Source organism: Scatophagus argus, chromosome 12, assembly GCF_020382885.2.
Source record: "Scatophagus argus isolate fScaArg1 chromosome 12, fScaArg1.pri, whole genome shotgun sequence".
NCBI classification, from domain to species: Eukaryota; Metazoa; Chordata; class Actinopteri; family Scatophagidae; genus Scatophagus; species Scatophagus argus.
In genome coordinates, this window is record NC_058504.1 from 717,208 (window position 1) to 778,155 (window position 60,948).

The 60,948-nt window shown below is 44.3% G+C and overlaps 2 protein-coding genes across 3 annotated transcripts; one reads left to right on the forward strand and one right to left on the reverse strand.

Annotated features, from left to right (window-relative positions):
- Window positions 1–10,465: 10,465 nt before the first annotated feature.
- On the forward strand, window positions 10,466–21,101 carry slc25a48 (solute carrier family 25 member 48). 2 transcript variants are annotated; one of them, XM_046406841.1, is made up of 7 exons: window positions 10,523–10,905; window positions 12,818–12,861; window positions 13,338–13,409; window positions 14,232–14,484; window positions 15,565–15,852; window positions 17,650–17,783; window positions 20,044–21,101. In XM_046406841.1, exons 1-7 carry the CDS (start codon window positions 10,851–10,853, stop codon window positions 20,146–20,148), a joined length of 951 nt encoding a protein of 316 aa, XP_046262797.1. In that variant the 5' UTR covers window positions 10,523–10,850; the 3' UTR covers window positions 20,149–21,101. The 2 variants fall into 2 exon arrangements, with proteins under 2 accessions (XP_046262799.1, XP_046262797.1); XM_046406843.1 differs by lacking the exon at window positions 17,650–17,783 and having other exon boundaries at window positions 10,466–10,905.
- Window positions 21,102–30,170: 9,069 nt separating this feature from the next.
- On the reverse strand, window positions 30,171–59,939 carry cplx2 (complexin 2). The gene is made up of 4 exons (XM_046406846.1): window positions 59,850–59,939; window positions 39,249–39,404; window positions 32,665–32,840; window positions 30,171–32,359 (listed from the first exon to the last, which is right to left on the reverse strand). The coding sequence occupies exons 2-4, from the start codon at window positions 39,277–39,279 to the stop codon at window positions 32,162–32,164; spliced, it is 405 nt and encodes a 134-aa protein (XP_046262802.1). The 5' UTR covers window positions 39,280–39,404; window positions 59,850–59,939; the 3' UTR covers window positions 30,171–32,161.
- Window positions 59,940–60,948: the final 1,009 nt, after the last annotated feature.

The window sequence follows — 60,948 nt, forward strand, 5'->3', positions numbered from 1 at the left end:
CCAGTTCATCCCAAAGGTGTTGGATGGGGTTGAGGTCAGGGCTCTGTGTGGGCCAGTCAAGTTCTTCCACACCAAACTCATCCAACCATGTCTTTATGGAGCTTTGCTTTGTGCACTGGGGCACAGTCATGCTGGAATAGAAAAGGGCCTTCAACAAACTGTTGCCACAAAGTTGGAAGCATAGCATTGTCCAAAATGTCTTGGTGTGCTGAAGCATTAAAATTTCCCTTCACTGGAGGTCAGGGGCCGAGCCCAAACCCTGACAAACAGCCCCATACCGCACCTGAAGTTGATCACAAAAAGGTCTGTCCCAACACTTTTGTCTATATAGTGTATGTGAGAGATTAAAACCATTGACAGGTGAAGTGAGTAACCTCCATCATGTCTATACAGCGTTCTGTCCACGGCCCCTGATCTCAAATTCCCTTTCAGAATCTTGAAGTTTCCTCCTGAAACATCATCTGTACTGCATTGGATTTGTACCAGCCTGCATACCAATCTGGATCTGATTCATGCTTGTTATTTTATTTTTACCGTTTCTAAAAGAGCAGCTGTTTCACCGGCAGTGTGCTCTCACTGCAGACATATTCCTCGCCTTTCTTCCCACTGAGTCGTGCTATCACAAGTGTAGACAAGCCAGACACGACTGCAGTTTGAGTGGGAGCACTCAGGTCCCTCACTCGATAGCCGTTCAGGTGTCAGGTCCAAGGTTAGACTCTCTGCATGCCCACGGGCCAGCTGTCTGCAAGGAGGAAGGAAAGCTCTGAAGACGACGGCACGCAACCAAACACAAAAACAACACAACCCACAGGAGCCCAGCCAACGTATTTTATTTATTTTTCTTCCTGGCGATTCTCGGGGCAAGGTGAGAAGACGAGAGAGAAGGTGATGGATGGGGGAGGGGAGGGGGTGGTAGAGGAAGAAGGCAGAAGGGGGAGAAGAAGGATGGGGGGAGCAGAGAAGCAAAAAGAATAGAGGAGGAAAGAGGCAATGTGGAGTCACTGGAGAGAAACCAAGCCGGGCTGCTGGCAGATTGTTAAAGGAGAGAAACGGGAGAGCAGAGATTCAAGCTTTAATATTGATTGTATTTGCAGAAAGAGAGAAAAGCTTCATTTTGTTGCCTGCCACGTAAAAACACAAGACTAAAGATTTAATCATTTGCTTTCTGTACGGCTGGTTGCAATACTTAAACATGCTGCTGTAGTTTAGATCAGGGAAGTTCTCAGGTCAGTGCAGAAATACAAACTGGACCCATTCAGTTTGCTGACAACACAGTTATGTCTTTGTTTGTGATGTGCACACTTTTCACCCTCCAGTTTCCTGCCTTCTTTGGGCTTCGTTCTGCCTCCAAATGCTGCACAAACTGCTCACCCAAAGCACCAAAGGGGAAAAAAGTGAACTTTGTTCCACTTCCTGTTTCTCTTCATCAAAAAGGCTCCTTTCCAACCTCACGGCAAGCATCACAGAGTTAATACATCAACATATTACACACACACGCACACACAATCACGCCACAGGACAGGCAGCCTATTCTCCTTCCTACTGTCACTCCACATTAAGGTTGCTCACCCTCAAACGACCTGCTGCAGGCTGCAGCAGCAACCTTGTTTTACATAAGCATTTCACACACACACAGACACACACAAACATCCTCTTTTTCTGTTTTTCTATTGTGCACTGGGGCACAGTCATGCTGGAATAGAAAAGGGCCTTCAACAAACTGTTGCCACAAAGTTGGAAGCATAGCATTGTCCAAAATGTCTTGGTGTGCTGAAGCATTAAGATTTTCCTTCACTGGAAGTCAGGGGCCGAGCCCAAACCCTGAGGAACAGCCCCAAACCACAGTTGCAAAGCTGTCTGTGTGTTTAGAATGCAACGTCACTGAAGTCCCTGTTGGTGTACTGGTCAGGTGTCCCCTATACTTTTGTCCATATAGTGTACTCCCACAGCTGATCCACAGGGGGCAGTGTTTGCACATGCTTTTCCCTGAGTTGTTTGCGTGCAGACAATCATCAAGAATCATTAAGAATGAATCTATTTCACACACACTGTCAGTCAAACAGGAAGTCAAAGACATGAGTGACCGATCAACAAACCACAGCAAGCATCAGAGCGGAAACACCTTCGGAAGTGCCGGCTGATGATAAAAACGTGGAAGCAGTGGTGGAACTGCAGAACACTCATACATGTATGTAATTGTTAAGCTATGCCATACAAGGCCAAGGACCACTATGTATTTGTGTCGATCACAGAGACACGTGGCGGCGTTTATCAGCGTGTGCTGGCTTGGCTGATAATCAACTCTGGCCTTTGGAGCGTAGACAAGCAAAGCCATAAAAATGTGATGTAGAGCCGTAGGCCCAAATAAACACACAGTCAGTAAACACATCAGGGTTACTGTGTGCCACATCATATCACAGTGCTTAATTCAGACGGACAAGAGATACGGTTCAGGTACAAATCTAAGTACAATGTTGATGTACTTTGTACTTCATACTAATCCACCACATATAATATTCATATTCATGTTGTATCATGACACAGTTGCCTCTTTGGACTTTGAGTGCCTTGTTTTAATCAAATGAAGAATAGAAATGAGGGCATAGCTGCCTAGAGAAAACACAGACTGGACTGACTGCGTGTTAACTCGCAATCGAGTTGCAAAACTGTCCATGTTAATGAGCTCCACCTTTTGTAATGCAGAGTGTTAGGGGTGGGTTATGCTAAGTTAAAATGTGTGAAGGATCACACATGGATGGCTGGTGTCAGTCTGATCGAAACTATTCATTCAATCAGTTGTTAATATTGAAGAGCAGAGGTTAACAAAATGCTGCACTTCCTGTGAAAGTCGATTCAGTTTAGTTCATTTACACAGTCCCCAGTCCCAACAACATAACAGTTTGTTCTCGGCCCCTGACCTCCAGTGAAGGGAAATCTTAATGCTTCAGCACACCAAGACATTTTGGACAATGCTATGCTTCCAACTTTGAGATTGTGAGCCAGGCCTGTTGGTCCAACATCAGTGTGTGACCTCACAAATGCTCTACTGCATGAATGGGCACAAATTCCCACAGAAACACTCCAACATGTTGTGGAAAGCCTTCACAAATCAGATACTTGCAGATATTGCAGATGTGTCTCAGAGCAGAGAGTCAAAAGGGAAAGAAAAACAAACAGTCCACCAGTATAAAATCTGGTCTAAAATACCAGATGAAACGATCACTCAGACAAACTAATGGAATCAGATGCATGAATGGAGAAATTACGAGGACAGCCTTTGTCTGCTCTGTGATTTAATGGGAACTGAAAATGGTTCTCATTTCATGTGCTATTGTCCTTTATGTGAAGAGGTTCCTGGTAATGTAATTGCATTAATTTCTGCTTATTTCTCTTGAATAGATTCTAATGAAAACCATGAGAAATGAAAATGAAAATGAATCTGAGTAAACTACGAACACCTCGAGACACTAAGCTCAACATCAGGATGGAAGTCCTGAGTTTGGATTGTGACCTGGCTGACTTCTGGTTGAGGCTCTCCTGGTCAGTCTCTACTTTTCTGTCTAATTGTCAAGAGGAATTTAAGTGAATTTGAAATGGCAGAAAGAAAAAAAAAGAAACCAGCTTGCAGCAAATAAAAGAGGCTGCACAAAGTGGTTTTGGTCAGAGGTCGGTGGTGTAGGCGGCGATGCATGTGGAAATGAAGGTTCGGGAACAACATGGAACAACATAACAAAACCAGCTGAAAGAAGAAGAAGACCAAGGTGATCTGATCTGCAGTGTGTAGTGGGTGGTGTGTGTCCAAGAACATCCACATGACTGTCAGAACCCAAAGGTTCCCCTGCAGAACGCTGCCCTGTAAACAGATGATGAAGGTTCTCCGCTTCACCTGTCAGTGGTGTTCATGTTGTGGCTGATGTATGAGTGATGTTTTGTGTTCACGTCACAAAAGAAGATCATTTTGGTTTAACGTCACCAGAGTAAACAGGGACTTGAGTCTCAACACGGGACACGTTTACTCCTTGAACTTGGAACTGAAACCACAATCTTCCCCCAACCCAACCTCAACCACATGTGGGATCCAAACCTCCACCAACAACTTCCAACTTCCTTTACTCCAAATGAAATGAACCTCAAGAGGCAAGAAAAGTCAGAGAAGCTCTTGCAGAGCTGCATGGTGGGTGATAATTCTCTGTGCCAGTGAGACACTCAATAGATTTATTGTTAATGGAAAATATTGATCAGTGCAGCTCTGTCACTGAAATGATTATCATCTGGTAACTTTCCATGAGGAACCAACAGAGAACAGGAATCAGCAGCTCTCAACTGATTTAAATCTTCCCCCTCGCTGTTTGACTTTTGACCTCTGACCCCAGCATTCCTCATCCTCCCTCGGCCTCAGGTCACGGGGAGGGGGCTCTCTTTACGACGGGCCATCAGATCGACTGCTTATACAAGCGATGGGAGGTTTGGTGACTGGAGCTGCATCCATCAACCTCCGCTGAGGAGGAAACACCAGCTTAATGAGGTGGTGGTTTAACAGATTCTAAGGTTCTATCTTAAATTTTAATGTCTGTTTGGACAGAGAGGTTGATTAAAATTGAAAGATTTTTTTGGAAAATAGAAAAAGTAGGGAAAGATGACAATAAAATCTGGGTTCAAATAGAATACAGAGAACGTATATGGAAAACAGGACCACTTTATAACAATAATAACTAAATTTCTTCAGTAGAATTTCTAAATCAAACCAAACAAAAACACTACAACCTGTAGGGGGCAGCACTGATCAACTTTGATCAGCTGATTATTTCTGTTTGTCTCATGATGGAACGTAGTCAGAACAGCTGAAGGGTTTTTCTCTCATTTATGTGCGTCCTTAAAACCTCACGGCCGCTGCGTTAAATAAAAAATGTCCTCTGCGTCGCCTCGGGACGGCAGGCTCATTAAAACACATTTCTCCCCTCGTCGTGAAGGGCCTCGCAGCCGAGAGCCCGCAGAGTCTCTGCATCTACATGTTAATACAATTCATGAAAAGAGCTTTTAATGTTCCTGCTGGACGATTAGCCGGCCGGGCGCGGACGAGCTGAATTTATTTAGCATCCGGTAAAATTAAATTTGGCCCTGGACTGCTGCCATACATTCTAACATTTCTGTACGAAGAAGTAAAGTCTGCTTCACAGTCCCATTGTTTATTTGATTAGCATACGAAATAAAGCACAGACGTTCCAGTGAGCTTAGACGAGGGTAAGAGAACAGAGCGAAGGACAAAGAATAACTGAGGTTCACACCGCTGCTTAGGAACCACATCACGCTTTTCTTGTTCCTGGGTTTTGCTGTTAAATCAAGCTGGAACACACACACCATTCAGTACTGTGTTGTGTGTGATGCGGTTATCCAACATCCTTCAGTTCACTTCCTGTCCAGCACCTCATCAGCAAAAAACAAAATGCAGTCCTGAAAGATGTGATGGGGCAAATGTGTGTGTGTGTGTGTGTGTAAATGCAGGTGTAGACAGATTGTTGTATCCACAGCCAGTTTGCAGACAGCACACCAGGACCTGCGGCCTTGATCCTCGCCGCGTGTCTCAGGTCAGGTGTATTTACTGGACTGCTTTAAGAATTCCATTGGAATCACATGTTGCGTGACACGAATGCTGCAGCGCGAGGCAAAAAGGTCGTCCTGTAATTGAAACTGTGACATTGAAAAGGCAGCACAGAGGCAGAATTAACGGTCCTGATGTTCCTGATGTTCAGCGATGAAGCTGTTCTGCCCCCTAGTGTCAGCACACGAGTCCTGCGCTGGTTTTCTTTTATTCCATGTGTGCCACATCAAGTGTCCGGAATCCTCTGCAGGAACTCCTCTTACAGGACTGACCTTTGACCCTCACGCTTTTAATATTCATGACTGAGGAATCAGAGCTTGTAATTTTAGCATATTTAGTGTATTTCTAATGAGTCACCCTGGAACAGACCAGCAGACAGCAGTGACAGCCCACTGACCTGAATAACTGCGTATATGACCGGAAGGAGTTCAGGATCAGGTCTCAGTACCCTTACAGACAGAGCTCCGCAGCTTCTTTTCATTGCTGGATTCTCAGTGGAAGTTGTGCAGTTGTTAGTCTTTTCTCACAACATTTTTAACTCATTTCAGTTCAGTTCACTTTTTAACGTGGTAAAACTGCGCCCAAAACTCCCACAGGTTTGTGTCTCAGCAAAGTGCAAGGACACACACACAGAATGCTGACACACAGAATCCGCTCGGCGTCATGTTGTGACTCAAACCCTGCGGTGCTTTTGTCGGCCAGTGCTCCTTCACATGCGCGTTCACCTGAGGTCAGTGAACTTCACACAGCACATAAAAAAACAGGACGACTGTGTTGTTGTTGCTGTTCGGCATGACGTCAAATACGGACAAAAAGACAATTTCTGAGAAAGTTCTCCATGTTTTCAGTCTTATCATTCACTCAGCTCCAGAACATAATGTCAGCCTTCAGCTTGTATCTTGCATCCAGGACAGCGAAGGCCTGAAGGTACCGACACCAGCCAGGAAGTAAAAAATCAGCACAGTCCAAGTTTGTAGAATCAAAGCAGACTGTAGTCGCACCGAGAACCTGAACACAATCTTCTGCTGGGGCTCCTTCCAGCTGAAACAAAATCCTGCTTACAATTAAGAACTTATGAGATTTGTTTCAGAGGTTAGATTTAACCACAAACTCTGAAAGTATTTTTCAACAGAAGAGCAACTGAACGCAACACGGTCCAGTAGTTTGATCATGATCAGTGGTACAACAGGAGACAAATCTCCTCTTTAGGGGTACAAATGTACTATGTAGTGTACTACACAGTGCAGGGTTTTATGAAAATGTTTTCTTTTTTGATTCTTCACGTCGTTTTCTGGCCACCAGCTGATAGGCAGCCATCTTGATGTAATAATAAAAACCTGATCGACTCTAATCCTTAGTGTTTAGATTTTTGGTCTCCTTTTTTAAAATAAATGCTGTAACTGACATTCAGCATCAAACAAATACCAATAAAATGGGTTTCAGATTTTGTGTGCATGCATCATGTGAAACGATCTGTTTGAAGATTAGCCACAGACACAGAACTGACCAGGCAGCATGTAATCACAGACTGTCTGACCGTTTTCAGTCTTCATCTCATCTTCTCTTTATACATACAGTACACTTAACCAAACACCATCCATGTCAGCCACACCTGTCACCATGGACCAATCAGAAGCCAGAATCAACATAGACTGCAGGCACATGTCAGACTCACACACAGAGTTCAAGGGACGCACAGCATTTGTTTTTCAGCACAGCCGTCTGCATGCATCCCTCACACTGACCTGAATGTGTGTTTTAACATGTGGACTTTGTGTACAGCTGATAAAATCTGCTGATGCATTATGAAAATAAAAAACAAAATCGTTTTTACATCTGTACATTTCAACTGCATGAGACACAATCTGATCATAAAAAACAAAAATCCATTTCAGCTTCATGTGTTTTCATGTCAGACTGAAATCAGTACAGCGACAGATCTGAGATCAGCAGGGCTGCTCTGAGTCAAGGTGAGAGCAGGTCGAGCGTGAGGTCGCCGTATCAGACCTCAGCAAAGTGCTTCAGTCACTGAAATGTGACACAAACATATGACATGGATCCGCAGCACACACTCCCAGTGAGACGTGCTGCATATTAATAGACACGCAGCTTACATGTGGAGGTACAGCCAAACTGTTTAAGTTTTATCTCTGCGTGTCCAGCTCAGACGTTGGTCCTGGGGCCTCGATCCCATGTCTGAAATCATTTGAGCTCCTGAACTGGCAGCTCCACTGCTGCTCAGACTGGAACTGCTGGAGAAACCAACACTGACGTTAGCCTGTTACCAGCTCAACTAAGAGGCTACCAGGTAACAGGATAAAGTCAGTGTTAGCCTGACGTTAGCCTGTCACAGGTTAGCATCAGTGTTAGCCAACAAGCTAGTCTCAGCTAACGTCAGTGTCACTTGGTCAGCTAACAGGTAAATGTCAGTGTTAGCCAGTTAGCAGACCAGGTATTAATGGGTTTATTTCCTCTCCTCCGCTGACACGATTAGCAACTAAAACTGAAGGTGAACTCTTCTTTTCTTGCCCGTTGCAGCAGGTTAACTGGCCAGGGACAAGTGACGTGAGACAGCCATTGTCATGGACACAGACATGACAGGAAGAGCGCTGACTGATGACAGGACGTTTGCTTGGGACAAAGACTGGAAACGTGGGGACAGTTTTGGCCCTTCTCCATCAAAAGTGAACTTACCCGACACGTTTCATCATGTTTATTGGATGTGCGGAAATAAAAATGATTTCACATCAGTGAACTTTGGCCTTCTTGTTGGCTTCTTTGTCTGCCAGAGTCAGTGTTACTGATCAGCTAACAGGTAAATGTCAGTGTTAGCCTGTTAGCTGACCAGGTGTTAATGGGTTTATTTCCTCTCCTCCGTGGATGCTATTAAAAACTAAAACTGGAACGTTTTGCCCTCTGGTTAGTCTCTTTGTTTGTTCTCTCTTTTAGTGCTTTTAGGAGAAGAATAATGGCAGCATACTTTGCACCTTGGGGTGTCGTGGATCCTGGCAGCCTGACGTTTCAGACCAGCTGTGGTGTGGACTGCGGCTCCACGATAAGGAAACCCCACCAAACGTGTGGTTTAGGATTTCAGCGAGTATATTTTTGTTTATACTGCGGTCCCGTTACAAATACTAACCCCCTCCCCCTTACGACTGAGCTCAGACAGATGAGTCTCGACTGTTTTATTATATTACTATATATATAATATTACAAGATCAAACAGATCAACAGAAATGCAACATTTGTGTTCATTTCAAGGTCTCTCAAAGTGTTTCTTTCCATTATTTGTGTCTGAAATTGAGACATAGAGAAGGTTGAAGTCAGACAGCTGAGGGTGGACTGATAGACGTGTCCGTCACGTGAGGAACGTTTCTGTATGGACATTCATTTAGCTTGACATAAAATACGTGTATGAAATGTTTCTCTTCACTTCCTGAATGTCTCTCGCTAAGATGGTGACATTTAGTTTGGAATCACTAAGGCAGGCAGAAAGAGCAAAGACACAGAAAGCCCTGATCCTGACGATCAGAGGGCGTCCGGCGGCCTGTCTGGTGTTTGTTTCTTCTCTGGCAGGAGCTGAGCAGCAAACAGAAGAAGAAGAAGACAAAGAGGAAACGACAGAGGCGTCAAATCTGCATTCCGCTGGTGATTTTCCACAAAGTATGAAAATGTGTCGTCTGTTATCAGCGTCTTATCACAGGGTGGAGCTGGGTGGAGGAGGAGGAGGCAGCGTGTGAAACATTAACTTTATGATCTTAGATGTGTTTATAGAGAAGTTAAAACCATTAACCTCCTCTTCAAGGTTAACTCCACATCAGCTGAGTGTGTGTAGTTCTTCACCCTGACTGAAATGTCCAAAACTCATCATGACTTGTCTTCAGTACTGTGAAACCTTGAAAGTAAAGTTCTGTTCCTTTCGTTCGTTTGTCCTTTCAGTAAGTTCGCATCTTTTCCAGACTTAGCGATAAAGTTATAAGCATGATGTGAAAGCATTTAGCCGGTCCTCCACCCTGAGGTTCCTGGTCGAAGTGATCCTCGGACAGCCCACTTCCTGTCTGCATCGTGTCCTTGTCACCGACAGGGGACAGACCACACACTGACGGGTTCGAAACATCGCGGCAGACGAATTGGCTTTAATTCACAAGCTGCTGCGGTCGGCTAATTTGAAGAAATGTGGCTGAGCTGACACGATAAACAACAGAGCGGGCGGAGTCGGTCCTGCTCACTTTGACCCGCTCTCAGGGGCTCACACGGGTTTGTGTCCAGAGTTCCCATCGAGGCTCACTGGATCCTCTCTGCTCGGCTTGGCTGTTTCCTGCAGGAACTCCACTTGAGCGATTATGTTAAATATTAGGTGAGCTAGCAGGAACCTCTGTGCTGCTGCCCTTCACCTCACACTTTGGTTACAGTTCCCATTTATTAGTCACATGTCATCAGAGTCAGGGGACAAACTGGGAGGAACAGTAAAAGTCTTTCCCAGCAGGTCCTCAGGTGACCTTCGTCTCTGCTCCAGACTGTACACACGACGAGTGTTGGATTGTGTGCTTTGGTTTGCGATCCTTAACGTTAACTTTCTCCATGTGTGGTCACACCTGCAGCATCTTTTATTCTTCGAATTGGTTTGTTTCATTTAGATTTGCACCTTTTTTCTGTGGTTAAGTTCAGGAAAGTAAAGGACTTTAAGGTTAGAGAAAGATGACTTCTTCAGTTAAAGGTTCCAGAAAACACATGAAATAAGCAGTTGCTTTTGTACTTTATTTTCACGCATAAACGTCACTTGGTTTTCACTGGAAAACTAAAATCGTGTTGTTATAACGTCGAACTGCAAGTCAGCAAATGGAATAAACTTCATTTAAAACTTGAGCTCAGCTTCCCTTCAGTTGCTCTGGATTTTCTCCTCATGGCTCATTTCCATGACCGCGTCTCTATTGGCTGCGAGCCTTAGGCCAGCTCGCACTTGATTGGCCCCCAGAGCTGTCCCGCACATTCAAACTCGCCCCTGATTGGCTGCGGGTGTCAACCCCCGTTTGTGTGTCTTTCTTATCAAAGCACAAGCTCTTTTAGTTTTGTCCCAAACGATTCACAACGCAGTAGTATCAGTGAAAACACGAAGCTCGGTCACCTCCTCCTCCTCCTCCTCCTCCTCATCATCATCATCATCGCCAGCGGACAGACCGCCCGACTTTTCATCCTCTCACTGATTGATGAGCTGCGTTCACGCCAAGTTTGGAAGCGCTCCGAGTTCAAGATGCAAACCTCAACGAGCTTCCAGTTGGATGATTTCCTGGCAGGATGGATCGGCGGTGAGTAAACTTCTTTAATCCGGTGAGAGGCTCTCTGTCGGTGGAGCGCGGTGGTGGTGGTGCTGGTGATGGTGGTTGGGGGTGTTTGGTCTCTGGGGGGTGGGTTGAGGGATCCATGCACTCAGCGGGTTCTCAGAGCTGCATGTTTGTTTGAGTGAAATCAGCTTTGCGCGGAGCTGCTTCGTGCACCCAAACTGTTTTGAAAGAAAGAAGCGCCCTGCAGACGTCCCGCACCGGCAGAAAGCAGCCTTATCTCCTACACACTCTGAACTCCACTGTGCGAACGCTTTTTGTAGCGACAGGCCTGGCCGCTAGGGGCGCTGTGGACGCTTCACTTACAGCTGCACAAACAAGAAAAGGCAGGCCTGAGAATCGAGCTGTTGTTGTTGTTGTTGTTGTTTTTGTTGTTGTTGTTGTTGTGCTGCTTTTTAATACAAGCTGAGGCAGACTTTTTTAGTTTCTTCAATTATAAACAAATAATTAATAAAAAAAAACCAGCAGGAAAATAAAATCCACAACAGAAGCAGAAAGTTAAAAGTTCAGAATATGAAAATCCATGTAAGAAATATAAAAGTTGAAACTTTACAAAATTTCTGTTATCAATCATATAAAATGTGCTTAAAAGAACAAATGAAGTTTAATTGAAAGAAAAAACTTTAGTGTGCTGGGACACATTAGTCGTTCTCTTTTCTTATTGGACTTTCACCAAATGGCAGATGTGTTGGCAGAAAACCCAGATATACTTCTGTGGTGTTTGTTAAACTAAAAATGAAACACTTTGGTGAAAATCAGTACTCTGGACTGTCATAGGAGGCTTTGTCTGGTTTTATGTGACATTCGGCTGTGACAGGCGCCGTCTTACTTGCCTCATCGTCTGTTGCTTAATGCCTTGTTTTGTTAAAAATCTGTCCCGTGTTCGCACTGCAGGGCGGAGAGCAGACACGGTGACGCCTGTCAGGAGCATGTGTGACTTCAGCTCTGCATCATCATCATCATATTTTCTTGAAGTCCGGGCTAAAGCGGTTTTTAGTCTCAGCACATTGGCTGAAGTCTGGTTAGCACAGCAGCCTCTTCGTGGAAGCTGACGGGATCCAAACCAGCCTGAACTGGTTGCTAATTGGGTTTCTAAACAGCAAGCTGTGGGCTGTGTGTTGCCATGTGTGTGAAATGAGGCAAACATGCACACACACAATGCACAGAGGGAACAGGAGGTTAACAAGGGCGCAACTCGTCCAACTGGGTCTCATAGTGGACATATAGTTGGACCAATTGCTTCCTGCGTCGTCCCCCCAGAGGACATAAAGCTTCTGTCTGTTGGCGTTTAACATGTTGTCTTATGAAGTAAGACGAGCAATGGAAGTAAACTTTAATGGCATGAACTTCCATCCATCCATTTTCTATACCGCTTATCCGTCAGGGTCGCGGGGGAGCTGGAGCCTATCCCAGCTGACTACGGGCGAGAGGCAGGGTTCACCCTGGACTGGTCAGTCAATCGCAGGGCCAACACACAAAGACAGACAACCACACACTCTCACACTCACACCTAGGGGGCAGTGTAGAGCAACCAATTAACCTAATGTGCATGTTTTTGGTATTGTGGGAGGAAGCCGGAGAACCCGGAGAAAACCCACGCAGGCACAGGGAGAACATGCAAACTCCACATAGAAGGGCCCAGACCGGGATTCGAACCTGGAACCCTCTTGCTATGCGGCGACAGTGCTGACCACTGCACCACCGTGCCACCCGGCATAAACTTCATAGTAGCAAATGTAAAATGAAAGTTAGTGAAGCATACGTTTGGTGTTTCAGCTCACAGGAACAACAGTGTTCTCCTCACAAACAGTTTCTCTGGTATTCTGTGCACTCATTTCTTTCCCTCTTCACTCTGTTTGTCTTTTTCTTCTGGCTGCAGGAGCTTCCAGTGTGGTCGTGGGCCACCCGCTGGACACAGTGAAGGTATTCACACTTTTATCACCGTCTTGTCCTGATTACACTTGTTCTAAAAAACAGCAGTAATCTGAGTCACATTCAGATTTATTTGCTCTTATGCAATAAGAGGAATTACACGGAACGAGCCCTGGTGAGCACATTATCTCAGACCAGCTTTGACTCATGCGTGAGCAGCTGCAGTGTTTTCCAGATGTCCGCTTTCAGTATCAATTAATCTCAGTTATTTTCACACTTAATTGTTTTGTAAATAACATGAAAATAATACAAATTGTGAAAAATTCTCATCAGTTTCCCAGAGCTCAAATAGTCGTCTTCTGTCCAACCAACAGCAGTCCAGAGCTCAAAGACAAAGCAGCAAACCCTGACATTTAAGAGGCCAGAACCAACAGATGTTTGACATTTCTGCTTGAGAAATAAAAAACGATTAGTCGAATTGTCTTTTTTTATTGCGCTGTGTTTTGAAACTGTCGTCTCTGGTGCAGACGCGGCTGCAGGCGGGGAAAGGCTACAGCAACACACTTCACTGCGTCCTCACCATCTACAGGAAGGAAACGGTAAAACATTTGGACTTCCTACGCCTCGTTTCCACACGTCGATGTCTCGTTGTGTCTAAAATCTGAGCTTATTTCAAAAACTTCACTGATTTCAAGTGTTCTTCTCCTCATTGGTGTCAGTAACTGATGCTTCTGCCATTCATACACTACATGGACAAAAGTACTGGGACAGACATCTTTTTGTATTGAATTCATCTGTGGCATGAGGCTGTTTTTCAGGATTTGGGCTCAGCCCCTGACTTCCACTGAAGGGAAATCTTAATGCTGCAGCACTGAGGAATGTCTTCCCAGAAGAGTGGAAGCTGCATCTTAATACTTTAGTCCATATAGTGTCCGTTACATGTCACTCAGTTGGATGTTGTTGGCTGCTCATGTTTCTACTCCGCCCATCTGATTCAGCTTGGACTGACCCACTTTCCCGGCTGTGTGGTTTGCACAGAAAATGTTGCTATCATCCCAAACATGTCCGCTCTTTTCTCGGTGGTTAGATGATTTGTTCATGTGGTGGACAGCTGTGTTTAAGTTTCAACATGCTGAACTCCAGCCCCCCTGCCAGCCTGCTTCTTCCAGAGAAAATGTCTGCCACCAATCTGGAGTTTTTTTCTCTGAGAAAAGACTCGAGACATTTGGCAGCTGCTTCAGCTTGTTTTTCATCCTGTGTGTTGTTGGCACAAGCCAACTTGTTCCGAGCCTGCCGATTGGAGTTCAAACTTGTGAAGACTTCTCTGCTTCTACCAGGACTAAGTAGTAGCAGAAATGTCTTGTTTTCATTGGCTCATAAGTCAGTAACATTAAAACAGAAACTGTCCATCTGTCTCTCAGGTCGTGGGCTTCTTTAAGGGCATGTCCTTCCCGCTGGCCAGCATCACCGTCTACAACTCTGTGGTGTTCGGCTTCTTCAGCAACACACAAAGGCTCATAAGCAAATATCGCTATGGCGATGGGCGGCATCCTTGTGGCATGCTGGACCTGACTGTGGCCAGTATGCTGACTGGACTGGTGTCAGTGGGCCTGGGAGCTCCGGTGGATCTGGTCAAGATCAGACTGCAGATGCAGACGCAGACGGTTCTCGGAGGTACACCAGCACTGGTTTCTGGTTTACTGGCTCGGCTGAAAAGCTTTAACTGTTGCATGATGGGACCCGGTCTGTCCCAGTCCCTGCGTATGTCCGTGTCGGTTTTTAATTTGTCCAGGTTTGTCCGCTGGATATGTAGGACTATGTTTAAAAACAGAAGTACTGGTGAGAAAGTACAAACCGCTGCAGCATCCCCAGCAAAAGAAAATTTCACTTTAATGTCTGTAAATGATTCTTTGACCGCATGTAACGAAAAACATTTACTCAAGTACTCTACGAAAGTACAGCTGTGAAGTTCTTCACTTGAGTATTTCCATTCTGCGACTTCACTTCATCTGTATTCGATGACTAAAGTTACTGCTTCACAGCCACAGAAAAGCATTTTAACATTAGTTTGCTTTGTCAGGAATGATTCTGATAATCCGATAAATGAACCAGTAATGGAGCAGGCTGATGAGAGAAACCAACGAGCTGTCTTGTAGGTCAGAAGGCATCCAGCAGACGCAGATGAGGCCATTAAACAGTAAACTGATAAAACCGAGGTCAGATTACAAGCACAAGAAACTCTTACGACCTTTTATTTGTTTACGGTGTCCGCCGAGCTCGCACCGTTCACACCTGCCGTCATGTGACCAGAACTCACTTGACGTCTTTTTACAGCGCTGCTGAGAGTTTGCAGACGAAGGAAAACATTTTTCTGATGTGATAAACCTGATATTTCCTACACGAATGTAAGATATCATCACTACAATAAAAACTTCATTTGACTGGAGCAGCTGACCACAGTGAACGTGTCCTGATGCTGCCAGGAGTTATCAGCTGTAAAATTTTACATGAACGTTACTGAAGCTCAGTCGTGTGCAGGTTCAGACACTCCCTTTGTCTTCAGCAGGTGGAATCAGTAAAGTACAAACCCTCTGAGCTAAAATGAACAGAGAAAGAGTTGTTGAAAACAGTCCGTAATGCTTTTTAAGAGTTCACGGACAGAAAATGCTAAAAATAAATGAATCAGTAGCTCAGAATGGACAGTCTCTCAGAGGAAGCTGTTTCTGATGCTCACGTTTGATCCCTCACCCATAGAGAACCTGCACCTTGCTGGGAACGTATCCAGTGGCGCCAACATCCCCCTGCGTGCCGTCGGCCTCTCCGGACAGAGGCTGTACCGGGGCCCCATCCACTGCATCAGCAGCATCCTGCAGACCGAGGGCCTGCCGGGCCTGTACAGGGGTGCAGGGGCCATGATCCTGAGGGATGTTCCCGGATACGTGCTCTACTTCATCCCTTACACCATCTTCTGCAACCTGCTGAGGCCGGACGCCAAGTCGAGCCCTCATCCCTGCTCCATCTGGCTGGCTGGAGGCCTGGCAGGTAAAGAAATGTCTCACAGCGTTCAGCTTTTCGTCACATCGGCAGCATCGTGTGCGAGTCTCTCATCTCCTGCTGTGTCATCCATTTTGTAAAGAAGAAGAAGAAGAATCAACTTTTATTGACAGTATATATATTTTTACATACACACATACTGAATTTTACTACTGCATTTATCCCATCCTCAGTTGAACACACACATGCAACAGCCAGCAAATTACATGCAGTGAAACACACACAGGAGCAGTGGGCAGCATCAAGCAGCATTGAGGAGCATATTGGGGGTTAAGTGGCACATCAGCCGGCTAATGAAGGGGGGGGGGATTTTATCACATTAATCACTCCACCACACCCAAATTTTTCCTGCCCGTCCGGTGGGGGAATCGAACCGGTGACCTCTAGGTCACAGGCAGCTGTGGAGAAATTACAGGCCTGGTTGGCCCTGATGGTCAGCCAGCAGTCTGATGGCCTTTTATTGACTTTTATTATGTCCTGTTTTACTGCGTGAAGTTTACACTTTCTGTGATGCTGCAGCTATAAAGCAGTGAACTCATCTCACCTTCATCAGAAGTGTGAGCTGATTTTATGCAGAAATTACAACAGCTCCGGCTCTGAAAACCATAGAGGTGGTGGTGTTTTAAAATGTGCTCTTCACTGCTGCGCTCTATAGGGCAGGAGGTTCAGTCGGAGTGAATGGGAGCTGTGTGTGCAGTGGATAAACAGTGAAGAACCCCTGGACTCGGGGTTTGGTTTTCAGATGCTGGCTGAGCACCTACGAACACGTCACGAGTGGAAATGCGGTGCAGAGAAATCAGCTGTGAGCCATAAATCAGTGAGGTCTGGATGTTCATCCTGCAGCTGAAGCACACGACCCAGAACATAAGTTAGGACGACACGTATTGAAGGCAGGTTGTTGTCAGAGCAAAGCTTATTAAGTGTCCTGACTTTCAGGTTTAGTTTGAGTCTTTAATGTGATCACACGGACATTTAAGTGTCGTTCTCCTGGTCCTTAAAAAAATATTTATTTCATTAACTTCATTCTAATTGGCCAAACTTAGAAGTAGTAAAGTGTTGGGCCAGCTGCCCATCACACCAACAGGGACTTTAATGACGTCTCATTGTAAACACTCAGACAGCTTTGCAGCTCTAACAGCTTCCACTCTTCTGTGAAGGCTTTCCACAACATGTTGGAGTGTTTCTGTGGGAATTTGTGCCCATTCATGCAGTAGAGCATTTGTGAGGTCACACACTGATGTTGGACCAAAAGGCCTGGCTCACAGTCTCAAAGTTGGAAGCATAGCATTGTCCAAAATGTCTTGGTGTGCTGAAACATGCCCAAAGCCTGGACAACAGCCTCTGCCTCAGTACTTTTGTCTGTATAGTGTACCTGTATGAATGAATGAATGACTGGACAGGTTGTGAGAAGCGCTTGAGTGCTTCATTAGTTTTAGTTTGCCAGTTTAGGTCTCTGTGAGGTTAGAGTTCTGCCAGTGTGATGGACAAAAATGGATCCTGCAAGTCATTGTGATGAAAAACTTTCTACAAATAATGAGAACTATTTGTTATGAGATATTAAGCTATTACACGACTTGCAGGACATTTTCTGTTCCCATCACACTTACACAAATTGGTCCTGCAGGATGATTGGATATGTGGGGTTGGAGTAGGTTCTGCCGAGCCTTCAGATCTTCAGGTGTTCAATCCAAAGTTACAGTCAAGAGCCTTTAACTTCTCAAACACATGAAGCTCTCTGAGCAAACAAACTTCCTGTGTTGGCACTAAAGTCCTCCTCTGCGTCAGGGTCCATCTCCTGGGTCACGGCCACGCCAGCCGACGTGGTGAAGAGCCGAATGCAGGCAGACGCTCAGCTGCAGAGGAAGTACAAGGGAATCCTCCACTGCATCATCCACAGCTACAAGACGGAGGGAGCACAGGTGAGCGTTAACCTCACCTGGAAATGTTCCAACCTGCTAACAGAGCTAACAGTCACAGCAGCAGAAAGCTTCAATAAGGAAACAACTTTAAAGTTTGATAGACAGAACCTGAACTCCTCTGAAGGCTTTTCTAACATCAGGAATCTTTAAGTCTTCATGCAAGCTTACAGTAGAACAGCAGCCGTTTGTTAATGTCCCACCCGTGCGGGCTGTGACACGTGAAGCGATATTAACCCACCAGGGCTGCTGTGAATCAAACAGATGGCCTCATCGTTCAGAGGTGAAACCTTAGAAAACAGCAAAACCCAGAGGAGGGTCGAGTTCTCCGAGTACGAATCCCCTGAACGCATCAGACCGCGTGATTCCATCAGTGAATGAAAGTTCAGCAACCAGACGAGCCTTTTTGGGTAAAGATCGGGTTACTACGTCACAAAAAAACAAACTTGTGTCCAGTCGAGTCTGGATGGAGTCAGACACACACACAAAACGTCCATGAGCTGCTTCAGTGGAGTGACGTCAGGCGAACATCAGCGACGCCTCCGACGCCAGACGCAGCGTCCAGGTGTCCTTGTGTTCAGCTTCAGTGAGCCTGTTTCACAAACACAGCAGTCATGTGATCAGCACCAGAAGGTCATTGACGTTGACTGGTCACAGATCAGTGAGTCTGGTTATTGCAGGACCAGGTTCCCTAAAATAACCTTCAACAAAGAACCAGACCCTGAGAGACCGATTGGTATTGATGCTCTCTGTATCGTGTAATCACCCTAAGTCTAATAATTAAATAAATAATAATCAAACTATTTAACATGAAACTCAAGAAGAAACAAGCAAACAGAGCAGATAATGCCGAGCTAAAGCAAACAACAGCTGGTCAAAGTTTCAAAACAAAAACGATGCATGAAAGTCCAGCTAGAAAAATTTGCTGTACTTTGACATGAACACTACAGTCAGTATGCAAACACATTCCCAGCAAGGTGCAGGTTCTCTGTGGGACTGGAGTCACACTACAGACTGTGTACTAATGTACCGGTGTGTAGTGAGTCCACCTGACGCTCAGAGCCTGCAGATCGAGTCATGATGTGACACATTAAATTAACAGCTGAAGTCCTCTTTGTCCCACATGTGTCCAAATTCACGGATCCCATCCATGAAATGTATAACATGTGAAGAAAATAAGAGGCTCTTCTGCATTTAATGTGACATGAGCAGAATCATTTCATGTTCCCAATGAGTATTTTCATGATAAGTCAATCGTTTGGTGTATTGAATGTCAGAAAACTGAAAACCTTCACCTTGGTTTCCTGGAGCATAAAGTGCCGTCCTGAGGTTGCTTCTGTGGTCCAACCAACAGTCCAAAAGCCAAAGACTCTTCAGGTACTGTCAGAAAGGACAAAGAAAAGCAGCACATCCTGACATCTGGAACCTGCAGATGGTTGACGTTTAGCGTTTAACGATTGATCTCAAAAATAACCGTTGAACAGTTTTCTTTGATCAACTGATTAATCAGCTAGTTGTTGCAGCTCTATTTTATTTCTTTTGTTCAGGTAAAAAGAAAAAATGTGACGAAATGCAGGATCTCAGAACTGATTGTTTGCTGCTCAGGTCTCAGGGTTAACTAAGTATTTTGGGGTTTGGACAAAACATTTGTTGATGTCACTTTGCACTAGAGGATATCTTGATGAGTATTTTTCATTGTTTTCTGATGGCTGATGATAAATCAGTGAAATGAAAAAATAATCCACAGATTAATGGGAAGAAGTGAATCATTAGCTGCAGTCTGTGCTGAGCTTCACATTATTCTGAGCGGCAGTAAGCGCAGGCCGTAATGACAAGCTTTCTAACGTTACCTGAATGTTTCCTTCGGTGATGTTTTCTATTTCAGAAGCTTTTTTTCTTTCAGTCATCCGATCCAAACAAATCTTGGTATTTTGCCAAATGGATCCCAGATCCTAAATGACACCAGACCAAACAGTTGTCTTCTCCGAGCTCTCGGTTTTTGTCACCAAAACCGCTGGCGCCGTCGTAATGCCAAAATCCAATGCCAAACCTTCTCTAAGGACGAGCTTCTTGACCGGCATCATGGGGTTGAGGTTTTCACCTGATGTCTGCGGTGAATCTTAAAGCTTTTAGCTGAACCTAAATCAGTTTGTTCAGGGATTTGTTACTGGATTGTGATTGGTTAGAATGCTGTCATATCCCAAACATTTGTTACATATTCAACTTTAAGTAAAAGTGAATCCATACGTCCCTGTGTGTGCAGGTTTTCTTCCGCGGGGCGTCGGTCAACGCCATTCGAGGCTTCCCGATGAGCGCCACCATGTTCCTGACCTACGAACTCTCCCTGCAGTTCTTCAGGAGTCTGTAGGACGAAGACACGCAGACAGACGGTGTGGGACTACAGACTGGTCGGTTTTAGCGGCTGTGAGTCTGCTACCTGACCTGAACACGTCAGCCCCGTAAACACTTCGCTGTGGAGCGATGAAGTGTTTGAGCCTTTACTGACCTTCTAACCACACAGAGCTTGTTGATCAGTGATGTTTTAATGCAGTATTTTGGTCCTGCAATAATTAAATCAAATCCGATTATTTTTATGAAGAAAGTTCTGTTGCAACTTATTAACAGCGGTTGTTAAATAAATTGTTAAAAAAACAAAAAAAAATGTTAGCATCGCACAGCTAATGGGAGAAACATGCTTATTTAACCAAAGAACTCAGAGTGTGTTCGTCCTCCTCTCCTTTTAATTTGAAAGATGAAGAACCCGTGGTGTGTTTTATACGAAGGATGTGACGTTTTCAACAGCTGCCGATCCGGTTCTTTCTTTGATTGATCGACTGTGTAAAACTTTCATTCGAGTAGTTAATGACACATTTTGATTTCACTTTTTAGATTCAAACTGGGAACTAAATGAAGAGTGACTCGTGCTGCATTGAAAAGCATCATGAGCTGTTACCTTCCGGTGCACATGGACTGTATGTGCATCCCATGTTACCGTCCAGATGTACATACCGTATTGGTGTATTTCTTATATTAAGAAAAGTCTTACAGTTACATTGATGCTTTATACAGGGACTTCTGTCATTTCTATCACTAACATGTCAGCAGTTAGGATTCATGTTTAGACTTCATGCAGAAAAGGTTTTAGTCATTATTTCAGCTTTGGAGTGAATACCTTTAAAGAGATGTCTTCACCTGCACAATAGTTCAATTTTACAAACCTTTCTTGTCATGTATATACTTGTAAATATGTGAAGTGCCATTCCAGCTGGCGGAGAGCCAAAAGTGTCTTATTGTAAATAAATAAAGCTTTTGAACACGTCAGCCGTCTCCCACTGCTTCTCTGAATCTGCTCTCCTCAGAATAACCATGTGGAGTCAGGTGACGGCTTGTCATGTGTCAGTTGTGACATGAAGATAACGAGTTGTTTCCAGACAAACACTTGACACGTGTTACAGGAAGGAGTTTGAATGTTGTAACCGAGTCTGGTGGGTGGGAAGCCTCGGTCCGACGTCGGCCCGCCGGCTGCAGACTGCTGATAAGAGTCTGAAGTCACCGTCGTCACTACAGTTCACCGTTTGCTTTGTGTTTACTTTAACCTGCCTGTGATGTTCCTCAATGTCCACCAGATGGAAGCTTTTCACAACACAAACTCGCTCAGTTTCCTCAGAGCCCAAGAAAATCTGCAACACACACAAGCAAACCATCAGTAATTAGACTTTCTAAAATATACCTTCATTTGTTGACGATACCTGTCCCCTTAACAGTCACTGGTATTAATAATTACTCCCATAATTATTAAATAGCCTCATAAAGAGGTATGTCTGGATACTTTTGTCTTTATAGTGTATATCAGCAGAGGATCAATCCATCCATTTTCCATACCGCTTATCCGTCAGGGTCGCGGGGGAGCTGGAGCCTATCCCAGCTGACTGCGGGCGAGAGGCGGGGTTCACCCTGGACTGGTCGCCAGTCAATCGCAGGGCCAGAGGATTGTTGGATAAATGTTATTGCCAGCCAGCCTGACAAAACTAAGCTTGCTGACAGGCAACATCTAATTCTATTAAACTCCTATATAAGGTGAACATTCCTAAATACTCAGAAAAATACACTACATAGACAAAAGTAGTGGGACAGACCTCTTTTTCAGGGGTTGGGGTAGGCCCCTTGGATGAGTTCGGTGTGGAATGGTGTGATGTGGTGTCCAATTACCAGCCTCAGTTTGGACTGCAGACACCCTCTCTATGTTTAAGAGTAGACTTAAAACCCTCCTTTTTGGCAAAGCCTATAGTTAGACCAACCCCTAGTTATGCTGCTATAGGTTTAGATAGCTGGGGGAGATCCTTAGACCCCGAGCTTTCAGAGCAGGAGGACTCACTCATCATGTCCCATCACTGTTACAGCACTAACTCGTCCTCTCTCCCGGAGCTCTTGTGCTCCATCTTTTCTCAGCACTTCCGGAGCAAGTTGCTGGATCCAGAGTCTCCTACCCCGCCCTCCTGAGGCCTGGTACCGCTGCTGGATCCTGAGCCCTCTATGGCCCTGCCTACTGCACTGATAGTGCTGCTGGATCCAGAACCCTCTCCATGGCCCTGCCTGGATCCTGCTGCTCCTGCTCTGCACTGTTCTCTCTATCTCCCCCCTCTCCCTCCCAGGCGGTCACAGCAAAAGGCCGTCTACACTGAGTCTGGCTCTGCTCGAGGTTTCTGCTTGTTAAAAGGAGGTTTTTCTTCGCCACTGTCGCCATTTGCTGACTCCGTGTGGGGTTTTTCCCTGGGACCTGTTTTTCTCTGATTCTCTTCTTTTTGGTTGTTGTTGTTGTTTACACACCTGTAAAGTGTCTTGAGATAACTGTGTTATGAATTGGCACTTTAAATAAAATTGAATTGAATTGGAAGAACTTGACTGGCCCACACAGAGCCCTGACCTCAACCCCATCCAACACCTTTGGGATGAACTGGAACGGAGACTGTGAGCCAGGCCTTTTGGTCCAACATCAGTGTGTGACCTCACAAATGCTCTACTGCATGAATGGGCACAAATTCCCACAGAAACACTCCAACATGTTGTGGAAAGCCTTCACAGAAGAGTGGAAGCTGTCATACAGTCCACCCGGAAAGTATTCACACCGCTTTGCTTTTTCCACATTTTGTTATGGGATCAAATTCATTTTTCCCCTCAAAATTCAACACAAAATAACCCATAATGACAAAGTGGAACAAGTTTGCTTGAATTTTTTGCAAATTTATTAAAAATAAAAAACAAAAATATAACATGTACATAAGTGTTCACATGTTGTGATCAATACTTTGTTGAAGCCCCTTTGGCAGCAGTTACAGCCTCAAATCTTTTTGAGTCTGATCCTTTAAGCTTGGCACACTTATTTCTGGGCAGTTTCTCTCACTCTTCAATGCAGGAGCTCAGGTGGGCTTTTAATGAGGTGCATTGATGCATTTTACTGAGGAGAGGCTTCTGTCTGGCCACTCTGCCATACAGGCCTGATTGGTGGAGTTCTGTCAGAGTGACCATTGGGTTGTTGGTCACCTCCCTGACTAAGGCAATTCTACCCCGATCTCTTAGTTTAGTTGGCCAGCCAGCTCTAGGCAGAGTCCTGGTGGTTCCAAACTTCTTCCACTTATAGATTATGGAGGCCACTGTGCTCTTTGGACCTTTAATGTGGCAGTAATCTTTCTGTGCCCTTCCCCAGATCTGTGCCTCGACACAACCCTGTCTCAGAGGTCTACACACAGTTCCTTTGACTTCATGACTTGGTTTGTGCTCTGACACGCGCCGTCAACTGTGAGGGCTTATATAGACTCGGGTGTGCCTTTCCAGATCACAGCCAATCAGCTGAATTTACCACAGGTGGACTCAACTCAGGTTGTAGAAACCTCTGAAGGATGATCAATGGAAACACGAGGCACCTGAGCTCAATTTTGAGTGTCATGACAAAGAGTGTGAATACTTATGCACATGTTACATTTTCTGTTTTTCATTTTTAATACATTTGCAAAAAATTCGAGCAGACTTGTTTCACTTTGTCATTATGTGGTATTTTGTGTAGAACTTTGAGGGAGAAGTTGAATTTAATCCGTTTTGAAATGAGACTGTAACATAACAAAATGTGGAAAAAGCAAAGCAGTGTGAATACTTTCTGGATGCACTGTAGCTGCAAAGCTGTCTGTGTGATTAGAATGAGACATCATTAAAGTCCCTGTTGGTGTTAAGGTCAGGTGGCCCAGTACTTTTTATTACTTCTATATCACGTGATATCACTATATCAAGTTTGGTCAATTAGAATGAAGTTAATGAAATAAATCTTTTTTTAAGGACCAGGAGAACGACACTTAAATGTCCGTGTGATCACATTAAAGACTCAAACTAAACCTGAAAGTCAGGACACTTAATAAGCTTTGCTCTGACAACAACCTGCCTTCAATACGTGTCGTCCTAACTTATGTTCTGGGTCGTGTGCTTCAGCTGCAGGATGAACATCCAGACCTCACTGATTTATGGCTCACAGCTGATTTCTCTGCACCACGTTTCCACTCGTCACGTGTTCGTAGGTGCTCAGCCAGCTGGAAAGCCAGGAACAACACGGCTACATCGTTTTTTGTTTGCTTTTGGGGGTTTTTTTGACTGCTCTGAGTTTCTGAAATGTTTTCCATTATCGAAAGATGAACTGAAATCTGTCCATCAGGATTGATCAGCTCCCCATTTCATTTCTTCATAGCTTTGGCCCAGTTGTAGTTGAAACTGTCAGCGTATCTTTTAGATAGTGAAGTGCTTATTTGATTTCGAACCACCGCTTCACCCTCCCTCCTCCGTCACCAGCCATCCTCCTCCAGACCCCCCTCTGTTCACCTCGCTTTCTTCTCTTCCTTTCCTTCACTCAGCCTTCATTTTCGGTGTTAAAATGTCTGTGATTTTCCCTTCTGGCTGGCCCAGTGCAGCTGAAGGTCCCTCCCCTTCATGGACCGACTCGGGAACGCACAAAAGTGATGGAGGCACAGACGGAGCAAAAGCTTTCAAACGTGTTTTGAAATGTTTAAACTGATTGACTGTTAAAAAGAAAATGCCTTGTCCAATTGTTTGTCTCTAATATCTCCCAATGATGGTCTCCTGAATATATATATATATATCTCTCTGAGGATGAAGGTTTTTCCATTTTGGACACTCGCTGGCGTTTCCTCCAGCACCACCGTTGGGTCTAATTGAAACTCAACACGTCAGAGACTAATGAACACATTTCTATGAAATTTTCTGTGGATATTCATGATTTTCAGAGGATGTATCCCACAGATTTTAAAGACCTCCTGGTGCTTAGTTTGGCACCACCTCTGTGTCAAACCTTCTGATTGTAATTGAGGAGAAAGGAGTTACCTGAAATTACCTGAACACATTCATCCCTCTCAGAGGATGAACCTTTTCCATTCCAGTTTGTCCACTGCAGGCAGCCTTCCCCCAGCATCACCCTCAGGATGAAAGATTTCATTATCTAACAGACTGCTCTCAGTCAAGACCTTTCATCAAGTGCCACAATCAAACAATCACAATCAAGCTTTCAGTTACTGTAAAAGCAGTTGTTGGATGCAATAACTGCTGCCAGTAAGGATTTAGACTTTTGTTTCTCTCTTTAGACAATCAGCTTGTAAAATATAATGAGAATTTAAAAGTGGCTTCAAAAATGTATGACGCAGCAGGTCACCAGAGTAACCGCCAACTGCTGCATGCTTTACCGTTTGCCGCGGTAATCTCTCTAACTGTTAGCTCAGTTAGCTAAATTTGTGAGGTTGTTTTGATTCTTTATTATACTCAATGCTAAGAGAGCTTGTGAAAATTAGCGAACTCGCTGCTTGTATGCATCCCCCAGCTGAAACTACGGGGGCCTCCAGAGGTACAAAGTGGTACACACACACACACACACCCACACACACACACACACACACACTATTATACAACCTCTGTTCTTGGCATTTAGAGCGCCTCAGTTAAATACGAGCATTAGCTGAAACAAACATCTAATTTGTCTCTCCATCCAAATGTAAATATCTTGTGTGGAGTTTTCCTCAGGAGACAAAAATACACTAAATCACTGCCATCTGTCATTCAAAGCCCCTTGACAAGGTCTATTGGTCTGTGGAAATTACAAACAGCCCACACACACTAGTCTGTCACTGAGGCTTTCATTTAGGATTAACAAGACTGTAAGAGAGCAAATCACTGCTGCTAATTCATCAGTGACAATACCTGACTGAGGCGACTGGTTGTGAGTGTGTGGAGAAGGACGTCTCTCTGAAAAATCAGCATCATCATTTCAACAGTACAATGGATTAAAGCTGTGACTTTACACAAGAGAACACTGACATTGAGAACATTGCATTTTGGCAGATTATTTCCCCAGCAGAGCAGCTATGACATACAGGGACGCACCTCTTTATTAATGAATCCAGGTGTGGTATGAGGCTGTTTTGCAGGGGTTGAGCTTGGCCTTTTACTTCCAGTGAAGGGAAATCTTAATGTTTCAGCAAGAGACTGGTGTCAGGGGCAATGATGATGGGTTGGCTCTTAAAAGTATTAGTAAAAGTATTCCTTATGATTCTTATGGTTTAATTATCGATATAAAACAACAATAAAAAAAAAAAGTATTAGCCTCGTTGATAAAAAGTCGAAAAGCTTATTTAGTAAGTAAAAAATGTGTTAAACTTTAACCACAACTTTTCAGCAAAAAAATATCCAAACACGAAGCTTTAAATTTTGTTAACTAAAGTTAATACAGATCAAATCAGCTTTAAAATCTGTTGAATTCAGCAACAGCACTTTGATTTGCATCTCTGATAGTCTGTTATCTGCAAACAATCTGAGCACAAATATTTAAAATCATAACAGTAAATTCAATGAAACCAATGTGTGGCAACAAGTAGCTTTTTATAAACCTTTATTATTATTATTATTATTATCAATTTTAATATTATGCATTTAGTTTCCAAAAAGAACAAATCAGTTCAATCAATGAGACAGTTTTACAGTGATTGGGCTCCACATAGAGTATATGACATGCAATTAAGAAAAAAAGATAGCATGAGAACTCATATTTTACATTCTTAACCTCTGCACCTGAAATTATTTTCACCCTGAATTAAAAAGAAAGACCTTCTTGATTCAAATGTAGTATCTTTAATACAAATCCATTCCCTTTTTCAGCAGTTTATCCCTTTTGATCCTTTCTTTCTTTCTTTCTCTTTCTTTTCTTGCCTTCTTTTTTTCCCTCTGCCTTTTCCTTCCACATTGTGTTGTCATCTGTTTCCACTGTTCACGATAGTCCATGTCGACAGTATCTGCCTCTCTGGACAGCGAGGACACCTCATGGAGCCATTAGAACAAAGTCACATCATCAGCAAAATTGTGAACATTGCCAATTGAGCTGGTTGGCACAAAAGGCCAAAATAAAGGGATCGCTGCCACATATTGAACTCAGGGTGATGGTTTAAGTTTTAGGCCTTCCAACTTTACCGTTTAGAGGGCAGGTAGACAATTAAAAAATACAAGTAGTTAATGACGCTGATGCCATAACAGTTGCTAGTGTAACATTTCAACGTATTCTAGTGCATATGTCAAAAAGACAGGAATGTAATTCAGAGATTTTTCTCTTCACAGTTGTGCTCACAGGGAACAAGAACCTGGTGATAAGACGAGACATTCACCAAGTTTACTTTCACTTTTACATTTTCTGGCAGGAATCAGCAGGGCAGTTATAATAATATTAGTAAGTGTTACGTAAAAATGTTACGAAAAAGACAAATGCTATGGTTTAATTCCCCTAATATGAGAGTTAAAAATTTATGTCTTCTTCATGCTGCCAGTAAAAATTACTTTATGTTGACATATAGTAATGAGAAATATTACCTAACCTAACAGCAAATATTGGCTTTTTTTTCGGGGAGGCTGAACTGTGGTTGGCAGTTCCACACTAAGCCTGTTTCTCAGTTCTCCAAATGTTTCTGGGCTCCTGACAACAGAAGATGCTTTGATAATCCAGTTTTTCCAGTCTGGTCTCACCAAATGGCGTATCAATAATATGCCAATGTTTAAAGTGATTTTCCATGTTGTCACAATGCAATTTTTGCTCTTCGCATGCCATCTAATATTGTCCAAATGGAGCTTTCCTCACATTATTTTCGGCGCAAATTCCCATCAGTTAACTTATGTCAAAAACTCAAAATGTGCAGACAGTTTTGAAAGACATGCGTAAAGCTTAAAATGTGTCTCCCAACGGGTGTGTTATTTATACACCATATCATCAGATCATATTGGGGTTTTTTTTAGTCACAGAATCCCCTGAACTCATCCCATCAACCTTTGAGCGAAGATATTTTAGAGAAGTCTGGATTCGATGGAGTTGTTTAATGTCTTTGAGTCCTTTCATGTCAAAATCTACACTTGCAGTTTTCCATGTAACGTAATACTTACTGTTTATAACCTCCCTACGTTATGTATCTCATGCAACCGGAATGAATTAAAACAATGATGCTTCACGCCAGGACAAGCACAGATACAACAGATGAGATACCGCTAACTTCACATACACATGATATGTTAATAGCCCTTTTTAGAGGCAGTTCACATGCTGTGATGCCTTGAGATGAGTCTCATCGAGAGACTATCTTACATACGTACGGAGGATGTATGGCTGTAGTTTCCATGAAGGGCCCATGAATTAAGCTAGTTCAGGATTTATGTCCCCTTTTTTCTATCTACCCCGACGCCACAAGGTGAAACTGTTCTGGCACCTCGCAGAACTGTGGTAATCCCTGTGTTAATGTAATGAATAAAATAAATCAAGATGATTCTCCTCAGGCAGCTCAACCAAAAACCTTCTCATTTTCTGTGCTGCAACCATCTTAATGTATGTGGCTGACGCTCACATTATTCCAACATGGGTGGTTTAGTGTATGATGAAGAACAAAGGGACTGCATTAAAACAAATCTCTCAGGAGGTTAGTCTCTTATATAGAGACATGACAATTTGGATGATGTTTACACTGAAATCACACTTGAGTTTTTAGTACCGCAGCCAGGTTATCTAAAAAGCAAATTATTTGGTTACAGTATCTATTACTTTTTTTAATTGCACATCCCCATTTTTTTTCTATTCTGTCGTCTTCTTAAGATCACATGAAATCACTGTCTTCCGACAAAGTAGTTTGAAGCAACATGTGGCTGGCAATCTCTTAGTTGCAATTTCAGTCATTAGGTTCATGACACACCGATGTCTATGTATTTAAAATGCAGAGTAATGGACAGCTGTCCCAATACTTTTGTCGATACAGTGTATGTAAGGGGCCTAACATATACCCAACCAAAAGGATGCGTACCCAAGGTGTCCAAGATTAGGGTAGGAAGGTAGGTCAAAGGAAAATAGGACCTTCACCCAGGAGAGAGTTCCAACCCAGCGATCTATTCCTAAACCTAAACCAAATGTTTTGGTGTCAAAATCTCACCAAACTGTGACCATCTCACAATGTTAACCACAAGGCATCGAAGGTGCGATACGCCTGTTGCTGGTACTCTCCAGCTGTCTTGATTATCATTTTGGAAGCCATTAGCAATCGACCTTCAGGTATGAGCACGTCTTGGCTTGGAAATACTGATGCATCAGATACAGCTGACAGCGTACATCATCAGTATTGTGACTCAGCAGATCCACTGCACATATGAACAGTGAACGCCGTCCCCCTCCAAACAACTCATATTGAGAATTGTTGTTTTATGTCAAACTTCAACAACTACATTTGGGACATAGCTTGGAGTTGTTGTTTGCAAGGCTCACAAGACATTTGTGTTTCAGCTGAAGAACATAGAACAGAAAGTTCTGTGTGATCATGGTCTTAAGCTTCACTGAACCTCAGACAACAAAGAAGGTCAAACGCTCAACAATGCCATCGCACAGCAGCCCATCTTCCTGGATCCAAGGCACAGATTCTGTTGCCTGGAGACTTCTACAGAAACAGGATTTTTTTTTTGTTTTGTTTTTTGACATTTGGTCTATTCTCTTCTCTAACAAACATTTGCATGCTCAACATTTGTAAGGAATGTGTTAAGTACTATTTTTTCAGACATGGCACAACCAGGGAGCTTACCTAGCTGCTGCCTGTGCACAAAGTAGTTCAAAGACACGTTTACATAGTATAAACCAGGACTATATGAACCAGCAACATGGTGTCACATCACAGACATGTAGAAAGACACACATAAAAACACGCACACTTACAGTACATATGTAGTACACTGAGACAGAACAATGGCTTCTTTTTTCTACACATTTGTGTATACATTAGTATACATCTTTAAAGACAGAGGAATGGTGAGGATTTACAAACTGTTTTTTTTCCCCCAATTTTACAGAAAACAAACATGAGACATATAACTTTTTAATGAAATATTCTCTTTTTATCATTTTCAGTAATTATTGCAATCTAAACATTATGGCTTTATCTAGTGAAAAGTCCTATCTGAGCTAGAAAATGAAAATAAAGGAAAGTCTTTTATAGTGCTTATGACAACTTCATTGTTAGTCTTAGCAATCCGTTATGTTATTTTAAGTTACAAACTCCTGGATCAATGTATGAATAATTGTCGCACAACTAACCACTGAAAAGCCACCAGATCATTTAGGAATAACCAACATGCTTTGTTTTACTGATAAATGTCCATATATTAAGATAGCTTCACTAAAGAGAGATCGTTTCCATTTACAGTACATCTACTTAAATGCTATACGACGAATCACTATGACATTTTGTTGGATAAAGAGATGCAGGGTGCAGAATATACTCAGCTCTAAGTGAACTCTTCAGGCAGTGAGATGTGACAACTCACAAACCAGTTTTCTCAGGCTCAGTCTACAATTAAACTGTTTACTTTTATTTAGCCATGGAATACTTTTGGGAAACAGGAGGAAATAGGAGAGTTTTGTTTTAGCAGTGGTCTTTGGGATGCATGCACACACTGAACAGGCTGCCCCGTCAGAAAAACCACATTCGGCATGCACGTCTTCTTTACAGTGGCGACAAAAGAAATAGTAAGGTCTCGCCAGTATTTCTTTGGTCTCAATGATGATGAGCTTCAAGATAAACTTATACATTAAAAGATGAGGGAAACTTTAGCCCAGCTGGAATGTGAAGAGTGTAAAATCACAATTTCAGTTGCATTTAAATAAAATGGCTGAACATGCACAAAAAGTATTAATTTAAAACAAAAACAAAACAGATATTTTCGGAATTTGCATTCAGATATGACAAGGAGAAACAAAATATGAGTAGTTTAAATTAAGAGCCATGATGTAGAACCCAACTTAAACCAATCACAGATGGTAATGACAGAAAATGATGACGTACAGTACCGGCTAACCCCACTGTCCCAGTGGTCAATGCCTTGATTGTCAATGGGGACCACGCAACCTAAACTTGTGATGGTTTTATGACTAATTTTTGGGATTGTTGTTTGCTTGCATGGATGGAACCTTGAGCTAAATAAAATCTATTCCAAAATCCTTCTGATTGAAAATGTATATACTATTTTGACATGTTCAAGATCTTAAGATTTGCTTTTCTAGCACGATGGCAGTCAAACTAGCTGACAGAAAGTCACGTTCTCCAAACATAACCTTGGATTATGTTTTGTGTTGTTTATTTTGTGTCATTTTGTGAACTGTCAGGCTTTCAAAATTTCCAGAAGTTTGAACTATGCACCTTTATACCAAAGACATTATTCCAAAAGTGGCCGATGTTGTATCCTACAAACAACTATACAACTGTTTTAGACTGAAAATGAAACCCTCATTTACAATTCCTCACAAAAGCAAGAGAACAGACTGTCCACTGCCCTTCTTTAAGCAAATACTGCTCTACATTGGTCATCATTCCCTGCAAACAGGTGATGGCCAACCAATCAATCTTTATATGTGTAAAAATCACAAAAGGAAAAGGACAAGAACACAGTAATTGTAAGACTTGTGCTAAGTGGCAGTTGGAAGGTTGTATAGCAACTGTGGCAAATAGAAAGGGGAAGAATGATGCAATCGTCAAAGAGTAGAAAAGAACAAAGTAAAATATTTCTAGAAAGGCAGTGTATAGCCTCTAACAGTTTGGCAAGAACCCCCCTCCCGAACCTGTTTTGCTCCCACTAACTTCTCCGAAGTCTCCACTTAAACCTTGCCTGCCTACAAATACCCAAACCAATTACCCCAGTCTCCCAAACCCTGCAACACTTCACATAACCCTGTCCACCCTAGGTCCCCAACACAATAATCCCCGCCTCCCTTTGCCCCACAGCCCAGCCCAGGCCAGACTGGACCCTAAATTTAGGGTTCGTTTGATTTGTTTTTACTTCTTGAACATGTCCTGTAGAGGCCCAGGCAGAAACTTGAGGACAGTGTCAAGGATGCTTTCCTCGTCCTCTTCATCATCGTCTCCACAGCCCCGAGGAATTGCCTTCTTTGGACGTGTCAGCGATCCCTCACAAGCCTGTTCCAACGCCGCTTTCTCCTCTGCCTCTTTCTCCTCCTTCTTCTTCAGCCCATACTAAACAGGGAAATGACAGGAGGTGAGACATTGGAAGAAAACTATTGAGGGACCAAAAAATAAACACCTAGAAAGTGCTTTGAAGTGTAGTCACCAACTTATTCTGGGCCTAGCAGGGATCTGGATCCTGCCAATATGAAACCCTACATAAAAAGATGAGGTTGGTCCTGTCATAGCTTTTTACCGCTGTATACCTAAAACCCTGAGTCTTTTCAAATGCAGCGGAAAATGTCACACTCCAAAGCCTCATAAGGTCATTAGTCAGCCAGTTAATGCATTACTCAAACCACACAAGAGTTTCCTACCTTGTCCCTGATGGTCTGCCGTACTTTTTCCCTCTCTGCCTCCATGCGGGCGTGTTTGGCCTTCCTCTCCTCCTCTTGCTGCCTCAGCGCCTCCTGCCGCTCCTCCTCCTTCTTGGCTGCATCCGGGTCCTTCTCCTCCTCGCCACCCAGCATCTTACCCATGTCTTTGGTGGCCCCTGGACAGAAACAAGATGCAGATATTGATGGTGAGCACAGACCGACTCTGCTGTGGGAAATGCCATCTATCTGTACATAGTTCTTAAAAACAGTCCCAGTGGTTTTAATTACTGCAGAGGACGAAGAACGCATGCCTCAGTTTTCTGACCTAAAGGTGATCATCAACCACAAGCTAAAATGAAGTCCACGGAGTCCTCCTGTCTATACACAACTTCACATGCACTGCGTAAACAGAAACACATGATAATATAACACATGCACAGAGACAGTCATGTCCGTCGCTCATATTCGGCTGGGAAAACACTGCGTTAGCAATTCTGAGGATTATCTGAATATCAGTGAGGTGCCTTGGAAAACAAAACAAAGAGCCAGCTGGAAAATCTGCAAAGAGCCCCCAAGACGGGCGAGGACACATTCTTGCACCTGGTGTTGGCCATCTGTCAGCATTACCTGTGTCTCCTCATCCAGGAATTCACCCTCACTCTGAAATAAACCTCAAGTATTAATCAGGCAGTACTGGTACGTACAGTAGTAGTTACGCAGAGGTTAATATTCTGAACCACAAGTTTGGATTTGGGAGAGAAATCTGCTAAATCGCTTTTGACTTAATCTGAAGATCGCACTGTTGACTTTTTCATTACTTTCTGACATTTTGTGGATTACTAATTTGATCAAGTCTAGCTCATGGTCTTGTATCATAAACTATCGGATGTTTGTAAAAAGAAGTATATAAAAAAAAATGTCACATCAGAAAAAAACATTGTCATATTCTTTAGCACACTTGTATATCCTCTAACAGATGTAAAATAAAACTGAAAAGCCCTTACTTTCTTAATTATTCTCTCAGATAACACATTTGCTGTTGCTATTATTCTGTTGTGACTGTAGGTGTCTCTGTAACACCAGGAAAACCCAACTCAAGTTCTGCTGGTCATGGGAGGGACAGAATAAAAAGGGCGCTTGATTTCAGAACACGTGGACAAACATTTGTGTTCCTTACTGCTCTGAAATGTGTAAAACAACTTAGCTTGAGGTTGACTCACTACTTACATGTTAGCTAGGCACTCAGATTTATGGGTGATATCAGAACTAACACACTGGGTTTGGACGCCAAAGGGGTTGGGGTTAGGTGTGGGTGTATTTGGTCTGTAATGTATAGGTGGGGGGGGGGCGGTGTCAAAGAACATCCACATGACTGCCAGAACCCAAAGGTTCCCATGCAGAACACTGCACTATAAACAGATGATTAATGTTATTCACTTCACCCGTCAGTGGTGTTCATGTTGTGGCTGATTGGTGTAGGTTTGTGCTGAATGTATCTCAGGCTAGCACTTATTTTTTTCACTGTCCAGTTCGTACCTTTAGCATCTGGATGAGACCAGGCTTTAAGGACGTAGTTTACAAAGCGAGAAAGTGCTGTCAAGGGTCGGAGGTCAGGGCTGAAAGGTTACGTGTTATGTGAAAACCAAATATCTCTTCCTCACACTAACCTTGTCGTTGTTGTGCCTAAACCTAACCATGTTAAGGCTTTGCCAAGGGGAACCTTACCCGTCCAAATGAGACAGACATGGGCATTAGGAGGAGTTAAACACCTTGGACAGTTTCATCTGCACTTTCTATGCCTCGGATCACCTCTTTCTCTGTGACAGAAGCTGCTTTTTCTAGACATGAAAGCGACTCCCCCCGGCCTATCGATATTGCTGCTGTTACCTCCGTCTGATCGATAGTAAATACAGGACCACCTTAGCGTGTATGAATTATGGATTCTCCAGCGGAGAGAAAACTTCATCTGGGTATTGATCTGCCTCTCAGGCGCTGGTGAGAGGAGAGCCTGGCTGGCAGCCTGGTTTGCCATCCAACACCTTTCTTTAGCCAGAGCTACAATAAGTGCTAAATATGGTTCACCACTGAGGAGATTATCTTTGGAAAGGTAAACTACTGTATGAACAATGGAAAGCTGTGTATTTACAGCACTAAATATATCTTGGAAAATAGAGTTATGATTATGTCATCATTTGTGCTTCACTGGGTCACTGAATGTGACTGACTGGAAACAAGCTTGAATCTATAATTGACTATTGCGTACAATGCTAAAGACGGACTTATCAGAGGAGATTATTTTATCTGCATCACACATAAACAGGATGCTGATGGAGGTGGAAAACGTTGGTCTAAGGTGAAATAACTCAGCAGCTATGGGGGAAATCGCAATAAAATGTGGCACAGATATTCATGGTCCTCTGTGGTTGATTCTCTGACCAAGAGGTTTAAGTTCTACTTGTCAGTGTGGGCTTTCTTCAGGTGTCTCAGGCCTTTCTCACCATCTTCATTTCAGGTTGTTTGTGTCATAAATTGGGAGTAAATAAAGGTCAGAAATAAAAAAATATATATATATAAAAAAAAGATTAATTAGTCGACAGGGTTGTCTTTGTGTTTCTCTGCTGACTTCAGTGTGGACATTTTGGTCTCAGAATGTTAGAGGAATGTTTCTGAAGCCAGGAAGGTCATTAAACATTAATGATTCAATCACTGCTACTGATTACCTACCCACCAACCCCTCACTGATATATTATACTCATTCAGTGTTATGGGGCCATAAAAAGTCCTGCCTCTTTAAGGAGCCAAAAGAGAACATTGAGGGACCAGAGGAAATGACTCAAAGCCACATTTCTCGGCGGTAGGGCCAGTGTGGTCTCCTCTCATGATTGTGAACCCCGAGGTGGTGGGTCCCGGCGCTTTGCAGCAGACCCATGCAGGGGTTCTAATTGCCCTGCAGTGCTGTGTGGTGGCTGCAAACCTGACGATGACAAATTAGCACTCAGCTGGGGGGGGTGGGTGGACAATGAAATGTTCTCGAGGACTCGCTGGGGAGTCGGTTTAAGGTCAGACTGTCCGCTGTGTGTACTTCATCGTGTTAAAACAGTCAAACACACACCGTATGTACTGGAGCTGCTGTATGTGCGCCTGGGAAGAATTGAAGGTCAGAAGATAATAAATTGTTTCAGAGGTAAAACAAAGAATGAATCAAACACAGCTCCCTTCATTCATTTGAAGGAGGCCAGCGTCAGCACAGTGAGGTAACAAAGGACGAGGCCTTCAGAAAACGGACGTCATCCAGAACGCTTCAGCTCGGCTCTACTCGACTCAGTTTGGTAGCAGGTTCTTTTCTCAGTGTGCCACCGGCCACCCCAGCAGCCAAAGTGCTAGCAAAATAAAAAATCCAAACGTTGTGTGTCTGCAGTCAGCATTAGCAAACGCCTAATGAATGAGACCTGAGCACCATGAGGGGATCTTGGTAAACCAGATGCAAACAGTAAAGGAAATAAAAAAAACATTTCGTCTCCACTCCCCAAAGAGTGTTTTCCTTTGATCCTTTACACGTCCTTCCCTCCCTCCTGCTGCTCCACTGTCCTTCTCATATGTCCTCTACTCTTTCTTTTCCCTCCCCTCTGTTTTTGCCTCCCTTCTCCTCCACCTCCTCCACCAGTCCATTAGAGACCAGCTCACAGATTCCCACTGCAGAAAAAGGTGGCCAATTTGAGGCCAAGTGGTCAAACAGCCTCAGTCCTCTTATTGTGCATTCAGTCGCTCATCATTACTTCAGTCTTTCGGTGGTCCACTTCTTTGTGGCCCACAGTCAGACAGTGTGAGACAACAGAGAGCCTGCGTGGATGAGATCGGATGAATTTAGTAGAAGCTGATTAATGAAAGGAGTGTGGGTCTGTCTCCTGTGTGTCATTCTGCTGTCTGCTGAGCCAGGATGGAGGTGATGGAGAAAGATTCAAAGAGAGATAAAGAATAAATAAGAGCGCAAGACAAACAGAAGGAAAAGTGCCGAGTCCTACCCCTGAAAAACAGCCCCATACCACACCCAAATTCAGTAATAAAAAAGCGTCTCCCAGTACTTTTGTCAGCGTGTTACAATGTGTTTTAGCTTGTTTGAGGTAGAGTTTTGGTTGGAAGGAAACTCCAGAGAGATCGTGAAAAAGTCATTTGTCAAAGACTTTAAATCGGGCTGGAGTGACTTTTGCAGCAAGAGTTGAAACGTTTCCATTGTTACTTTGATTTCTATACTTTAAAGTACACAGGAAAGTATGGAAAAGTAGCTAGGAAGAGCAAGTGTAAAGTAAAAGTAAAAAGGAGAGAGACATTAAGGAGGGAGCCTGAGTTGAAAAATGACACAAATAACGAAGATAGTGAGGAGGAGAACAGGAGACAGGAAGCCAGAGAGACAAAACATGGATCACTGACTGCCCCCTCCAGCCTGTCAGATGGATGGCAGTGCTGCTGGTTCGTTTGTTAGGGGATGGAGGGCTTTGAAAAATGGAGCTCATTTAAATAATGGATTACCTCCATCGCCAGCGCCTGGACTGGTGGAAAATTCTGCCACATCGATCAGACGTTTTGGGAGGCTGACCAAGCCTCGGTTTCTGAGCACCATAAACTGCGTGTGCTTTTGGTCAACTAATCAACCTGCTTCCTGCTTTTACCATCTGCACAGGAAATGAGACAGAGAGCTCGGCCTGCCTTCACCAACTCAGGCTCAGAGATTATCTTAACATTATCTTTAATATGAGCTTCTTTATGAGAAAAAATCTTCACGTTTGGTGAAAGCAAGAGGGGCAGGAAGTACGGACTCGGAGCAAAATAAAAACCTGTAGTGAATTTCAAGTGACCAACATCTTTCACCTTGTGTTTGCTCAGTTATAAGCCACACGGTCGTGCTGGAAAGGACTTAATAAATTGTCTCTGGAAAGTTCCTGGACATTAGTTTGAAACACATGAGTTTTATTTGAGACCAAAAAGTTGGACTTACAGATAGTGACATTTTTGAAGTTTTAATATTTGTAAAATGACTTATTGCAGTAACATTTGTGGATCCACCTCGCTGTCCTGGACTAATTCATCTCACACAACATGGAAACTAATGAATCTGATATCTAATTAAACAGCCAATAAATACAATCTGTGGCCCACAGCTGAAATCTATACCTCAAGCTGGACCAACGAAATGTTCGAGAGGTGCCCAACCTTCTAATGACATTAGTGAGGCCACGGCTGACTATGTGTGTGTGTGCGTGTGTGTGTGTGTGGTTGTCCAGCTGCGTCCCAATGAAATAAATGCCAGCCTATTCCAGGAGAAGTGGTCAGGGCACCAGACAGCACCTCTCCAGGAGGTAAATTACAACCTGGGGTGAATGGACAGAAAGCAGGGGGGATGGAGGGATGGATGGAAAGTAATGCTGATGTTCTGTTCTTTCCCTACCTTCACCCCTCTAGTGGAAAGAGGAGAGTGTAGGTTGCTGTGTTGAAGTGAAGGGAGGCTGTGGAACAAAGGGATGCCGGGTGTTAGAAGAAGAAAAATGCTAACAATCTAATCTGCACTGCTCACAATAGGAAAGACAAAAGGATGGCTGGAAGGAGAGCGACAGAGGAACGAGTTAAATCGCAGAAAGCCTGTGCTGTGGGACAGAATAGATGAGTGAACTGCAAAAGAAAGAGGCATCAAGCCTTCACCAATGAAGGAGGTGTGGATGGATGGATGGATGAGGACAGAGATGGATGAAGGGATGGATCTGGGTCGAGTTTGGGCCATTTTGGTGCATTAAGTCTCGATTTTCAAACTTATTAAGACAATTTCTCTCTTTCTGCCTCTGACTGTGCCAGTTGTTGGTATCCTTGTGCGGTAAAGTGAGGAAATAAATGAGAAAGGGCTCATGTGGAGAAAGAGGGGTAGGAATCCAGGAGCGATGAAGATGAGGGAGTGGTGGGAGGAATGAGGGAGGAAGAAAGAGAGAGCAGGCAGGCTAAGCTGTGAAGGAATAAATCTCATTTCACTGTGGTTGGTGGTCACTGAGCTGATGAAACTAGATGGGAGGGGGGGTTGATTTACAGAGATGTTGACCTCTGGCCCCTGGGGGCCCCTCACTTACAAGAACATTCACACGGTCCTTTTTATGTTACTGAGTGAGTCCAGCCTCAGCCAACATGTAAGTCAGCTGGTGTGGAAACAAAAACCAGGGGCAACATGCTTACTTTTACTGTGAGTTTAAATACGAGCACTTTATTATTACAGTCGCGCACTTAAAATAATATGTGATCATAGTGTGACTGTTTGTCTTATGCAGACTGGTATCAGTCTTGTTTTTATGTGTTGTGTATAGACATGTTGTGGCCATTTTAATAATTAGTTCTACATTATTTCTGCATCAAACTCCTTATAGTGAAAGAAGTTCAGCAGCTGATAGTGACAAAGTGACCATCATGAGACACGTTTCCAGCGACGGATTTTGATCCACATTTTGCCCAGCTTAGTGCCTTCAATGGGAAATGAGCTGCCTCTTCTTCTGCTGAAGTACTGACAGGTTAAGCTGCATGTGGACAAGGGCCGGCAGTTGGGTACTTACCACCTAAAGCTTGTTTCATTACAAAATCCATAGTTCCTGCTGATTCGTAGAGTCGTTCTTCTCAAAATCAAAGAGTGCTGAGCATGTAGCCACCAAGCCTGGGCTCTCCGGGTGTGTTGATCCTTCTCACCTTCACCTTCAGTGACTCTTCTGGACCTGAGAGAGAAGACATGAGAAACAATTAAACAAACTACCCTTTAAGTACAAAAAAGTTTAAATTTCACTTTTTATATGTCAGTAGCAACACCAGATACATTGCTGGATTGCAGTAAGCCAAGTGTGAGAGACAGCAGATGACGCTGATGTTAAAACAACACATAAAGTGATCTTCTTCATGCTCTCCAGCCCCGTGACATGAAACCCATCGTGGGAAGCTTGTGAATCAATACTGAGGCCATTTGCTCGAGTCACTTTTCTGTTTGTAACTCAATACCAATGGATCAGTCATGTTCTGCTGCTGACTGGTCATAAATATTTCATGCTATATAAAATGATGTGGCTGTTTAAATCCACCCAACTCACATACAACACACATCCAACATGCCAGCAAAATCAGCTCCGTATCCACACACACTGTTGTATGTCGATAAAAACACCCACTCGCCACATCAACAGCCCTTTACAAACACCGTATGTCGTTTTTCTTATTAATGTTAATAAAGCTGTGACAGTCCATCATTCTGAAGCGGCTTCTTGAGTTCCACTGGACCTTTTACAAGAAAAGATAGAGCGTAATTTGCTAAATGTCTGTAGAGCGCTTAGTTTTATGACTGACATCGTTTTGGAGTTGCCAGGTCTATCAGACATCCCCCACGCAGATCCCAACAGCTGAGACCGATACCCAGTAAGGCTGACATTCAAAACTTGCTAGTTGTAATGTCAGCTCCTTTGTTAGCCAAGTTAGGCTCAGTTTTAACAAATTAGCACCAGCTAACATCTTCATGCTAATGTCTGACAACAGAACGCTCACTTTAACGTTTGCCTGAACCTGACGGCCATTTGCCCCTTAGTGAATAATGTAATTAGTGTAACGCTGTGTTAACATGGTTAACACTAACGAGCCACACAAGAACTGCAGTACAGATTAAATGGGAAAAACAAATATAAAGAATGGGGTGGCAAAAGCTTATTTCCTTTGAATATGAAGTTGGTGTTGTTTTGAATCCAGCTGGCCACTGGGGGAAGTGGAGCTGCCTTCGTGGCTCAGTGACGGTTCAGCCTGGTTGTTCAGTGGCTCATGTTGAATGCGATGCCCTGTTGTCCCTCAGTCCGTATGATAAACTGCTCTTCTGCACCAGCGTCAGCCAAGATGAAATCCTCCACATTTACTGCACCTGGTGAACCAGAACACCATTTCCATTTTGAAGCAGATTCCTCCTGCTCTCCTTGACGAGCGCTCGGTGTCATTTTGCTACGCCAATATTTGCCGGAGCTGAATGCTCCCCGGATGAGATGAGATGAGATGAGATGGGACGGCAGATTGAGCTGCACAGCTTATTCCGGGAAGAAACGGGGGAGACGAGGCCGGGCAGGACCACAATCCATTTGTAACCGTGACCGAGTGCTTCAGGGGGTGAAGAGCCTCGTTTCCACACGCACAGACAGACGACTTCATTAACAGAAATGCAAATGTGAGCTGGTACACAATATGAGAAACACAACAGCGACACACTCATGCTGAGTGCCAGCAGATATTAGTCTTTGTCCTCTGAGTTCATGTCCCGCTCAGAGAATGTTCATTATCAGCCAGTAGTTGATAATATAAATTAGTTATTGGATCAATTAATATATTGTGCATCCCTACACAAAATGCAAAAATTCAACGGGTGATCACTCCGGTCCTGCCGAACAAGCGTCAACATTTTTTTGCTGTCATCAGCCAATCAGATTTCTGGGTTGGTTTGTTTCTAAACCAATTTGTCTTGATGAACAACATTGTTTGTGTTTGTGTTTGTGTTTGTGTTTGTGTTTGTGTCCAGCTCAGTCTTCATTTCCGTCCCTCTGCAATGACGCTGGTCTTTTCCTCAACGTAACCACATACTGTTTGTGCCTAAACATAACCAAGACTAAATCAACGTTTTGCCAAATAAACTAAGTAAGATAAGCAAAACAGTCAGGGCCTGTTTAAAACCTGACAGATTCACAACACATTTTCTGTTCAGCCGGAACGAGAGGTCGTATGCAGTCCGAATAACATTAATGTCAGCGTCATTGTCAATAATAAAACTGAAAGCCAAAAGAAGAAAGAAAAGAACAGAGAAATTTCATTCTTATCATCATGTTACATTTCACGTCCGTTTTTCCCGGAGCTCGAGACAAGATTTTATATTATATTTTACATTACTGACTCTGCTTGCTTCGTTTACATCTCTGAATAGAAGGGAGTGTGTGTGTTTGGTCTGGCAGCAGAACATTTCTCTTATCGTTCCAGAAACAGACTCAAGGACACACTAATGGAATAAAGCAAAGATGCAGCTGTCAGACAAAGACATCTGGAAGACAAGGACACACACACACACACACAACACATATTGAAGGCAGTTCCTAACCTTGACATAACAGTCATAATACCCTATATGGACAAAAGTACTGGGACTTCAGTGACATCTGGATGTTCATTCTACAGCTGAAGCACACAACCCAGAATATAAGACTTTCAGGTTTAGTTTGAGTCTTTAATGTGATCAGACAGAAGTTTAAATATTGTTCTCCTGCTCCTCAAACAAGTTTTACTTCATTAACTTCATTCTAATTCATGCAGTAGAGCATTTGTGAGGTCACACACTGATGTTGGACCAAAAGGCCTGGCTCACAATCTCCGTTCCAGTTCATCCCAAAGGTGTTGGATGGGGTTGAGGTCAGGGCTCTGTGTGGGCCAGTCAAGTTCTTCCACACCAAACTCATCCAACCATGTCTTTATGGAGCTTTGCTTTGTGCACTGGGGCACAGTCATGCTGGAATAGAAAAGGGCCTTCAACAAACTGTTGCCACAAAGTTGGAAGCATAGCATTGTCCAAAATGTCTTGGTGAGCTGAAGCATTAAGATTTCCCTTCACTGGAGGTCAGGGGCCGGGCCCAAACCCTGAGGAACAGCCCTATAGAGAGGCGTGTCTGGATACTTTGTATTAAAAAAAGGCAAAGGCCTTGTTGGTGTAAATGTCAGCTGTCCCCATACTTTTGCCCACATTGTGTATTGTTATTGTTAAAAAGGTTTCTAAGAAATGAGTGTGACACATGTAAACTGGTCCCTGCTGGCAATCACCCTGCTCTTCTGAAACCTCAAGAAATCTCTCATCTGAGACAGCAGGACCTCTTCGTCACGGAGGAGCGTCGCTCTACCTGCCTCCCTTTGCATCCCCATCTGAAACCAGAGGCCCAAGCGGCGGCTTGTTACGTAAGAGCTTATCAGTGGGCGGCTGGCGTTGGACTGGAAGCTGAAGCAGCTCTCCAGCATACTGAACTTCTCCCTTCTGGTGACGGGGGGGGGGGGGGGGGGGGGGGGGGGGGGGCTTTAAAACCCTATATAACCCTTTTCATACAGGGCCAAATATACCATACATTCACCCAAGCCCCCTCACCCATCTCCCATCCCCCCATCCTCCACCACCCTTTCTTCTCCTCCATCTCTGTTTTTAATTTTATAATCCAGGCGCTGGCAGCGATGTGTGACGTGGGATAATGTTATCAGGGCCGGGCAGGATGAAGCACTGATCCTATCCAGTTAATTGGAAGTTGTTTCCGAGTTTCATGGCTGGCGAAGGGGATGGGAGCCGCCCGGGGGAGGAGACACGAGTCTGTCAACCAAACATGTTTGTGACAGGTGAAGGAAATGTGCTGGTGACGGGAGCTTTAAGTGTGTGTGATTCCAGTTCTAAGATAACAGATTAAGATGACGAAAAAAACAACACACTGCAGTCAAAAACAAAGAAAATGTGATCAGTGAGCTCCACTTTGTTCGTCCTTACAGCTCACAAATATACAGCTTCATTTCTAACAGCGGCTCAGCTGAAGGACATAGTGGGGATTATTTTCAGCAGCGGATTCATCCACATTTGTTGCTCTCATGAGTATTTGTAGTTTTTGGACTACAATGGGGCTCTCTCACATGTGTGGCTTTGGTGCAAACACAGTACAGGTTAGTAAGTCAGTCCAGGCCCCTTTAACCAGTTTAAAGGACAGATATTAAAAAGCAAAAGTCATTTGTAATGGTCTCTCTCTCTCTCTCTCTCACACACACACACACACACACACACACACACACACAGTACCCAGCTAGCCTTTCACTCTGTGTTTGATGAGCTGAGCCTTGGGGACACTCGACTCGACCTGAACAGGAAAATCAATGGCGAGATGTAGATGAATGAGCCAAGATGGATTCCTGACAGGAGCTGCTTTCACTCCAGGTTAGCACGAATCTGTCAGCGGTCTGTCAACAGCTCTGGACAATTACAGTATCCTGTTATTAGAAAGTATGTCAATGTTTAATGCCTCTTGTTTTGTTAGTAAGGCCATACTGTGACATTCATAGGCATCAGTTTCTCTTGTTTCTATCTGACAGCTACAACATGTTGTACTCCAAAGCTGTTCAGTTTGCTGCTCTTTTTACTGAAGTGAATCTTTAAACTTGAAGCTGTCGGCGGGGCACCTCCCCTCACGGCTGACTGAGTGAAGCTCGACTGTGTTCACAGTGCGGTACCTCCTCGTTAAGAGCTCAATAAAAGACAGAAACAATCATAATCAGAGAATAACTCCCATGTAAACAACAAGCTACCAGACTAGTACTGAACCGAACTGAGTGCAACAGATACACCATGGCTGTATGAACAGTGATGCATTCACTTACTTAAGTACACACTGAAGTGCATTTGAAAGATGTATCTACATACATTATATAGACAAAAGTAATGAGACGGACCTCTTTATTATTGAATTCAGATGTGGTATGGAACTGTTTTTCAGGGGCTGGAACGGAGATTGTGAGCCAGGCCTTTTGGTCCAACATCAGTGTGTGACCTCACAAATGCTCTACTGCATGAATGGGCACAAATTCCCACAGAAACACTCCAACATGTTGTGGAAAGCCTTCACAGAAGAGTGGAAGCTGTTAGAGCTGCAAAGCTGTCTGTGTGTTTACAATGAGACGTCATTAAAGTCCCTGTTGGTGTAAAGGTCAAGTGTACCAATACTTTTGTTTATATAGTGTATATTGTTATCTCTGTGAATCTGAGCTGACTGACTGATGATTTGAACCAGCACCGTGGTTTGTTGCCTCCAGCTAAAGTTGTGAGCGGTTTAGTGGAGGAACTATTTTCTTTCTGTGTCCTTCCACGCAGAAGGGAACGTGTACCTACTTGTCTACAAGAAGGCAGCTGACTCAGCTAACTCAGCTAGGTAAGCTAATTCAGCTGCGGAGAACACCATTAATATTTACATTGCACTCTATCATGAGTATACTGGAACCCCAGGTTACCAAAACTGTCCAATAAACAGGCTATGTCTGAGTCATGTGACATTTGTTTTGTTGCCTAGTAACTGAACACTGGAAAGCAGATTGAGTCAAAGACAAAAGTCCAACAAGTTTGACTTGGTCTCTGTGAGGAACATGCACTCGCAGAAACTCGCAAATGAAAAAGTCAAAAAAGACATTTTGGAGATGTTGGTAAATGAATTAATAATGAGCTGCTAATGCTGAAGCATTGCTCTCAGACCCGCCAGGCGACATAATTTATTCATGTGACTTCGTGGTGATGAATTATTCCCTCAGCACAGACTGGAAGGCAGAGCAGGGGTACATGTCTCCATTTAATTTTTCTGTCCTGTTAAAGAAGCTTCTGAGAAATATTTCACTGAGGAGCTAATTTTAACTTGGATTTTAATAATCTGATTTATTATAGCACTCACTTCCAGCAGGTTGGACAATATGATCTGGTCTGGTACGCCTTTCTTCAACCGTCATTTATGTCGTTCTGAGAGTCAGAGCAACATAAATGACAGTCAGTAGGTAATGTAGGTGTGAGGATGTGTTGATGTAGTAGTTAGACTGTTCCGAAACTACGAACTTCTTAAACGTTAGATACGGTGACACCAACATGACAGGACATGACATCTGAACTCACCGCCGTCACCTCTGCAGTTGTTAGCCAGCACTAAACGGAGCCACATCGTTAATAACTCCTGAGTTTTTAATGTTTGCCTTCAGTGGATGGTGGATGGCATAAATCCACCTGGTGTGAAGAACAGTTTCACATCATCAAACTCCTGACTGTCGATTTGAATGTGTGGAGTAAACGACGGCTGCTGAGCGTCTCTACTCAGAAGACAAAGGAGGGAAAAGGAGTGAATGGAACTGTTTATTCGCACTCGCTCGTATGTTCTTCTCTCCATCTGTTTCTCTTCCTCCGCTCTGTTTCACGCTGCCAACTTCATTTTCCTCTCCTGTTGTTTGTCGCACTCTCTTTGTAGAGGCTCAACCTCGTTCTCTTTTCACGTCTGTAGAAAAATTATCAACGTGATTTGTGCTGGAATGAGTTGAGTTTTTAGAAAATGCTTTCAACGCACAAACTGCAGTTGATCCGATGGCAGGTGGAGGGAGGGCTTGTTGTGTAAAGAGAGAAAGTGAGAAGGGTTTCCTGTGTGTTGGATATCATGTAATTAACGGAGCAATTAGCCGCTACAGTACAGCCACCTGTTCAGAGGACAAATAAAAGAAGTGATCTGTTAGCTATTAAACACACCGTTCAGAGTCAGTCTGAAGAGGCTGTAGACAGAGCTGAGCCTTCACCTGGATTTATCAGGTGTGATTTCACCTCATCCAGCTTCACACTCACTCTGGTTACCTTAGTACTAACTGTATGATGAGAACCGCATCACAGTGATATGTCGTTTTCAATACTAAACCAGGTTGCTTAAGGCTGGAGGAAACTCTCAAACTCATGGATCACATCTACTGCAAAACCTCTTAGGGAGCACAGCTGGGCATGCAGCTCCCACAATGGAGACGGCTTACACTGTGTAGGCAACAGTGGCATACGTAACTGTGAACTTTCTTTAATCTAGACAACACTCCAACATTTCCGCCAACAAGAATCAGCTTCCTCATTTGGTGTATTTAAACACAAAGAGCCTTGATGATGGAGCCTGCTTTGCTTTGTTACTGAGTCCGAAAGAACGTTTGGAGTCAGTCCCTCCAAAATGAGGTGAGCTGCCATTTTGCCAAAGTGCAACAATTACACACACCCAAATGCAACAGCTTTTTCACTGGCTCTTTTGGAAAATCTAAAAAATGGCCAACTGAAGTTAAGGAGGGACATTCAGGTGAAGGACCCTAAAACTAATAGCAACACTTTATTCCAAAATGAATAACACCATGTTCTTGAACAGATAAGTGAACGTCCTTCTTCATGATCAAGAGTGTGATTTGCATGAAATATGTAGAAGCAGGAGAGATGAACAAATAAACAAACAGACGCTCAGCAAACAAAAAAACAGGCAGAGAAAAGGCGACCGCGATGAAGTGCAATCAAAGAGCCGGTGACATTTTCAGAGTGAATTCATTCAGCCTGAAGACAAAAGAATCAAAAAGACAAAAGATCCTCCGACGCTGCCGACACGATCACCTCTGACAGACACACAGAGATGGTGACATTTCATTATCTGCATATGATCTAGAATGTCATCCATCCATCCGTCCGTCCATGCAGTTTTCATCCAGGCACTCAGCACAGTGTGCTGTAATTTCTTGCATAATGTTTGGCATTTAATGCATGTAATTATGTACTCCCCAGTGGTGCGGGAAGTTTTCACATCCTTTACTTCAGTAAAAGTGCTCATACCACACTGTAAAAATACCAAGTTCTGCATTGAAAATGTTACTTCAGTAAAAGTATGTGAGTATAATCAGGAAAAAGTACTTAAAGTATTGAAGGTAAAAGTGCACCGTGCAGTTAAGTGTCCCCTGAGACTGTTGTACTGGATCGGATCTCTGATCAGCTGATCAGCTGATTGTGACTCATGCATTCATGTAACAGCAGGATTTTGCTGTCGGAGTTGATGGAACTGGAGCTCATTTTGATTGCGGCTGATGATTCTTTTCATTCTGGATTCATTCATTTTTTTCTCCGCCGACTGTTTGGTTTGTAAATCTTGTAAAAATTGTGTGAGATGTGGTCATGATTAGCCCGAGCCCAGAGTATCACCGTCCCTGACGTCAAACACTGTGCAGAGCTAACACCAGGTTATTTCAGCCCTAACGTAAGCTGCAAACGTTAGCTAAAATGTCTAGCTAGCTTAGAATCAACAGTCGTAACACAGGGATGACCTTCAGGACCAGCATGTGCTTTAGTCTTTTAGTGCTCACTGATATTCATGATCCATTTTCACGGTTCTTAATTTAAAACACCTGGAGTTTTCTCACAGCAACAACTCTGTTAGCTTGCTAGCTCACGGGCAGAATCAACAAGTGATATTTCAGCCTACAAAACCTGGAAATCCGGAGCTTGTTTGTGTTTTCTTCCATGTAAAACCACAGACCCATTATTTAACTGACAAATAACTAAAATACATAACTTAGGATCTGATGAAATAAATTATTTGTTCTATGACAATGAATCCAGAAATAACAGAATCTTTTGTCACTGACAATCACAGTGCTAATCCATGGAAATGATGCCAGTGATGCCACACAACCATACTTCATTGACTCTGGCTGCTTTTCTGGCCTTACAAGTAGCTGCAAACATCCCCCATCCTCCCCTCAGGCGGTGGAAGATGGAGGGGGAGGAAGAAGGCTATATATCACCAACGAGGCATTTGTCCATTTGTCTTGCAGTTGGGTGGCTAAAGAGAAGAGAAAGAGGAAAAAGAAGGAAAGGATGGGAGGGGTTGCAAGGGTGGATATAAAGAGAGAGGAAGGGTGATGAAGAGAAATGAGGACAGAGGAGGGGAGTGGAAAGGGGGGAAGGTAAGATATAGAGGGAGAGAGGAGGAAAATGACTGAGTAGGAACAAATGAAGGACAAAAAGAAAAGGACATCAAAGGTTGTAATGAAAGCCAAAGAAGGAGGTGGAGGAGGAAAAGAAGTTGTGAACAAAAGAGTGGCAGATGTGAGGAAAAGAAAGGAAGGTGAGGGGAAATGGAAGGAGACAATGACAGAAAAGAAATGAGAGAAAGTGACAGAGTGTGAGGGAGGAAGAGGAAGGCAGAGAAGGACTGAGGAGGCTGTAGACGGAGGACACAAAGGAGATGATGACGCTGAAGACGAGTCAAAGAGGAAAAAACAAGGCGAGAGAAAAATGGATGGATGGGAAGTTGCTGAATAAACGAGGTGAAATGAGACGTCAACCAAGCTCTGCAATCCTTGTGTTAATGCTGCAATGCCAGAAAAACCTGATTTAGGCTGAAATCATGTAAACTAAATTCAAGTCTAAGATGAAACAGACAGTTAACAGTAACCTTCCAAATTTCATTGATTTTCAGAAAGGGCAAATGGCTCCAGTTTATTTTTCCTGACCTTGCTGAATCACGAGTAAAGTTTAAAAGAGTCAAAGGTGCAGATATTAAAACTGAAGGAGAGTTTTGTAGTATGTCTACTCTATCTGTGTCTACACAGCCGAATTACAAAAAAAGTCATGAAAATGTGTCTTCTTAAAATTTGTGGGAATTGACCTTTTAATTAATTGATCGCAGTTGATTATGCCGCCATTCAGCACTCATGTACACTGTACAGAAACCATTCAGTGAGAGAGCTGACAGATCAGACCACGTGATGAACTACTTCACTTCCCGCTCTTGTGATTTGCCTCAAGGCGTTTTGGCAGTTTGACGGGACGGCAGGTGCTAATTCAAGCTGTAGCCACAAGTCAGCTGCAAACAGCTGTAACGAAGCACCTTCACTTCGCTGGTCAGCATGCAGACCCCCCCAAGCCAAGCATCTGGTCCCAGAGACTCAAGACCTGCAGGCAGCTGAGTGTCAGCTGGGGCGATGGAAAACTGATCGATGTGTTATGGCTGAAATATCAGTAAATATGCTAAAGCTGATCAATATCACATGTTAACACTGAATGTGCTGGGCTGCACGGAGTGTGAAGCTCTGAAGCCTCTTTTAGTTCATAGTTTTGGTTTTATATCACATGTGCTGTGCATAAAGGCAGCTGTTTGCTGACAGGTTACCCATTAAAACTTTCTGAGGTGGTAATACAGGCTATCTACAAAAAGTGACAACATTTTCCCATGATTCCTTCCTGTCTCTGGTTCTCTACGCAGAGAGTCTCGTGTCTCGTGTTCTTGGCCTGTAATGTGTGGGTCTTGTGTGTGCAGATCAGTTGGAATCCACACACACTACGATGATTGTGTTTTCAGTTTCAGGAACTCTTGGTTCAAATGTTATAAACAATTGCCATGAGCAAGTACTCTTCTCTCAATGGTCAGACATGTTCAGCGCTCAGATTTGCCTCCAAACGCATTACTGCTGAGCCTTTGCTTCCAGTTTTACCCAGTGGTGACTCAAGGTGGTGGACCCATTGAGGTTTTATTTTAGTGAAACTTTCCTCGAGCCAAGAACTGCGTTTGTAGCGTTATTCTGATAAAGTCATAGAGAAACCCTCAAACCCCAAAATGACCCTTAAACTGCCTTTGACTACATTGTCAGACATTCACATGTGGCTGTGAGAGATTCTTCAGGTTTAGATAACGCAGTCAGCAAGAGGACAAGCCAAGCAAAAGAGGAATGAATCAAGAACCAGCAGACATAAAGTCACCAACAACCTGTTGTACCAATTACAGATTTTCCTTTGATATTTTTTAACAATTATTAATAATCAGTCCTAACCCTACACTGCATTATGTTGTAGTGTTTTGGATGAACGTCTCCGGCGCCTTGAAGACAGTCAAGACGACACACTGAATTAGTAATGTGTGAGCTGTGCAGCTCAGCGCTTGTTCTCAGAGAGGACAGAGGTCCTCAGAGAGACAAACACTTCATAATGCATGGAGAGCTGAGTGGTTTGTCTTCAGTTGGACCGTGTGCTCCTCTGCATGGGACAGATCTGGGTTCACGCGACCTCAGAGTCACAGCACATGTCGGCTTTCTGCAGAGGTCACGACGCCCTCAGTCGACACAAGTGGGACTGAGGAGCACCTGTCATGTGCTCAATAATAATACTGAGAGGCCTCTTGGAGAAGCTGGTGGCTCAAATGAAACGCTTTTGCTTCAAACTGTGACCTTCCAGTACAGTTTTTGACTCCTCTTCATTTTTTGGGACTCCAATAACTTTTCATCTTTGCAGCAGCCAAGTGAGAGGAGGTTCAGACTTGAACTCTGGCCTCAATGTGAGCATCTCAGTCTCCCTGACTAATGCTAAGGGCAGCAGCCATGGCAACAAATGAGCAAACAGTCATGTTAGACACATTAAACAAGTTGCATTTGTTATCCGCCACCATGACAGCAAGTGGCCTTTTAACCTGAAATAACAAGCGGACGGCTGTTTGAGCCAGCAAGAGGAATAACAGACAACCTGGATGTGTGTTGCCAACTTTCTTGACAAGGAGGATGGATCATAAGCACCATGTCCAAGACATCTAACGTGACATCAGTGTAGACCAGGAGGCCAGGATCCCAGCTTTCAGATAACTGATGGGTCCAGTTCAGTAGCCCGTTTCTGGGCCCTTTTGAGTTTGAGCCCACAAAACAGAATTCCAGAAGAGCTGAAACATGGATTTTCCAGTTTGTCTGTGCAAATTTGTTTTTTTCTGTTTACTCCAAATGGAATATGGGAACTGTTCAGCCTGCTTCCCATAACCTTGTGAGGAAAAACGATCAGACGATCAGAAACGGGGAGTAGTCACATTCACTGGTATGGAAATCAGTGGACGCTGTTTGTCTCTTCCTTCAACCGCTTTTTTTTCCTGTCGATAATCACTCAACGAGCCTCCCCTTCGCTCCATCGGGGTCAAGAGAGCTGTGGTAAGTGGCCAGCAGCATGCTGAGAGGGTGGGCGGCGATGCTGTGTGGGCGGGAGGTTTGCTACGCCTGCCAACTGTTCCAGCACTGTGATGAATGCTGCTGGGAGATGGAGAGCTGCACTGCAAAGGAAAAAACCAGGAAAACAAAACAACTCCAACAAATCTGGAGAGTCTGGTTTTACCTCTCATTTTCACTGCCATCTTATTTCTCTTCGATTTGTAGCCATGCTAGCAGCATGCATAGAAGTCTGTGCACCACTTTGGTCCAGACTGAGATGCGATGTCTGAACAAAAGTACTGGGACACCTGACCATTTCGTCAACAGGGACTTTAATGCCACTGCATTTTATATTCATTAAATATCTATATATTCACTTTACAACGATATGACGGGGGAAAGGAGGAAAGTAAACTGGGGTTTATTTCTGTTAATTAGCTAACTGATTAATTGCAGGAGTAGCGAATCAGATTTCTTATTTTAAAGTGTGGTTAAAACACAGAGCTCAGACTTTGAATTTTTCCTCTTTATTTCTCTGATTGCAGGGTTTAATGGGGGCTGAAGACACAAGTTTTATCTGAATACTGAAAAACTAACTTTAAAGTTGTCAGTATTGTGTTGGAATAATAAAGTGTGTGTTTGAGAGGCAGGGGCTCTCTGCGGGTGCGGCGGGTACGTAATCAAGTTAGGCTCGATATAGCTCTCGCTTGTGGACAAAGTAGATGTGACAGCAGGAATAATGAACGATTAGCAGTAAACACAGCTCTGGAGCTCCACAGAGATCTGCAGAGGTTAAAAATACTGAGATGCCTCACACAGAACAACTTCATTTGAGAGAGGACATCAGCCAGTCGTGACACGTGACAGCTAGTCATTGTACACTGCGGGAGAGGATCTGATTCAGTTCCTGCACAATTACAGCGAATTCCATACTTCTGTCTATCTCAGGATTGTCGTGACAGAAGATGCAATAGTTAGCAGCTTTTCAGAGTCATAACTCCTGTCTGAGCATTACAACCCATTTTGGCATCTGATAAGTCATCGGTTGCCTTCATCTGTGACACAAAGTGGACTTACTGGATTGTGTTAAGCCCCAGCTAACGAGCACCTCCTCTCAAAAGCAAACTGCACATCAGGGCTACAGCAACTTAGGGGAAGTGAATGGACAGTTTCACAAGTTTCGTGCACTTTTGCACCCAGATCTGTGTCCCCAGGGGGTCCCGGACCCTGAGGCAGTTGCCCACTTTGATAACATACACGCCTTGGCAAAGGTGCATCACATGAGCTGAACACGGCAATGCAGTTTTCCACAGAAAAATGTCTTCTGCAGACAGGGGGAACACCAGAAGTGTTCGCATGAGTGTGTGAGTATTGTTTTAGGAGCGACAACACGTGGCAGCAGCAGGGACGTGTCCTCCATCTCTTACTGTTCTGCTGTCGACTCCACATTTAGCTTCCGTCTGGTTCCAATTCATGACCTGCTTCTGTTTTCGGTCTCGTAAGGCAAAGTGAGACACTGCTGTCACGCTGCCAACATTGTGCTGAACGGTGTAGCAGGACCCCCGTTTCCTGTCACTGTTTGATAGTGTGAGGAGCTCCATGATAAATGCAGCGCCGAATACACAAAGACTCATGTTCCTGTGCAAAGCCACGGCGTCACAGCGATAAAAAAAAAAAACAACTCTAAATAAAAAAGTCAGCATAGAGTTTCGGCAGGATGTCTCTTTTGGTTTCTTCTAAATATACTAAAGCTATTTAGTTTGAATTAAGTGGATTTGCTCTGCGGTGTGGACCAGCTACAAGTTATTAAACTTTAGCGGTGCAGCCTGCTCTGCAGTTAATAAGCTGGGGGATTCTGGACGGTGGGATTCATTACATGGCTGATTGAACAAAAAATCTGTGTGTTTTCTGAGGGGTGACGGCAGGGGCCCAAATGAAGCCGAGGTCAAAGCGCCAACACAAGAGGGCTTTGTCTCAGGACAGCGGGAAAATAAAAGTGAGTTCCTGGATTAAAGGCAGAAAACTGCTGTTAGCCTGCTCATACGACAGCTTTACAGTGACAGAATACATTCAACACATCTGAGCCAAGACTTCATCGGAAGGCTATTTAATAGTAAATAGTTTCACTGGTCTAATGTTGTTCCCTCGGTTTCTTTTTTCAGCCTCAAACAGCTGCCCGCCGTAGTTTTGCATCAGAAGGAAATCATTTGCTGAGGACTATTTTCAGCGATGGACAAATCCGTATTTGGTGCTCTAGTGAGTATTTGCGGCAGCAGGATGTGTGTGTGTGCGTGGGACTGAATCAAAATAAACTACAGTGTGCGTGTGTGTGTGTGTGTTCATGGTGATGAAGGAACAAACAGCTGTGGCTCACTGATGTGTTTTTAATGGAGCTCAGAGGAGGAGGAATCGATCCTTCTAACAAGGACCGATTCACCGCTGCTTTTGGTCTTTTCCGTAATCTCGAAGAATAAGAAAGAAAATACAGTTTATCCCCGGCCTGATTCTGTAACTCTGTACCGCCACGACAGATGATGTCAAGCCCAACGTCACGACACCTGAAGAGGAGCAGGTCTCCCTCACTGCTGCTGCAGCCAGGACGTCACCTGTTAGGCCAAACGCTAACACGGTGATGAGCCACGGCAACAGGTGCCAAAGGGTCGTTGCCAGGACAACAGCTGCACCTTGCATCAGCTTATAGGACAGCACCAAGGAAGAGGAGGCCAACAACAAGCAGCCACCTGAGTTCAGCTGAAGCACTGAGGGCTGGGATGTCAAGCTGATGACAGAATTCAACTTTTCTCCTCAGAAAACCTACACTGTGTTCACTTTGTCCGAAAAACAAGACAGAAACTGTTCAGTTGCTGAGATGAAAGAGTGAGAAGAAGAGTGAAGAATCCCAGTCTACGGCCCAACCGTCACCCGTGGACAGAGCAAGACTGCGAATACACGCGGCTGAAAGGAGTTTCTTCCACAGGGTGGACGGTCGGTCTCAGAGACAACATGCGGAGCTCAGAGCAGAGCCGCTGCTCCTCTGCATCGAGAGGAGCCAGCTGAGGTCTGGTCAGGATGTCTCCTAGACCTGAACCAGGACAAGAGGGAGGGACCACATCCTTCATCTGCCCTGGGAGCATCTCAGTATCCACCGGATGAGCTGGTGGAAGTGGTCTTGGAGGGGAGGATCTGGGTCTCCTTGCTGAGAGGCAGCCCGTCAAACCCGGGGAAGCTGATGAAGATGGACAGACGCACTTCACTTCCACTTAAAGAAGATTGTACGGGTTTCAGTGGCTAAAACTTTTTCTGAGAGGTTTTCACAAGAAACAACAGCACAAGGAGCGCAAGCATCCAGTAAGGACAGAAAAGGAAGAAAACAAAATGACTCTTAAAGTAATGACATTGAACCATAAACGCACCGGCAGCAGACAGAAGAGGCTCAGTACTCCAGTAAATCCTGCTGAAATGTGAGCTGCTAACGCGTGGAGCCGCACAGGCTTCAGTGTTAACACCGATTTGTATTAAAAACCGTCACAACAGATGAGTGAGCAGCACCACTGTAGTGAGGAGGTCATTAAAGCGTCCGAGTGGTCATTAAAAAGCAATAAATGTCCAAATATTTCACCGTGAGTCACGTAATGGAAGAGTGGGAGACGCGTAACGAGCCAGAGAGGCGTCGGTGACTCAGGCGACTTTTAAGATGACTCATCGCTTCGGAGCTGAAACGTCAGCTGCACAGCAAAGCAGGCAGGTGGGAAGAGACAGACAGGTAGACAGATGGACAGGTAGGCAGAGCAGCAGACAGAATCGCAGCCAGTCACATCCCAGTCAGAGTCTGAGTGTTAAAGTAAATACAAGCACGTTTGAAACGTCACTAAACTGCGCTGCACCCGTAAAACTTGATAGTCAAGACATTTAAGGTCCTGATTATGTTAATAAAAACAAATCAACTGGATGCGAATTTGAACTGAACTTTGAAAAGAAAGGACTCCTGAATCAGAATCAGAATCACTTTTCCTTTATTTAAACCTGGTCAGTGTTTGTCGCGCTGCTGTGACACCGCGTCAGGTGCTCACTACGTCAGTCCACGTGGCGGTTTAGCACGTAAACATCTTAAGCGGGTTTACTTTGTCAAATGAAAGTTAAATCAAAATCAAAAAGCTTTCACTGCAAAAACAACATGCTTTTCATTTATTCTCTTTGTTCTCTGTGGCTGTGAGAGCGTCACACTGCTTCTTATTGACCAAATGAAGACTTTATCTGAGTCAGACTCGCCTTGTGGCTCGGATTTGACTCGATTCGGTCGAGGCTGCGGTCGCAGGGTTTACTGGGCAGCTGTGTGTTGTGTCCATCGGCTGATCTGAACCAGTCCGGCTGATCTTTGACTTGACTGTTCGCTGCAGGTCAGCAATCCCTGCCCTCAACAAGCCATCTTCCTCCTCCTCCTCCTCCTCCCTTCAGGCTTCCAATTAGCTTCTGTCGTGACTTCAGCGAGTGTGAACTGTCTTCACACTCCGGTCTGCTGTGTTACACTTCTGTCTCTGTGAGGACTCTTCTCTTCTTTAGAGGCCTGTCTGGGGCTTAAGGTTTGCATTTAGACACAGTGACACTGGTCACTTTATTATATCTTTCGCTGCAGTTTCTCTTTTGAAACTCAATGCTGCATGAATGGAGGCGGATGAGAAAGTATTCAAGCGCCAACGTCCAGAGCTTCAGTGCGCATCATAGCGTGACGCTGGAAATCGGGCGGAGATCAGGAAAGTGTGAAGTAATTGTGGCCAAATTCCCCACAGTGGTTTGTCATGAGTTGTGAAGCTTCCTGTATTTCAGCAGCTGTAACGCAGCAACAGCTTTGTTATGATCTTCACCAGTGAAAACTAGCAGCGACGCCTAGAGGCCCGTCTCCACTTCTAGGACTCATTCTCCCATGAGGCTTTGTGTTTCCTGAGCGACTCCCCGTGTCACGGCTGTCCTCGTCTCATGACGTCTGGAAAACGGACGGGATTTCGAATTTTTTATCTTGACTAACACAGAGCCGGTCTCTGTTGCAGTCAGACGAGGCCTCAGTGTTTGAGGGGACTCACAGCATCAAACCTGGGAGACTCACTGGAGGTGATGAACTCCAGGCAGCCTAACTGAAGATACTTCAGTGCACAGTCGTGGGTTATAAATAATGCATCTTTTGTGACGTACAGATGCTCCTGTAGTGAGGCTCCTGCAGAGTGGAAGCATGATGAAAATACACACACACCACACACACATCAGCATGCAAGTGTTCAACTGCAGAGCATCATGGAGGAGTTCAGGAGAACCACCGCGCTGTGCTGGCTTCTTAAATATTTGCTATAAATCTGTCCACATACCCTGCAGACAATAATTAAGATTGCTCTGCTTCCCTTTAAAGCTTCACATTCTGCTTCCATGCTTCGAAAAACAAAATCTTTTTCCCTCTTCCTGTTGCCTCTCAAAGTGTTTTTCTTTGGTTGCTGTTCTCAAGGTCAACAATGAACTTCAAGGCTTGACGTGTTTCATGTTTAGGCAGGACTGAGATGAATGAATATCATGAAGATTGATGAAAAGTGTGTTAACGAGTCAAACAAAGACACACCTCAAACTGCATCAGGCCAAGTGTTTAACTTACACCAAATTTAGGAAAAACCACCACACTGTGGCTTTCCTGTTGGGCGTCATGAGACAAGATTATTGGTTACTATTGCAACCCCAGATTCTATGAGCTCTTCTGTTGTGTGTAAGCTTCAGGGAAGCAGGTAAACACTGAGTCAAACAAAATTCGAAATACTGGAATCAGAAATTCTCCTCCATCTTGTCTGGTGGTCCAAATTAGGTGAATAACATGATAAATAATAAACATATACATGAATAAATCAGTGTGATAATTTACTTTCCATTTTCTTTTACTTCATACTTACACTGCACTGCGTTTGGAGGCACATAGTGTACTTTTTATTCCACCACATTTATTTGACAACTTTAGTTACTCTGCAAGTTCAGGCTGATACTTGTGACGTCGTGACCAGTCAGGTTTGGGAAACTGAGTGGCAGGTGACCACACAGAGAGGCTGTTGCCTCTAAGCCAACTGGACAAAAAATAATCTGATAATTGGACAGATGCTAAATCTTGGATCCGACAGCCTGCTGATAGTCCATCAACTGCTGATCCATAAGTATACACATATATCAATAAACCTGGGCCTTTAAGTCTATTTTGGGGCTGATTTTGCTTGATTGACAGATGTCTCAGTCTATTATGCTCAGTCATGCTGGTTGTCTCATGCTCACCTCTGTTCCCTTTCACCCAATCACGACTTTCTGACTGCTGAAACCCACAGAGATTCACAACAAGAGCAGCACTTTGTCCGCGTTTCCACGTCAACAAATCTCAAAAGTCTGCCGTCAGCAACAAGCTTCTCAGCATACAGCTGAGAGTGTGATGGAGCTAATGATGCTAACCAGCACAGCGATGGCTCACACGTATGCACGTCTGTTTACGGCAACGGCAGGGGGACGGCGGGGCCGAGAATGCCCACAATCTCTCTGTCACTCAAACCTCTCATCAGTCAGGAGCACAAAGCCGGCGACTCAACCAGCCGTCAGCTTTGTTCTTCTGCCAGATTTTCCGTTGAGGAGGGAGCGACGATGCGGCGCTGATAACAGAAAGTCATTTTCCCCTCACACTCACAGCGAGTCCGAAGTCAGTGCGGCGGCAATGCGCTTGTTGTGGCGTCGTCATGACAAACAGGATCAGCCCAACGGCAGAAGGCCCCAGGTGTTTAAAGGTCAACAGAAATGACCGCTGAAACGATCAGCGGCGTGAGCAGAACAGACGTGAGCTGTAACGTCTGTTATTGTCCAACTTTCATGGCTCACCTGCTGCTTCTCAGCTGCAGGGACAGCAGCAGGAAAAGGGCAGCTGTGGAAATACACTCACTGACTCTTCATCGGCTGTGGCTGCAGATGGCCGTGCGGTTCTGCTCTGACACAAACTGTGACTGCATCACGTTTGTTTCGTTGGATTAAAAACCCGCAGCACGGGCCTTGGGTTTCCCCATCATCACAACACAAGGCCACCACGTGTGAACAGGCTGTACTGAGCTTTAGCAACAAGGCCAGGTGAGCGTCTCTGAAAAGGAGCGAATAGGCTGCCGAGTCCTCCTTCACTTTGTTTAGCGCTGTCTTCACTCTGCTGCCATTAGAGCGTTTCACACTGAACACAAGCAGACGAGCAGTCACGGCTCTCACGTGGGATCTCCACAGCTCGCAGTGAGGAAGTCGGGGAGGTGGAGGCTTTTCTACAATCAGCGCTTTGGTGGGCGTTAGAGTAAACACCAGGGGAGACTCTGCTCAGGCGTCATTTGAAATGTCTGCGTCAGTCACTACAAATGAAACATCATATGAGACGTATGCATTAAAGCAGCGGTTTTCAAAGTAACACAGAGGACAGAAGTAATAAAACATCTAAAAGCAAAGATCAGATCTGATGACGAAGCAGCAGCCACACTCAGCGGTGCCGACACTCGTCATCGCTCACTCGAGCAGCCCAGAAAGCCATCCAGGTGTGACGGCGAGCGCACCTCCACCCGTCTCACCTTAAAGACTCTTCTGTTCAGAGAGGACGCTGCTGCATGTCGTTACTGTCGCCGTAGCGTCTCTCTGGCTGCTGTCTGACTTCTCATTGGTCTGAATGTTTCAAATGGCTGAAACTACAGCCAGCTCTTCCACAGGAACACAGAGTGTACACCGAAGTACCATTTGAGAGTATTCTGCTTTACATGTGCAGTAAAGCAGTTTCATAGGTTACTATGGTTCAGTCTCTCTGCATGTGATTGGCTGTGGGAAGATGCTTGTATCGCTCACACCAACACACACGCGCGCACAAACACACACACACTCACACCTATCAAACACTGTCTGACGAGAGCGTGCACGTAGAGGCACGTGCACAGAGGCACGCACCTTTCATTTCAAACAAAGCAGCTGCCGGTGCATCACATAAAGCTAATCAATGCGCTGGCAGCTATAAATAATTCAGCCTCTCCAGCATCCATCAGCAGCCGAGCCGCTGCCGACGGCACCGCGCAGGACCGCGGCCGGCCAGGCCCTCCTCACCCTCCTCCCCCAGCAAGCGAGGGCTCTGCTGCAGCCTCCTCCTCCTCCTCGCACCTACAGGCGAGGTGTGGCGGTGAAGACCCAAGAAGATGACACCGAGCAGGAGGGGGAGATGTAGGGGGGAGACGGGGGGGAGGTGTCCTCCGCAGCGCACCTTCACGTTTAACACTCGGCTGTCAAAACTAGAACCGAAAACCGTGATTTTTGCGCTGCCGTTTCCGCATGTTGCACGAAAGCGTCCAGCCAGGTGAAAGCTGGTGATTCGTGCAGCCTGCAGAGCGTCTGGTCGGTCAGTCAGACACACACACACACACACCAGTAGTTCACGCCTAAAACCTGAGCGCACCCTCTCCTCACTCCTCATCTCCATCTTCACATCCGAGCCGCAGCACAGACGTCCCCCCAAAGAAAAGAGAAGGACAGGAAACACACAAACAGCTCGGAATAACCAGCAGCACCCACCCCGCCCTCCTCGACACGGTTTCTCTCGTATTTTGGCGCACGGTGCGTTTGGTTTCACTGACCTGATGCGTCTGAAGCGACCGAGGAGCCGACAGGGATCCCGACCAGTGTGCAGCCAGACCTCCGTTTGATGCCCGTCCTATATCCCTCCCTCCCTCTCTCCTCCTCCTCCACCCCTTCCTGCGCACGATTACCTCACAGCCTCCACGCTGTTTCTCCACGACAGAAGAGAAAGCGAAAGCATATGGCGACAGATGATAACACAACACAACAAGTCTGCGAATCCTAAACTGATTCTCCCGAACAGAAAAAAACAGCCAACTGAACCAGTGATGGTGTGAAACCACTTCAGACCAGCAGACCACCCCTTCACAATAAAAGCACAGAGAGAGCTCATCCAGTCAGCTCGTCTCACAGAGATTAAAGGCATGAATGGATCCCATCTCAGACTTCTGGCTTGTCAAATTCATTACTGAGCTTTAGCGGTGCGCTTTTAGTTGCTTCTAGTCTTTATGCTAAGCTAGGCTAACCACGTGACCAACTGATGACTTTATTTAGTGTGTTAAACTGAAGTCCCACTGAATTTTCTTCTCTGTTGGAAGCGGAAACAAAACCCTTACTGTGTTCTGCTGTGAGGATCAGAATTTTTAGTTTCTCCAGCACCTTCAACACCATCCAACCTCTGCTGCTGAGAGACAAACTGGACTCACACCTCGTGTTATGGATTACCTTATAAACAAAACAAGATAATTACAAATCTAAAAGTACAGGTATTTACATGTGTTCAAAATTTTAAAAACTTTAAAAATACAGGTATGTACATGTGTAAAAACAATATATACATTGTATATATAAAGGGACCCAGCACACCTGCTGAAAAACAGCCCCATGAAGAGGTGTGTCCCAGTACTTTTGTCTATATAGTGTGTGACACAATAACAAGCTGAATAGCCAACCCAGATATCACAGCAGTGATGTCCCCAGCATCACGTCCAAACAGAAATTTTCCTTTGTTTCTTTCCTCCAAGTAACTTTCCAGCTGCAACTAGAATAGGAGGAATATGTGGGGGAAAAGTCGATCTGAAGGCTCGTAGCATCGTCATCATCACCTCATTTACACTGATCTCACACAACGGCAACATTAAGCCTTTTAATCCAGCC

Excerpts from the sequence above, each read along its gene's own strand:
- slc25a48 (XM_046406841.1), top strand. The coding sequence starts at position 10,851 with ATGCAAACCTCAACGAGCTTCCAGTTGGATGATTTCCTGGCAGGATGG. Across the intron at positions 12,862-13,337 it reads ACCCGCTGGACACAGTGAAG|ACGCGGCTGCAGGCGGGGAA; the intron begins GTATTCACACTT and ends TCTCTGGTGCAG. Across the intron at positions 14,485-15,564 it reads GACGCAGACGGTTCTCGGAG|AGAACCTGCACCTTGCTGGG; the intron begins GTACACCAGCAC and ends CCTCACCCATAG.
- cplx2 (XM_046406846.1), bottom strand. The coding sequence starts at position 39,279 with ATGGATTTTGTAATGAAACAAGCTTTAGGTG. Across the intron at positions 32,841-39,248 it reads AATGAAACAAGCTTTAGGTG|GGGCCACCAAAGACATGGGT; the intron begins GTAAGTACCCAA and ends GTTTCTGTCCAG. Across the intron at positions 32,360-32,664 it reads GGCAGACCATCAGGGACAAG|TATGGGCTGAAGAAGAAGGA; the intron begins GTAGGAAACTCT and ends TTCCCTGTTTAG.